We start from the raw sequence: 53,715 nt of genomic DNA on the forward strand, positions 1-53,715 counted from the left end.
TCCTCTGGACTGTTGTATATGTCTTTATTTTTAATATAAATGAATGTGTGTGTAGTGTGTGTATGTGTGTGTGTGCACATGCATGCCAAGCAGAAACAAAACTCACAATGTATCATATTCTAAGTTATGGTATTTCCCTCTAAATCAGAATTTAAGAAATTATGTCTGGAGGACTTCCCTAGTGGCACAGTGGTTAAGAATCCATCTGCCGAGAGAGATTAACCAAGATGGCGGAGTAGAAGGACGTGCTGTCACTCCCTCTTGCGAGAGCACCAGAATCACAACTTGCTGCTGGACAATCATTGACAGGAAGACCCTGGACTTCACCAAGGAGGATACCCCACGTCCAAGGACAGAGGAGAAGCCACAGTGAGACGGTAGGAGGGGCGCAATCAGAGTAAAATCAAACCCCATAACTGCTGGGTGGGTGACTCACAGACTGGCGAACACTTATACCACAGAAGTCCACCCACTGGAGTAAAGGTTCTGAGCCCCACGTCAGGCTTCCTAACCTGGGGGTCAGGCAACGGGAGGAGGAATTCCTAGAGAATCAGACTTTGAAGCCTAGTGGGAATTGGATTGCAGGACTTTGACGGGACTGGGGGAAACAGAGACCCCACTCTTGGAGGGCACACACAAAGTAATGTGTGCATCAGGACCCAGGGGAAGGAGCAGTGAGCCTGGGGGAGACTGAACCAGACCTACCTGCTGGTGTTGGGGGGTCTCCTGCAGAGGCGAGTGGTGGCTCTGTTTCACCGTGGGGATAAGGACACTAGCAGCAGAGGTTCTGGGAAGTTCTCCTTGGCGTGAGCCCTCCCAGAGTCTGCCATTAACCCCACCAAAGAGCACGGGTAGGCTCCAGTGTTGGGTTGCCTCAGGCAAAACAGCCAACAGGGAGGGAACCCAGCCCCACCCATCAACAGTCAAGTGGATTAAGGTTTTACTGAGCTCTGACCTGCCACAGCAACAGGGAGGGAACCCAGCCCCACCCATCAACAGTCAAGTGGATTAAGGTTTTACTGAGCTCTGACTGCCACAGCAACAGTCAGCTCTACCCACCACCAGAGCCTCCCATCAAGCCTCTTAGATAGCCTCAACCACCAGAGGGCAGACAACAGAAGCAAGAAAAACTATAATCCTGCAGCCTGTGGACCAAAAACCACAGTTACAGAAAGATAGAGAAGATGAAAAGGCAGAGGGCTACGTACCAGATGAAGGAACAAGAAAAAACCCCAGAAAAACAACTAAATGAAGTGGAGATAGGCAACCTTCCAGAAAAAGAATTCAGAATAATGATAGTGAAGATGATCCAGGACCTTGGAATAAGAATGGAGGCAAAGATTGAGAAGATGCAAGAAATGATTAACAAAGACCTAGAAGAATTAAAGAACAAACAAACAGAGATGACCAATACAATAACTGAAATGAAAACTACACTAGAAGGAATCAATAGCAGAATAACTGAGGCAGAAGAACGGATAAGTGACCTGGAAGACAGAATGATGGAATTCACTGCTGCGGAACAGACTAAAGAAAAAAGAATGAAAAGAAATGAAGACAGCCTAAGAGACCTCTGGGACAAAATTAAACGCAACAACATTCGCATTATAGGGGTCCCAGAAGGAGAAGAGAGAGAGAAAGGACCAGAGAAAATATTTGAAGAGATTATAGTCGAAAACTTCCCTAACATGGGAAAGGAAATAATTAATCAAGTCCAGGAAGCACAGAGAGTCCCATACAGGATAAACCCAAGGAGAAACACGCCGAGACACATAGTAATCAAAGTGGCAAAAATTAAAAACAAAGAAAAATTATTGAAAGCAGCAAGGGAAAAACGACAAATAACATACAAGGGAACTCCCATAAGGTTAACAGCTGATTTCTCAGCAGAAACTCTGCAAGCCAGAAGGGAGTGGCATGATATACTTAAAGTGATGAAAGGGAAGAACCTACAACCAAGATTACTCTACCCGGCAAGGATCTCATTTAGATTTGATGGAGAAATCAAAAGCTTTACAGACAAGCAAAAGCTAAGAGAATTCAGCACCACCAAACCAGCTCTACAACAAATGCTAAAGGAACTTCTCTAAGTGGGAAACACAAGAGAAGAAAAGGACCTACAAAAACAAACCCAAAACAATTAAGAAAATGGTCATAGGAACATACATATCGATAATTACCTTAAACGTGAATGGATTAAATGCCCCAACCAAAAGACATAGACTGGCTGAATGGATACAAAAACAAGACCCATATATATGCTGTCTACAAGAGAACCACTTTAGACCTCGGGACACATACAGACTGAAAGTGAGGGGATGGAAAAAGATATTCCATGCAAATGGAAATCAAAAGAAAGCTGGAGTAGCTATACTCATATCAGATAAAATAGACTTTAAATTAAAGAATGTTACAAGAGACAAGGAAGGACACTACATAATGATCCAGGGATCAATCCAAGAAGAAGATATAACAATTATAAATATATATGCACCCAACATAGGAGCACCTCAATACATAAGGCAACTGCTAACAGCTATAAAAGAGGAAATCGACAGTAACACAATAATAGTGGGGGACTTTAACACCTCACTTACACCAATGGACAGATCATCCAAAATGAAAATAAATAAGGAAACAGAAGCTTTAAATGACACAATAGACCAGATAGATTTAATTGATATATATTGGACATTCCATCCAAAAACAGCAGATTACACGTTCTTCTCAAGTGCGCACGGAACATTCTCCAAGATAGATCACATCTTGGGTCACAAATCAAGCCTCAGTAAATTTAAGAAAATTGAAATCATATCAAGCATCTTTTCTGACCACAACGCTATGAGATTAGAAATGAATTACAGGGAAAAAAACGTAAAAAGGACAAACACATGGAGGCTAAACAATACGTTACTAAATAACCAAGAGATCACTGAAGAAATCAAAGAGGAAATCAAAAAATACCTAGAGACAAATGACAATGAAAACACGACGACCCAAAACCTATGGGATGCAGCAAAAGCAGTTCTAAGAGGGAAGTTTATAGCTATACAAGCCTACCTAAAGAAACAAGAAAAAGCTCAAGTAAACAATCTAACCTTACACTTAAAGAAACTAGAGAAAGAAGAACAAACAAAACCCAAAGTTAGCAGAAGGAAAGAAATCATAAAGATCAGAGCAGAAATAAATGAAATAGAAACAAAGAAAACAATAGCAAAGATCAATAAAACTAAAAGTTGGTTCTTTGAGAAGATAAACAAAATTGATAAGCCATTAGCCAGACTCATCAAGAAAAAGAGGGAGAGGACTCAAATCAATAAAATCAGAAATGAAAAAGGAGAAGTTACAACAGACACTGCAGAAATACAAAGCATCCTAAGAGACTACTACAAGCAACTTTATGCCAATAAAATGGACAACCTGGAAGAAATGGACAAATTCTTAGAAAGGTATAACCTTCCAAGACTGAACCAGGAAGAAATAGAAAATATGAACAGACCAATCACAAGTAATGAAATTGAAACTGTGATTAAAAATCTTCCAACAAACAAAAGTCCAGGACCAGATGGCTTCCCAGGTGAATTCTATCAAACATTTAGAGAAGAGCTAACACCCATCCTTCTCAAACTCTTCCAAAAAATTGCAGAGGAAGGAACACTCCCAAACTCATTCTATGAGGCCACCATCACCCTGATACCAAAACCAGACAAAGACACTACAAAAAAAGAAAATTACAGACCAATATCACTGATGAATATAGATGCAAAAATCCTCAACAAAATACTAGCAAACAGAATCCAACAACACATTAAAAGGATCATACACCACGATCAAGTGGGATTTATCCCAGGGATGCAAGGATTCTTCAATATACGCAAATCAATCAATGTGATACACCATATTAACAAATTGAAGAATAAAAACCATATGATCATCTCAATAGATGCAGAAAAAGCTTTTGACAAAATTCAACACCCATTTCTGATAAAAATTCTCCAGAAAGGGGGCATAGAGGGAACCTACCTCAACATAATAAAGGCCATATATGACAAACCCACAGCAAACATCATTCTCAATGGTGAAAAACTGAAAGCATTTCCTCTAAGATCAGGAACGAGACAAGGATGTCCACTCTCACCACTATTATTCAACATAGTTTTGGAAGTCCTAGCCACGGCAATCAGAGAAGAAAAAGAAATAAAAGGAATACAAATTGGAAAAGAAGAAGTAAAACTGTCACTGTTTGCGGATGACATGATACTATACATAGAGAATCCTAAAACTGCCACCAGAAAACTGCTAGAGCTAATTAATGAATATGGTAAAGTTGCAGGATACAAAATTAATGCACAGAAATCTCTTGCATTCCTATACACTAATGATGAAAAATCTGAAAGAGAAATTATGGAAACACTCCCATTTACCATTGCAACAAAAAGAATAAAATACCTAGGAATAAACCTACCTAGGGAGACAAAAGACCTGTATGCAGAAAACTATAAGACACTGATGAAAGAAATTAAAGATGATACCAACAGATGGAGAGATATACCATGTTCTTGGATTGGAAGAATCAACATTGTGAAAATGAGTATACTACCCAAAGCAATCTACAGATTCAATGCAATCCCTATCAAATTACCAATGGCATTTTTTACGGAGCTAGAACAAATCATCTTAAAATTTGTATGGAGACACAAAAGACCCCGAATAGGCAAAGCAGTCTTGAGGCAAAAAAATGGAGCTGGAGGAATCAGACTCCCTGACTTCAGACTATACTACAAAGCTACAGTAATCAAGACAATATGGTACTGGCACAAAAACAGAAACATAGATCAATGGAACAAGATAGAAAGCCCAGACATTAACCCACGCACCTATGGTCAACTAATCTATGACAAAGGAGGCAAAGATATACAATGGAGAAAAGACAGTCTCTTCAATAAGTGGTGCTGGGAAAACTGGACAGCTACATGTAAAAGAATGAAATTAGAATACTCCCTAACACCATACACAAAAATAAACTCAAAATGGATTAGAGACCTAAATATAAGACTGGACACTATAAAACTCTTAGAGGAAAACATAGGAAGAACACTCTTTGACATAAATCACAGCAAGATCTTTTTTGATCCACCTCCTAGAGTAATGGAAATAAAAACAAAAATAAACAAGTGGGACCTAATGAAACTTCAAAGCTTTTGCACAGCAAAGGAAACCATAAACAAGACGAAAAGACAACCCTCAGAATGGGAGAAAATATTTGCAAATGAATCAACCGACAAAGGATTAATCTCCAAAATATATAAACAGCTCATTCAGCTCAATATCAAAGAAACAAACACCCCAATCCAAAAATGGGCAGAAGACCTAAATAGACATTTCTCCAAAGAAGACATACAGATGGCCACGAAGCACATGAAAAGATGCTCAACATCACTAATTATTAGAGAAATGCAAATCAAAACTACAATGAGGTACCACCTCACTCCTGTTAGAATGGACATCATCAGAAAATCTACAAACAACAAATGCTGGAGAGGGTGTGGTGAAAAGGGAACCCTCTTGCACTGTTGGTGGGAATGTAAATTGATACAGCCGCTATGGAGAACAATATGGAGGTTCCTTAAAAAACTAAAAATAGAATTACCATATGACCCAGCAATCCCACTACTGGGCATATACCCAGAGAAAACCGTGATTCAAAAAGACACATGCACCCGAATGTTCATTGCAGCACTATTTACAATAGCCAGGTCATGGAAGCAACCTAAATGCCCATCAACAGATGAATGGATAAAGAAGATGTGGTACATATATACAATGGAATATTACTCAGCCATAAAAAGGAACGAAATCGAGTCATTTGTTGAGACGTGGATGGATCTAGAGACTGTCATACAGAGTGAAGTAAGTCAGAAAGAGAAAAACAAATATCGTATATTAATGCATGTATGCGGAACCTAGAAAAATGGTACAGATGAGCCAGTTTGCAGGGCAGAAGTTGAGACACAGATGTAGAGAATGGACATATGGACACCAAGGGGGGAAAACTGCGGTGGGGTGGGGATGGTGGTGTGCTGAATTGGGCGATTGGGATTGACATGTATACACTGATGTGTATAAAACTGATGCCTAATAAGAACCTGCAGTATAAAAAAACAAACAAAACAACTAATACTAAACTTTCATTGGATTATTTGTATGGAAACATGTTAATATAAATGTTTCAGACATTACATGAAATTTCTAAAAATCTTATATTTGTATTTGTATGGAAATATGTATGGAAATATGTTAATATAAATGTTTCAGACATTACATGAAATTTCTAAAAATCATATTTGTATTTGTATGGAAATATGTATGGAAATATGTTAATATAAATGTTTCAGACATTACATGAAATTTCTAAAAATCTTATATGTTCTGGTATAATGTTATAAGTAATAATCCTAGTTATTACTTTAAAATGTATATCTCAGAAATAACTAATTTTCTTGTCAACTGCATTATTATGAACTGTCATCAAATCTTTAACCGTGGTCATTTTTAAGTCTTTTGTCATTTACAGACAGTTCTGGGTGTACTCTGATGATTTTGCAAATATGTTCCTATAAAAGGGCTTCATCTTCAAGAAATACATGGAAAAGACTCTGACAAGTACAGGTTTCTGGTAACGGACTGTACTGCTGAACTGAATGAATAAGCATTTTCAGAACTCTAATGAAAAACTGATGAACTCATAAAAGTGCTAACAAAAGATCAAGATGAAAAAAAAAATTAATTACATGGGACTGAGTGAACTGATGAGGATGAGTATAATTTTTGTGACTTTCTGTCTGAATTTAAAAAAAAAAAATTCCACAAGGACTCAGAGGCAAAGAATATACAAATCAATTTTCACTGCAAAGTAAAGGAGCTGTTACAGTGGAGGATTACTGGACTGAATGTCAATACTATGACATAGTATGAGTGTGTTTCATGTTTGGTAATTGCAATCATTGTTGCTTTTGTTGTGGTCATCCATGTACAATGCTTGGTGTCAGTCGATTTATCTCTTGTAAAAATAAAATACAGTGTGTGTGTGTGAAAAAAAAAAAAAAAAAACACCTCGATTTTGCAATTTTAAAATAATATTGTATAATTTTGCATAATATTATTGAAAACATGTAGTATTGTGTATGTGTAAAGATACATTTTAAAGAAAAAAAAAAAAAAAGAATCCATCTGCCAGTGCAGGGGACACAGGTTTGAATCCTGGTCTGGGAAGATCCCACAGGCCACGGAGCAACTAAGCCCGTGCGCCACAACTAGTGAGCCTGCGCTCTAGAGCCTGCGAGCCACAACTACTGAAGCCTGTGCCTAGAGCCCGTGCTCCACAACAAGAGAAGCTACTGCAATGAGAAGCCCGCACACCGCAACGAAGAGTAGCCCCAACTCGCCGCAACTGGAGAAAGCCTGTGAGCAGCAACGAAGACCCAACGCAGCCTAAATAAATAAATAAATAAATAAAACCTCATTTAAACAAACAAAAAAAAAAGAAATAAATTATGTCTCGTGATCATGAGGTGACTGACATGCTAAAAAATGAAGAGCCACATGCTGAGGACAGCAGGGTGGAGAGATAGAGTCTGGGTCCTGATGATATAATTGAACCACTGAACCAACCCTGAAACCAAATACCTCCAGATTTCATGTACTGTGAAATCACTGCTCTTATTATTTAAGCCACCATTACCAGGATATTCTTTCATAGGCAGCTAGGTATATGCTAACAGAAACTCTTTACATTCCTAGATAGCTCCAGAAATTAAATTGCATTATTACTTTTCAAGGAGGGACACAGGTACACAATTTTATACATTCTGAAGATTTCATCATAGAGAATTCAGAAAATGGCACAAGAAAATAAGTAAGAAAAAAAAAAGGAAGTGACAACCCAACTAAGTGACTCTGCAATGATTCATCTCAAATCTTCATTCCAACAACTTCTCATGGCCTCTCTGAGTGATTCCCCCACCTAAGTGATTACTGACTTCCCTCTCTTCCTTCAGCCTGATTCCTGATGTGTCACTGCCAGCTCAAATCCACTGGTAAAACATTAAGCTCTGCTCTTCTCCATACTTCTACTTCCTGGATCCCTTTCTTCTTATCAGCCTTGTAAAATACCTATACCTGATACAGTCAACCATTCAAGGTGACAATTTGTCCGTAACCTCACTGAGAAGGCCCCAGTGCAAATAAATGCTGCTGTGACTTACTCAAAGCCTAGATTAGCCACATCTTGGCATGATCTTGAGATTGAGCTGGTTTCTCCAAACTCTGCTAAGATTTCTACAACTACTTAGAGCCTGAAAAAATAATCAGCAGTGCTCAAACTGGGTGCTGTAAGTAGCTCACAGTTAAGGAAGCTGTGCTGAAGAGTTTGGTGGCCAGTGAGGCATAGTTGTGGCTTTATATCAGTGAGATCATAGGCAAGCCTAGTATTATTGGCTATAATGTTTCAGGACCAGTCTTTAACATCTGATTATATTTGGTTTATTATTTGAGTGTTCTTGGACCATGTGTGATCAGACTGGTATCTGAATAAAATAAGATAACATATGATAAAAAATACCTACACCGGGCTTCCCTGGTGGCGCAGTGGTTGAGAGTCTGCCTGCTAATGCAGGGGACACGGGTTCGAGCCCTGGTCTGGGAAGATCCCACGTGCCGCGGAGCAACTGGGCCCGTGAGCCACAATTACTGAGCCTGCGCGTCTGGAGCCTGTGCTCCACAAGAGAGGCCGCAGTAGTGAGAGGCCCGCGCCCCGCGATGAAGAGTGGCCCCCGCTTGCCGCAACTAGAGAAAGCCCTCGCACAGAAACGAAGACCCAACACAGCCATAAATAAATTTTAAAAAAAAACAAAAAACCTACACCTTTTTCATGCATGAAACCCCATTTATCTATTCTAATACCTCCTATGATATCCTAAGTTTCAAAACATTCATATTTAGCTTTTATAATAAGTCTAAAATTCACAGCAATACTTAAATTTATACATCTTTCCTAATAATTTCCAATGTTGCTTCTCAATTATCACCTTCAAATCTATAAACCCCTGAACTATTTATAACTCCCAACACTGAGAAACCACTTCCTCTTTTCTTTACACTCCTGCTGGATTCGCATTTTTCAATTTCCCCTTGCAAGGGCCTGCAGCTGTGTTTTTTGACACAGCTGTTAGATTTTGTCATAACTCCAATGACCTTTGCTCTCATTTTTATTTTACTCACATCATCATAACATTTCTGATAAATCCCTCTTTATAAACTTATGGCCTTTTGAACTTTTTAAACAATCTAATGGGTTTAAAAGGGGAAAGGTGGAGCAAGGGATAAATTAGGAGTTTGGGATTAACATATACACACTATATATAAAATAAATAACCAACAAGGACCTACTGTATAGCACAGGGAACTATAGTCAAAATTTTGTAATAACCTATAAGGGAAAAGAATCTGTAAAAGAATATTTTTATATATATAAATCACTTTGCTGCATACCTGAAATTAACACAACATTGTAAATCAACTTCAATTGTAAATATCTCAATAAAAAAAAAAACAACCTTTTTTTTAATCTAATGGGTTTAGCTTCTCTCCTTCATGGTAATTCCTAGTTCATCTTGAGTGTAAAGAAGATTCCTCTCTTGCCCTTGGCTCATCTTGGCATTCAGTTCCTCCATCGCAAAGCAGTCTTTGAACAAAGTACATCATATTCCTGACACATATGAGGGGAAAGGGAAAGTAGGGGTTTACTCCCATTGCTGTAATGTGGACAGGTGCCCAAGAAATACTTAATGCTGTTACCCCTTGGGAAAAATCACAATAAGACTGCTTCTGATCCCTAATCCACTCAATCTTTCATTTATTCATTCAACAAATATTCATTTATCAATGACTATTAGCTTAGCATCTCGATAAGTGTTATGGAGAGAGATGATGAGCAAAACAGGCGTGGTCTCATGAAGTTTATAATCCAAAGGAGAACCAATAATAAATAATCACACAAGCATAGAAATGATGATAAAGGTCATAAAGTCTATTAAGGAAATGTTCAAGAGGCTATGGGAGAGTTGAGAAGAGGGATTTAACTTAGATTGAGGATTTGGAGGAGGCTGGGCTAAAAAAGAGAGGGTGAAGGGATTGGCCAGGAAAAGAGTAGAAAGAAGAGGACAACAGTTAGGGGAAAATAGTTCATACAAAAGCCCTACGTCAGGAGAGAGCCTGTAGATTTGAATAACTAAAAGGATCCCACTGTGGCTGGAGAGTGATGAGAAAGGGAGAGAGTGGCATGGCCTGTGGCTGGACAGGTGGGTGGAAGGCTGATCACGCAGGACCTTGAAAGCCACATTCATGAGTTACAATTCAGCAGAAGAGTAACGGGATCTGATTTTCATTTTTAAACATTCACTCATTGCAGGGTGAGTTGAAGGGGGCAAGCATGGAAGCAGAGAAACAGGTAGAAGGCTATGGAGTAATACAGGCAAAATATGACATGGCAGCTTATCTTATGATGCTAATAGTGGAGTTGTCAAGAACTGGCCACTTTCAAGAAATATATATAAGATTAATTATTACTTATTAATTATCAAAATTAATAGGATTGGGGGGCCAAGAGGAGTGGAGAGTCAAGGATGACTCCAAAATTTCTAGAATAAATGAATAGATGGATAGAACTGTCATTTAGTAAGATGGGGAAGAACTGAGGAGAAAAATAATTGCAAGAGTAAGAACTAAGTGTTCAGTTTTTAATATGTTTATTTTGAGATATTGTGAGATATTAAGGACAACTGTGAGTAGCAGTTGGGTCTGGAATTCAGCAAGTAACCATGGACTGGAGATGTTAATTTTGGAGTCTTTGGAGTACCTGCAGTATTTATGGGTTTGGAAGAATATAAAATCCCCTTGGAAAGTATAGAATGAAAAAAATTTTTTACAATTGATCCCTGAAGGACTCCATCATTTAAGGTTGGGCCAAAGGAGATTAAAAACTGACTTCTAGAAATGTTGATTAAAAACCAGAAGGGTCTGTAGTAGTGGATTCTGTAAACTAAGTTTTTCAGATAATCAAGCATCTTTCCAGCATATCAGAGAATCAGAAATTGAGCCAGAAAAAAAAAAATCCTGCCATTACCCTCTATAATCATCAAAGAAGAAAATATGTTAGACTGCAAAAGTTTCTTTTTTCACTGTTAACATTTGTCTGCTTATTATTCCAGTCTTTTTCTGTGCACTTAAAGTTGATATGCATTTAAAAATAAACTTTATAAATATACACCATATTTAATTTTATATCATCCTTTTCCACAGCACTGTAACAGTTTCCTATGTTATTACATATTCATCAAAAACAAGGTTTATAAAAACTGCATTATAGTCTCTGATATAGATTTAACACAATTCATTTAACCACCATGCTCAACATAGATTATCGCACTTTTTTAAAAAGTATGAATGCACTTTTAAGACGTATGAATGATGACAAGTAGATAAATATTTGATAAATGTTTGACTGCAAATTTGATTATACCCTTAGGATAATTACTAAAAGGGGAATTACTGAGGCACAGGACTCAAGCATTTTCAAGGTTCTAGAAAGCATTTTTTTCTTAGGAAAAAACACTGACCACAGTTCTAGCAACACTGAATATTATCATTAAAACTTTAATTTTAATTACATTTTAATTAAATTTAAGATATAATAGAAATAATATCTCATTCTGCTGTGTTTTTTTTAATTAAAGTGTAGTTGATTTGCAATATTGTGTTGGTTTCAAGTATACAGCAAAGTGTTTCAGTTATGCATATATATATATTCTTTCTCAGATTCTTTTTCATTACAGGTTATTAAAAAGATATTGAATATAGTTCCATATGCTATACAATAAATCCTTGTTGTTTACCTATGTTATTTATAGTAGTGTGTATCTATTAATCCCATACTCCTAATTTATCCCTCCCCCCTACCTTTCCACTTCAGTAACCATAAGTTTGTTTTCTATGTCTCTGCAGCATTTTATTTTATTTTTTTAATTTAATTTTTTTATTGGAGTAGAATTGCTTTACAATGTTGTGTTAGTTTCTGCTGTACAATGAAGTGAATCAGCTATATGTATACCTATATCCTCTCTCTCTTGGACCTCCCTCCCACCCCCCACCCCCCACCCCCTGCCCCATCCCACCCATCTAGGTCGACACAGAGCACCGAGTCTGTTTTCCAACTGGAGATATACAAAAGGGATTCAAGCATCAACCAAGTGGATTGGTAACACCAATGAAGATGGCAGAATAGCGACCACAAGGGGCTTGTCCCTCCCTGGAAACATCAAATTATCTGGCAAAAACTGTGAGGATCAACCTAATTGGAACTCTGGAAGACAGACAAAGCTTTACAGCAACCAAGTAAACATTTAACCAGAAGAAGGCCACTAAAATATAGTCAGAGAACTCTGTGGCATTTTAACTTAGCTTTGCCCCGCCCTTCTCCCCACATGGTGGTCTTCAAGATGGCAGTTTGAGTTCCAAGTACGAGTACCTGGTACTGGAGGGAGTAGAGAAAACCTTGTTCCCAAGGAATCACGTTTGTTTTGACGTGTCTATGGGTTCCTTGAAGCACAACACAAGGACCTTGCCTTGTTTCACCTATCTTGGAATGCCCTCAGGGTGGAGGACATTCCTCGAAAATATTGACAGCCAAATGAACAAGCTGCTGCCACCTAGGACAAAAATCAACAGTTGAAGCAAACAGTAGACATGACAAAAGGAAGAAAAAGCTGGGGAGTGAGATTCTGGGGAATGAAGGCTTTGAAAAACTCCTGAGTATACCAGGGAATCTAGAAATCCATGCACATGCCCAGGACATCATGAATGCTCAGAAAAGATTTAGAAAAGACTGTAAGCTTTCACTTTTTTGCTGGGGGCAGGGGCTCATCGCAGCATGAGGGATCTTAGTTCCCCAACCAGGGATCAAACCCGTGCCCCCTACAGTGGAAGCACAGAGTCCTAACCACTGGACCGCCAGGGATTTCCCCACTTTTAGCTGATCTTTAGGCTCAGCGTAAATAGGAAGTGAAGGCTAATTCAGAGTTGTAAATGGCCTGGCTAAGCACTGATGATTGGCCCAACACAGAGCCAATCTGCAAAGACCTGGAGGCAATTTTCTTTTCATTTCTTTTCTTTTTTTCTTTTCTTTTTTCCTTGGTTCCAGTCATTTAAAGAAGTCACTATCAAACAACTAGCTGACTACTAAGTTAAAGAAATGGAGACTTCAGAGATCCAACAAAGAATACATTCTTTACAAAAATAGCTTAGAAAAGTCACTAAACAAACAACTACAACCCAGAGCAAGGACCAACAACAGATTCTAGAAAGAAGAGTGTTTGATTTTCAGCGTTTTCTGTTTAGAAAGAATCGTTTTCTTTCAACAAAGGGCGCAGGAACAACTGGACATCCACACGCAAAAGAATAAAATTGGACTCCTACCTCACCCCAAACACTAAAATTAACTCAAAATAGATCAAAGACCTAACTATAAGAGCAAAAATTATAAAACTTGGAAGAACATATATAAGCAAATCTTCACGACCTCAGTTTTGCTGTGGTTTCTTAAATATGATACCCAAAGTATAAGCAACAAAAGAAAAAATCGAAAAATTAGACTTCATCAAAATTAAAAACTTTTTTGCATCAAATGACACTATCAAGAGAGTGAGATGACAATCCACAAAATGGGAGAAAATGTTTTCAAATCATATATCTGATATGGATCTAGTATCTAGAATATGTAAAGAACACTTGTAACTCGACAACAAAAAGATAAACAACCCAATCAAAAACCAGGCAAGGGACTTGAATAGACATTTCTCCAAAGAAGAAACACAAATGGCCAAGTAGTACATGAAAAGATACTCAACATCTTTAGTCATTAGGGAAATGCAAATCAAAATCACAATGAGATACCACTTTACACCCACCAGGCTGACTAAAATTAAAAGGACAGGTAATAAAAAGTTCTGACAGGGGTGTGGAGAAATTAGAACCCTCATACATTGCTAGTGGAAATGTAAAATGGTGCAGCCATTGTAGAAGACAGTTCAGTGCTTCCTCAAAAGATAAACATAGAATTACCATATGACCCAGCAATTCTACTCCTAGGTATATATATATTTTAAAAAACAATAGACATTCAAAAAAATTGTACAAGGATGTTCATAGTATCTCTATTTAGAATAGCCAAAGGCAACCCAAATGTTCATCAACAGATGAATAGTTAAACCAAATGTGTTATAACCATACAATGGAACATTATTTGGCTACAAAAAGGAGTGAAGTACTGATACATGCTACAAGATGGATGAATCATTATGCTGAGTGAAAGAAGCTAGACAAAAGGCCACATATTGTATGATTCCATTTATATGAAATCTCCAAAATGGCAAATCCATAGAGACAGAAAGTAGATTATTGGTTGCCAGGGACTGGAGACAGGGGAGTAGGGAGTGACTATTTAATGGGTACAGGTTTTCTGTTTGAGATGATGAAAATTTTTTCTGGAACTAGATAGTGGTAATAGTTGCACAACATTGTGAATGTACTTATTGTCTCAATCATACACTTTAAAATTTTAAATAATAAATTTCATGTTATGTGCATTTTACCACAGTTTAGAAACAACAAAAATAAAACATCATCCAAGTGAACAAAAAGTGCTTCCAAGATAAATTTATATGCTTTAACTAATTGGCAAACATCATTTCCAGACTTACAACTTCTACTGATCCAATGATGACAGAAAGCAGAAAGAAATGAAACAAACAAAACATGATGCTTACTCACACAATGCTCAGTATGAAAAGAGAACGTCATCTTTACAACTGAGGTACTCTTACAGGCTGAATTGTGTCCCTGCAAATTCATATGTTTAAGCTCTCATCTCCAGTATCTCAGAATGTTACTGTATTTGGAGACAAGGCCTTTAAAGAGGTGATTATGTTAAAATGAGGCTGTTAGGGTGGGTCCTAATCCAATTTGACTGATAAAAAGAGGAAATTTGGACACACAAAGAGACAACAGAGATGAACAAGCACAGAGGAAAGGCCATATGAGGACACAGTGAGAAGGTGGCCATCTGCAAGCCAAGGAAAGAGGCCTCAGAAGAAACCAAACCTGACAACACCTTGATCTTGGACTTCAGCCTCCAGCGTGGTGAGAAAATAAATTTTTCTTATTTAAGTTACCCAGTCTGTAGTATTTGTCATGGCAGCCCTAGAAAACTAATACAGGTACACAGACCTGAAAGTGACTTACTACAGAATCCACACACAAGAAATTTAGAAAACTGTTTGGCAATCTGAATAGAAAGCAGGAAGACATAGACTAAGTGATAAGGAGTAAAAGATATGAGGAGAGAAAATAATGACATGAAAAGACCTGATAAAGAAGGAGAACAGGAAACTGAAAATACATTATCAGAATAAAATCTTCATTGCCAAATGATAAACAACAAGCCAACACTATAAGAAAGGGAATTAGTGGGCTTCCCTGGTGGCGCAGTGGTTGAGAGTCTGCCTGCCAATGCAGGCGACATGGGTTCAAGCCCTGGTCTGGGAAGATCCCACATGCTGCAGAGCGACTAGGCCCGTGAGCCACAACTACTGAGCCTGCGCATCTGGAGCCTGTGCTCCGCAACAAGAGAGGCCGCGACAGTGAGAGGCCCGCACACCGCGATGAAGAGTGGCCCCCGCTTGCTGCAACTAGAGAAAGCCCTCACAGAAATGAAGACCCAACACAGCCAAAAATAAATAAATAAATAAATTTAAAGAGAACATTATATATTAAAAAAAAAAAAAAAAAGAAAGGGAATTAGTGACATACTATGTAAATGTGAGAATTCTACCTGACTATAGAGGAAGAAGGCAAAGTACGAAAATGCTGTGGTGACCATTCTGTAATGCATAGAAATATTGAATCACTATGTTGTACACCTGGAACTAACATAGGGTTGTAGGTCCATTATACCTCAATATAAATAAATAAATAAATGACTAAATAAATAAATAAAATGAAATAGAGATTATAAATTATAGAAAATAGAGACAACATAAAAAGTGTAAGGCTTCTTGAGGAAGAAACAAAGCTAATAAAATGGAAGCAATAGTCATTGAAATAAATTAACTTCCAGCATTGAAAAACTTCTAAATATAAAAATCAAAGGTCAATAAGAACAGAACCGTATCTGGTTGGTTTCTGGCAAAATTTTTCAAATTACAAGGATAAAGAAAAAAGTCCCCAAAACTTCCAGACCAAAAAAAAAGGGGGGTTAACCTTTAAGGCTGTCATTGAGTGGGATCGCTTTCCATGATTGATAATCATTTAAAAAAATTATTGGTGCTGTTCAGTTGAAGACTTGATAGCAATGATTAAATAACTTTTCAACTCTTTGCAAATGTAGAACATTATCTTTCCCAGGGAATCACAAGTAATTTGCTTTTTTAATAGTCAAGCATAAGAACAAGTGAAGGTTTTAAATGCCAAGGAAATTGAGAAATATTTTGTATATTTTTAATTCCATATTAAATGACCTGACCTAAAATTTATATATTAAATTAGAAAAGAATAATAAATGACCCACTGGCAGATGTCATCAGTTATCAAGCCCTCTCAATGTCATGTTCCATCTTGGATCACAGATGACACTATAATAATCATGCATAAGAGTAACTATCTGCTATACAAGCTCGTATCAGTTAGCTTTTGCTGTATAACACACCACCTCAAAACTTAGTGGCTTAAAACAGCAACCATTGTATTTGCTGACAATTCTAGGGGTTAAGAATTGCGGTGGGCTCAGCTGGGGGTCTTGCTGAGGGTCATGCCCATGACTGCAGTCATCTGGCGACTGTCGGACTGATGGTCTGAGATGGCTTCACTCACGTTTGGTGGTTTGGTGCTGGCAGAGGGCTGTGTCACAGGACTCCAGCAACCCAGCCCAAACTTTGTATGATGGCAGCACTACAAGAGGGCAGGCTTGGACTTCCCTGGTGGCGCAGTGGTTGAGAGTCTGCCTGCCAATGCAGGGGACACGGGTTCGAGCCCTGGTCTGGGAGGATCCCACATGCCGCGGAGCAACTGGGCCCGTGAGCCACAACTACTGAGCCTGCGCGTCTGGAGCCTGTGCTCCGCAACAAGAGAGGCCGCGATAGTGAGAGGCCCGTGCACCGCGATGAAGAGTGGCCCCCGCTTGCCACAACTGGAGAAAGCCCTCGCACAGAAACGAAGACCCAACACAGCCGTAAATAAATAAAAAAATTTAAAAAATAAATTAATTTAAAAAAAAAAAGAAACACAAAAATTGGTCACTAAAACAAAAATTAAAAAAAAAAAAAAAAGAGGGCAGGCTCCAGTGTGCTCTTCTTTAAGCCTGTCCTTGCAACTCTTCTGCAGATGCCCCGTTGTCCAAAACAAGTCACGTGGCAAACTCAGAATCAATATGTGCAGGGACTACACACAAGGGCCTGGAAGGAAGGAGGCTATCCTCTACCGAAACAATCCATCACAAAATCAACCATATAAACGTGCTGAGATGGTACAAGTTTTAGGAATTTACTCTAAGCAAACAATCAGATATGAAAAAAAATTCATTTAAAGATGTCTTTCAAAGCATTATTCATGATAATGAAAAATTAGAAGCAATCTAAATGCCCAATTATAAAAGATTAGCCAAGTAAACCTATATGATGCAATACAACTATTTTTTTAAATTACTGACAAAAGAATATTTATTGATATCAGAAAGTATTCCAAATAAGTTTATGGTAAATTTTTAAGAAAGCAGCCTACAATACATGTAACACTGTTTTTGTAAAAAAAAAAAAAAAAAAAAAAAGTAAATAAATACCATATGGAGACATAGAAACAGATATCATAGAAAAAAAGACTAAGTGAATGTACTCTAAATTTTAATAGTGATTGAGAGTATAATGATATGGACTCTGAAATAAGACAGATCTGGGTCTGAGCAACTAGGTAAGTAAATCTGATCAATCATTTAATCTCTCTGAGTCTCCGTTTTCCTCAACTTTAAATTAGTTTGTAGTTTAACAACTGATAGGGTTGTTGTGAGGATTAAATATGATAATGCTTGTAGTGTAGTGCTTGGCCAACCAACGTTTGTTTGTATTACTGTGATTTGCTAAATACGAAATAATTTTTCTGGTTTTTTTTCCTCATTTTCCTCTGATGAGACTGAATTACTTTTACTTAATAACAAAACTAACTAAAAAGAATAGTAAAAATAGCTTTTCTTGGAATCATTGGGATTTTGTTTAAATGTTAAACAAGGCTTCATACAGATGGAAAGGAGCCAAAACCCAAGTTCTGCAGCCCCAGTTCAGCAAAGGAAAGGTTCCCCATTCAGAGAGGCCCTGGAGAAATCAGGTCCCCTGCAATGAGAAGCTGCCAGTCAGGACATGCTAGACATTCCTTATACATTCTAAACGTAAGGCACAAAGTTCAGGTGGGACATTTACTTAGCAAATGTTTGACATCGCATCGGAGGGCCACTGATAGCTGGGAAGTTAACTTTTATTAGGCAAGATCTACTTCACTATGGACCAGTTTTTGTGCCAACAGCCAACCAACTTCAACAGGGTGTTATAATGACAATATGTCCTTTATTTCTGGCAGGTTTCATTAACAACCTTGCCATTCCCAGTATGGGATGTTTGGAACTCAAACTAGTTTATCAGCAGTTTGCTTTCCAACTAATAATTCACATTTTAAAATAAGCAACCATCAAAATGCCAAGTTTACTTCTTTGTATTTGAGCAGGACAAGAACCCTATATTCAGAAAAGCAGAAAGGCTAACAACATTTCACAAATTTCAGTCAATATGATAGTGTCAATGAATCTTGCAAACTAAATTAATCCAGTGCATGTAGTTGATAAAGGTATTTATGTTTAAAAGCAACGATTGTTCCAGACACTGCAACTTTGTTGATGGCCAAGTTTGTGTTCCATATTATTTATATTTCCCATAACACCTTGCAAAGTATTTTGCACAAGAAATACATGGGCCAGGGCTTCCGTGGTGGCGCAGTGGTTAAGAATCCACCTGCCAATGCAGGGGACACGGGTTCAAGCCCTGGTCTGGGAAGATCCCATATGCCGCGGAGCAACAAAGCCCGTGAGCCACAACTACTGAGCCTGCACTCTAGAGCCCGTGCTCCACAACAAGCGAAGCCACCACAGTGAGAAGCCTGCGCACCACAACGAAGAGTAGCCCGCACTCTACAATTAGAGAAAGCCCACGCTCAGCAAAGAAGACCCAACACAGTCAATAAATAAATAAATAAATAAATAAAAATTTTTTAAAAATTAAAAACATAAAAAGAAATACATGGGCCAGATTGGTTTCCTTGACTAATATCCAAAACACGTGAATTGACATTGGGTGCTGTTGTCTTGCAAATACAAGCTCAACTCCATAACCATAGGGAAAGCATTTGATGCATTTTATAAAATAACAATGAGGCATCTTACTTTTTAGACATCATTATGGCAAAAGAACAGAGACAAATTGAAAGCATATTTAGAGTGTAAAAAACCTACAGCAAAACTATACCTTCCATTAGGTAAGCAGTCTGTTCTTAACAAGATATTCATCTCAGGCACAGGTTATGAGACTGGAAGCTAATCTAGTATGGCCCCCTCTTCTGCAATGATTTAATTCAGTTTTGAACTTTAATTCAGGAGAACACTGATAAAAGAGATATGTTAAATATCTCAAAGTCAGTCTTTCTTTTTAATTTATGTAATTTCTTTAAAAAATTGTATATAAATAACAAAGTGTGGTTATATCATATTTTAAACTTTTTATAATGGAATATTTCAAACATACATAAAAGTAGACAAATTAGTATCCTGAAGTCCCACATACACATCACCAGCCCAGCCACACCTTCATTTATTCTTCCCACTTCCATAGTATTTTGAAACAATTCCCAGACATCATATTATTTCATCCACTAATATTTCAGTAATTAACCTAAATGATAAGGTCTCCTTTACTGATAACTCTAATACCATCATAATATCTGAAAAATTAACAAAAATTACTTAATGTAATCAACTATCCCAGTTAATTTTAAATTCCAGTTGTCCCATAAAAATTGCCATAAATAGATTTATTGTTGTTTTAAAGTATGTTCCCTCAGGATCCAGATAAAGTCTGCATACTGCAATTGGTTATATCTTTTAAGTCTCCTTTAATTAGTAGATTCCCTCTCTATTATTTTGTGTGTGATTCATTTTTACTGAATAAATCAAGTTGTTTGTCCTTAAGATTCCCTCATTGGTTTATTGATTATATCCCCCCCAGGATATAGTTTGACTTGTTTCCCCTATTCTCTATATTTCCTATAAATTGGTACTTCGTTGTAAAGGCTCTATGAGAGTCAAGGGGTTTTTTGGTGGGGGGTGGTATTTGGTTTTTTGGGTGGTTGGGGATATGGCAGGACTTTTTCCTAGCTGGCATTGTGTTCGGTCATATCATTTTCAGTGCAGTCTTTTTTTTTTTTTTTTTTTTTTTTTTAATTTTTGGCTGCATTGGGTCTTTGTTGCTGCGTGCGGGCTTTCTCTAGTTGCGGCGAGCGTGCGGGCTTTCTCTAGTTGCGGCGAGCGGGGGCTACTCTTCGTTGCGGTGCACGGGCTTCTCGTTGCAGTGGTTTCTCTTGTTGCGGAATGCGGGCTGTAGGCATGCAGACTTCAGTAGTTGTGGCATGTGGGCTCAGTAGTTGTGGCTCGCGGGCTCTAGAGCGCAGGCTCAGTAGTTGTGGTGCATGGGCTTAGTTGCACAGTTGATCTTCCTGGACCAGGGCTCGAACCTGTGTTCCCTGCACTGGCAGGGATTCTTAACCACTTTGCCACCAGGGGAGTCCCCAGTGCAGTCTTTTAAAAATATCTTTTCCAGGAATTCCCTGGCGGTCAACTGGTTAATACTCTGTGCTTTTGAGGGCCTGGGTTCAATCCCTGGTCAGGGAACTCCCGCAAGCCGCACAGCACAGCCAAATATATATATATATACACACACATATATATACACACACATATATACACACACACACACACATATATATATACACATATATATGTATCCTTTCCTTTTTCTCTTGTTTCATCCTCTCTTTGTTTCACCTATGCCACCCATCTACAAGTGACCCATATTAACAACCCAGGGCATATCCCTCCATATTTTCTCCTTGTTCACTTAAATATCTTTACACACGTGCACATAGAGATTCCCTGTCTACTTTACAAAAGTGAGGTCATGGAAAGCCTTCCAAGCCAGGTGGTAGAGCTGTAATTTGTTCTATTTAATGGCTTCAAAATAATATTCCATGTACACATCTACCATGATTTACTCAGCCATCCCACTTTTGGTGGCAATCACTTTGCTCCTGGATCTTGTTGCCACCTCTTGTTCATATGTACATGTATACTGACTTTGTTTTTATAAAATGGATTCCCAGCAGTGGGATTGCTGGGTCAAAAAGTAATATGTATTTTTTATTTTAATAGATGTTTCCAGATAGCTTTCAAAAAAGGCTGTAGCGGTTCACATATCCACCAGCCAAGGATGAGATCACCCTTTCTCTGACAATATAAAACAGTCTCAAGGAGCAAAAAATAGTCACAGATGAGAGTCACATGTTGGGAGCCAGCAAGGGGCGGGGGTCATTCAAGGAGAGGAAAAAAAGCTCTATGGGCTTCCTTCATCAACAATTAATGAGCCAATGGTGAGTGATTCCTCAATAGGAAAGGCCCTACTTATTTATCCTTGCATCTCATGAGCCTAACACAGGCTGGCACAGAACAAACAGAGTTCAGAAGACCTTAAAACAGGGTCTGAAGACAGTTATCTCTAACTGCCAAATGTTGTTTTTAACTCCTCTCCATTTCCTGGATCCCAGTGAGTTATTTCCTACTGGATGGCACTTGTATATCATGCAATGGCACTTGTATATCATCAAGCATCTGCTCATAATTTCCTTTGATTGTTTATCATCTCAGTTAAGATTCTGGGAAAAGGAAGTTGTCTTGGAAAGAAAGAAACCAGTAAACTTAGCAAGAGGATTATTCTTAAGCCAGGGGATAAAAAAACGTTTAATGCTCTACGTGTGTTGGTCACACCAGAAGGAGTAACCACCTCCTTCCCTCTGCGAGAGTCACATTTTTCTTACTAAACCTCCACCCTTATTTCTCGCAAGTCTCCCTGTTGCTGAGAATCCCCAGTGTTTCTGATCTTTTCCCTCCATTCTCACCCATCTTCTCTTGCTCCGTGTGCCTTGACGGGACAATGTTCACCGATATAATACTCCTCACCCCACCTTTCAAACCAAGACCTCTTGTTTGAGTAAGTTAAAACGATGTGTGTTCTGCAAATAAGAAGAATCTTTCCTCAAATAATCTACCAAATGCTCCCATGACTCAGTCCCTTATTATTATACCTAAAGATCTTACAGTGTAGGGGAACAAAAGATTAGCCCAGCTTCATCTTACAGTTGGGACAGTCAGGAAATGCCAAATGAATAACAAAGCTCCTGGTTTTGACCAAGCCTAGCTATGCATTTATGAACAGCATTTGCAATGCAGCTCCTCGCATGTCAGAGGCATTGTTGGTGTAGTCAGGGGAACCTTTATAGTGGAAGTAAGAGAGCTGCCTGTTGACAAAGGAAGGAGGTAGAGATTACAACCTGTACTGTTTTTACTAGGAAGCCATAAATCCAATTCATGGTTATTCAGAGAAACGCGCTCCACTGAGAGCGACCTTGGAGAGAGGACTATATTATTATGCCAGGAAGGAGGAAGTCAACACGCAAACTCCATAAACAGTCTTTTCTCTCTGGCAACCCTTACAAGAGTGACACCAGCCATACTCCAGGAATTGGATCCCCTACAGCCTGCAGTGCTGGGGTACGTGCTTTTTTCCATTTGACTCCCATTTTAGGAATACCTGTGGCTTGGACCACCCCAGCAGAATGCCATGACGAGGAGCCTGATGTATGTCCTCTGAGACAGTGTTGGATCTGGATATTCTCCTTGTGTTTTGGTGTCTGGAAAAGAGTGGAGAAGGCATCCTTGGGCAGAAATCAGAGGGAAATATGGGGGACATACACACTTAGAAGAAAAAGGAGAGTCATATGTTTAGTGTTTTTTCTATGGCAGTATCTAGACTTACCCCTATATAATTACAGCCCAAGTATCAACATCGAAATTTATATTTGAATGAAATTCACAATACAATCTCTGTTTTAAAAGGGAACTAGGAAGAAAACGGAATGGCAATTTCATTCTGGATTTTTTACATCACCTTTGATGACCAGAAGTCTAATGTAGGGAGAGTTCTGAACAAAGAAACACTTTCATATGTTGCCTTATTAAGGAATGGGAATGAAAGAAAGTTTAGCACTTAAGAAGTGAATTTGAATGCAGATACGTTAACAGTCCAGATAAGGCGCTGCTGACAAATGATTTCATTAACTGAACACCTAGATGGGATCATTTGGCAAAGGAAGCAAGTGTTCCAACCCTGGTGTCAGGGCTACTGAAGCTGAACTCCTAAACTGGGTCCACTGGAATTGAGGGATCCAGACACATGGCAAGAATTCTGGTTCTCAACATGCAGATCAGTCAAAACATCTGATTTTTTAAAAAGTCTATTTGGGAAAATTTTAAAACGGCACCAAACACGATTGCTGAGTCAGCAAAACCTACTGATGTTACAGCCTTTTCTTGGCCCTTTTCCCATCTCTACCCCATGACCACCCAGGTGTCTGTGGCTCTCTCCACCTCTCAGTGACAGTAACTTGCTTGCAGGAAGGGTCAGACAGTAAACATTTATACCTGTCTTCATGAGGATGTAAGTCAATGTATTATCTCTCAAAGAAGATTTCTATTTAAGCCTTACTCTGACATGTGAAATGTCAAAGGGGAAAAACTATATGTGGACATTTTGGACACACTATATCTTTACCTGAGTAAATTTCAGTTTTGGTGTTTTGTTCTTTTGGAGAAGAAAAGATCCCTGTGTAATTTAAAGAGTGATGGCAGTTGTCTAGACTCTACCTAGACAGATATGTTCATTCGTCCACTCACCTCAGCTCAACCATAAGAAACTGCGTTTTTCAAAGAAGGGACACAGAAGCCTGGGAAATCTGAGACGTATAACAATAAATCAGTATATAAGGAGACTGAAACTAAACAATCAGTGGCGTTTGTACCAGCTTGAGTGCCTAGGGCGAAGGTGACAGGCTTGGGGAGGGGTGGGGCTGGTGTATATATTAGCACCTGCAGCCTCGGTACTTTCCGTTGCATCCCAGGATATGCCAGGTCAATTGTGATGACCCTAAAACAGACCAACTCTGGGCAGGGAGGGGGCGTCCTTTCCTCTTCCCAGTGGTCTCAGTTCTAGAGACCACTTCAATAATATCTCCTTGTCATACCTTAAAACACAAATTAAGACTTATAAATAAGCCCACCCTCTCGTTTCCTTAAAATGTTTTGATCGCCTTGCTCTCCAATGTATAACAACAACAAGAAAAAAAGTGGTAAAAACAAATAATCAGAGACTGATTTCCCCTACCTACACTCTTAAGAGGGAGGGAGTACTAAATCAGCAAAGGCGTGTTAACAGGGAGGAAAAAAATAACTAGAGATCATGAACAATAATCATAATTCCAAAATTAAATAATTAACACCATGCACTGGGCAATTTACAGAATGTCTCCATGTTAATTATTTCAGTACTCACAGTGAAAGTGGTGTTATTGATCATTTGTAAGTCCCTTCTAAAAGTAACTACCTTTCATTTACTAAAAATACTGCTGATTCCTTTGGAAACACATGACCCACAACTTCTTGGCTTCCTTCAACTGCAGAAGAGAGATTTAGTCATCACCCCAAGTCACAGTGAGGGTGACTCACAGAGCGAGGAGGGAACCTGAGGACTCCTCACACATTTAAGTACTTTGAGTCTGACAGGAGCCCAGGCACCTCCACCTTAAGAGGATCTTCAACGTCAGGGTGACACAACCCTTCTTTCCCCAGCACAGCGGGCAGATCGGGCAGATCACAAGCAGTCCACACCAGCTTCTGTGTCCCCGTTCATCTTAAACAAGGTAACCGATGATGGAGTTCTGTCATTTATTCCTTCATTTCTCATGTCAGTCTTCAAACTGTTTTGTCTTACAAAATGAATCAAGTTGTCTTTCATGCTGCAGTCAACGGTTGCTATAAAAAAAAAAAAAAAAAAAAGATATGTTAGGAGGCTGTAACGGGCACTGGGTCCATCTCACCACAGAAATGATCTCAGTGTCCCTCGAGACCTTGCCTTGAACTTCCCCAGGTTTCTCTTTGAATGTTCTTTAGCACCCTAGAGTTACAATTACATTTACATCTAGTTCATCTCTCTGCGCCTATTTGACACCATCTGTGAATCTTATAATTAATTGCAAACTGGAGTGGGAAGAGGCTCCAAAAAGAGTGGGAATCTTAGCTGAGTTTCTGATTGGAACAACAGATTTGCTACCAACTGCAGGTCAGGTCTGTTTGTCTACCTGCTTTACCAATATTTTCAGATGTCAATTTAGGCAAATATACACACACACGGTAGCTGAGTGAGAAAGATGTTGTCTAGTCCAGAAGGAAGCAGCGAAATTCCTCAACGCACATTTGATTCCTGGACACTGGGATGACAATAATAAACCTACTTCGTATATTTACTCTCCATTTTATGATTCAGGTTGGGATTTTACCTGAAACTCCCAACATACAATGAGAAAGGGAGAAAGTCAGTTTAGTGGCTTCAAGGACAGCCCTTGCTAAAGGCTTTATGATGCAAACGGTACTGTGGTGTGTGTGTGTCTCTCTCTCTCTCTCTCTCTCTCTCTCAGCGGGTTGACTTTTAGCAGCTGGGGAAAAAGTTTAAAGAAAACACACTTTTAAATTAAAATTCTATTCAGGGTTGTACAAATAGTTCTGAAATGTCCTGCTACACTATTAGCTCCAGGGTAAGGATTATGTTTTATTTAGCTTAGTAAGTGCTCTAAAAAAAATCCTTGGCTAGATACTGCATAAAATGCAAATTAAATGTTGTATCATCTTTGTTGTACTTTAGACATTCGAAAAGTATGCCCAATTTTTAGGACAAAGTTCAATATTTAAATGCAAGGAAAAATGATTATCTCATACATATCAAATGGAGAAAATGGGAATTGGTTTTAAAACCCTTATAAGGCATGTCACTTTCTCAAGGTACTGTCTTTAAAAACGCTGCTTCTGCTCAAAGATAACTGAGACTGAAAGAAATATACTGAAGATCTGAACACACTTTCTGCATCTCTACATAACATTCTCTCTGTATTCTAAGCTTTCCTTGAAGCTTTGTAACTAAGCTATAATAAAATACAATATACAATGTCTTCCAATTAGCAACTTTTATTCAGCAACATAAATAAGGTAACCATGGCTTTAACAACAATTCTTAACCTGCCAGTACTGTCAGGAAGCATACTGTCAGGCAAAATAATAAACCTAGGAGGGACTGGAAATATTAATTAATTTATTTATTTTTATGGATGTTTTTATCAATTATAATTTAAAAGTTTTGAGAGGAAGCAAAGGAAAGAGATACTTTTTTCCTTAGAACGAAAGAATGCAAAACATAAATTCATCAGGTCTTCCCTACAAAAGAGGGGCCTGGCACACCTCTGCCAGGAGACTGAATGAGTCTGCAAAGAGGCATAGCCCTCTTCATACCTCAATGTCCCACTCCACAGGGCACACTGGGCACTGTGGGCCGCCTCCCTCCTGCAGGAAGCAGGATTCAAGGGGTACATAACTGGTGGAGGAGCTTCTCCATCCCACTGAGCAAGGGAACTTACAAGGATGAATACCATCTCAACCATATTACCAGGGACATCATAATCATTATCATTTTAATCAGACCCTCAAAGGAGCGTTAGTTGCCTAATGTAAGGCTATTTCAGGTTAGGTCCCTCAGCTTCATTTTAAAAATTTTTTTAGATTTCTGGGTGCCCAACTTGAACATTTTTTTCACAGGAACATCATTCATTAGTCATATGAATTAGTTTGTGTCATTAGGCGCAAGTGTCATTTTTCTTAAAGAAAAGTGCCACAGAAATCTCAGAAAGGCCAGTTAGGTTAAATAGTGACAGAATTTCTTGATTCACTGAAAAGGTAAAAATAAAAAGGAATTTGGTGTCAGTTAACCAGGTTTACAATATTTAAACGTACAAAGGACATACACGTCCAGTCAGACTGCTGTCAACACTAAGAAAGCTTGTGCAAGAGAACCTCCGGAAGAAAATATTTTAGAAAACAATTGCTAAATGTTCTCGCTTTGATGTATTTTGATAAAAACTTAGTTGTTGATTCAACTCAGGCCATGATTGCAACAAATTGAAAAAAAATAAAGATTCTACAAATCCCTTAACAATCAGTGTGATTGACCAGTCTCAGTATTGCTTTCTAAAACAAAGTCTTTTGTGAAGTTCTGTGGAAATAAAACCAAGTTGTATGGAAAGAATTCTACATTTGTTATAAAAAGTATACCTTGCAATGACATTGAAACGTTAGGACATTATTTTCCGTTTTGTTTCTTTTAAATTTATTTATTTATTTATTTTAGCTGTGTTGGGTCTTCATTTCTGTGTGAGGGCTTTCTCTAGTTGTGGGGAGCGGGGGCCACTCTTCATTGCGGTGCACGGGCCGCTCACTATCGCGGCCTCTCTTGTTGCGGAGCACAGGCTCCAGACGTGCAGGCTCAGTAGTTGTGGCTCACGGGCCCAGTTGCTCCCCGGCATGTGGGATCTTCCCAGACCAGGGCTCGAACCCGTGTCCCCTGCATTGGCAGGCAGATTCTCAACCACTGCGCCACCAGGGAAGCCCCGTTTTGTTTCTTTTAAACTGTCGTTTATTTTTAAAGGGCAGAGGAAGATGACTAAGAGAAGTGAAATCAAAGGATCTTATTTTAGATATTTTACTAGGAAAAGAAACCCAGAAAGAGAAAATTAAAAGAAGCAGAAGTGGGCAAGGTCAGCAATCGAGTTGCAATATTTTCCTATAGCTGCAGCCAAGCAGTTACTCTTCAGCCCTTCACATGCAGATGAAAGAGAAAATTAGTTCTCCTTTCTTAGTTCCTTTTGAGGCTTTGTGGCATGGTGGAGAATTCTGATAATGTATTTTCATTTTTCCTGTTGACTGATAATGTGTTCATCTCTTTCTATTTCTACTTCTCTTTTTACACAGTTTAGGAATTGAGATCAAAATTTTAGATCTAGCCACTCTCTGGCAAATGACCTTATGTATGACATCTACCCTACTTAGCTCACAGAAGTATTTTGACAATTTTTTTTTTTTAAGATAGTAGTCATCTTTTCTTTCTTTCTTTCTTTCTTTCTTTCTTTCTTATTTATTTATTTTTGGCTGTGTTGGGTCTTCGTTTCTGTGCGAGGGCTTTCTCTAGTTGTGGCAAGTGGGGGCCACTCTTCATCGCGGTGCGCGGGCTTCTCACTATCGTGGCCTCTCTTGTTGCGGAGCACAGGCTCCAGACACGCAGGCTCAGTAGTTGTGGCTCACGGTCCCAGTTGCTCCACGGCATGTGGGATCTTCCCAGACCAGGGCTCGAACCCGTGTCCCCTGCATTGGCAGGCGGACTCTCAACCACTGCACCACCAGGGAAGCCCCTATTTTGACAATTTAATGAGATAAATTTTATTTGAACACTTTTCAAAAATGTTTAAAGTTATCTAAATTGGAAGTGTGACTGTAAGACGATCATAATGATGATGATGTTGATGATGCCCTGATGATTTAGAGGGCTCAACGACTAACCCAATTATCACTAGAACCCTGGTGTTCAAGTGGAAACTTCCTTCTCTCCCTCTCCTCCTTCTTTCCTTCTACATTTACTTGCTTCATACCAACTATCACACGACGCACAGGTGGTGTAGAGAAGTGTACACATAGCCCAGAGTTGCGTGGGAATCCAGGTAGCCGTGGAGCAGAGGATTAAAGCGTGGGTGCTGGGATTGAGTGGCCTGCATAGCAATCCCCAGAACAGCACAATTCTATCTTGAGCCAATTAACATGCATTTCTGAATTTGTTTCCTCATCTATAAAATACAGATAATTTTACTGTAAGGTTTGAATGAGAAAAATATTTCTAGATCCTAGCAGAGCACCTAAAATGTGGTAATACTCAATAAATCATAGAGTTATTATCATTTCTACCTGACTTGGTCAACTGGGAATCCCAAGGACCATGGCTTTCTGGGAGCATCCTCTGAATTCTGTAGTCAGCAGGCCACCCATCTGAAAGGTGCCCCAAAGGAGTCCCGAGAGGTCCAAACTCAAAAGGCTCAGCCAGAATTTAGGCCTCATAAAAGCTGTGAGTGCTCATTTGGTAATTTCTAAATTCACAAATTGTATCACACATAAACTTGGCTTCGTTCACTGCCTCCTATCCTCCTGATGACAAAAAGGCAATTATTTTTTTTAAAACATAGAAATTGATGCTTACAGCAGCAGGGTATGAATAATATTTATAAATAACAAAACTTTTCTGGTAAGACCATAAAATAATATGAACTCTTATCAATGTGGCATTACCGAGGAACCAACGACTGAGTTTCCAGAAAAGTAGTTCTGATGCTGTACAGTTCTGCGCCCCCAAGACAAGGCAGTGCTAGACCAGTGGTTCTCAAATGGGAGTGCTTTTATCCCCAGGGGCCATCTGGCAATGTCTGGAGACACTTTTGGTTGTCACAACTGGGGAGGGGGTCTACTGGCATCTAGACGATAGAGGCCAGGGGTGCTGCTAAACATCCTGTAATACACAGGACAAACCCACAACAAAGAATTATCTGACCCAAAATTGCAGAAGTACTGAGGTTGAGAACCCAACCCAAGATATGGGCAATGCATACAGCAGCCCCCTCACAAAGTGAAAGTGATTGATCCTGCCATACGACAAGGTTCTTCCTGTGTAGCACGCCTAGTCACTTTATTTCACCAAGTACTGTTCAAGGTAGAAGTTATTATCTCCATATTACAGATAGAAAAATGGAGGTGAAGATAATAAAAGTAATTTACCCAAAGGCCTTCTGATGGTAGAGGAACTGAGACTGAAACTTTACCGGCCTGATTCCGAGGCCTAGGCTCCTAAGCCCTGCTCTAATTGTCGTGTGTGTGTGTGTGTGTGTGTGTGTGTGTGTGTGTGTGACCTTGGTCCTTGCTTTTCCAAATTTTATCTTGGCTTAACAAAAATTTCCATGACCAGTTCAGAGGACTTATATTCAGAATTGCACCCATCCTTTTGCATTGCACTGAAGGGGCTGCAGATCTGCTTTCTCTTACTTGGTTCTTGTCCTTGACGAGTCAAGAGGCTCACAGCCCCTGGGTGCTAGAAGGACTATTGCAGACCTAGGTGCTTCTTGCCAAGGGATTTGTACCCCTACCAAGCAGTTTGTGTGAGATAAATTGGAAAACACAACAGATAAGCAAACAACCCAAGCAACTAAAGTCAGTGTCCTGAGTCACTGAATTTCTGTCACCAGAGAACTATGTGGAGGTGACCACACCTGGCAGACTAAGGTTGAAGCAGACCTATTAGTTGCTGTTACTCATTTACTTCTCGGTGGTCAATGAACCAATCTGCCATCAATCAGCTTCTGTGTACAGGTCATGTTCCCAACGACTCTGACCAACCCAGGCTGTTACTCAGAGGTGGCATCTTGGCTAAAATACTATTAGAGGACAAAGGTATGTTTTGGTTTGTGGCTGACTTGGTCCAATGACCTAGAGGAACGTGAACCTTAGGAACTGAAAAAGACCAGTATTTTTGGATGATAATCTTTGGGGAAAGGACAGGCTTTGCAAAACTCTAGGTCAAGGTTTGCTGTCCTCAGATTCGGGCTGCAGGCTGGGGACACCAGCATCTGAAACGACTCTCAGCGCAGAGGGGTAACTAGTGAGGACAACACATTTGAACGTGAGCCCATCCCTAACAACTAAACCTCCTCTCTGTTTGCTTGTTATCAAGGAAGAATTGGTTTGGCTAGGGAAGGAGGAGGTTGAGCGGCGGGTAGAGAAGATGAGGAGAGAAGAGGGAGTCTGACTGACTGCTTTGGTTTGAGTTTTTGTTTTTCTCCAGTGGTTATGAAGGTGAACTCGCCAAAGAGTAGAACGCAGAAAACTCAGTGTCCAAGGTCACTAGATTCTGAAGTCCTGGGTATGAAATAGTTCTTACCTATTCTGTGCATGGAACTCAAAGCCGTCGAACACTTTTCTCAGAAAAAAAAAAAAAAAGTTTTCTTTTCCTTTGCCAAATTTTTAACTTTTTTGTTTTGAATTAATTTCAAACTTATGGAAAAGTTGAAAGAATAGTACAACCCAGAATCCCCAGATATTGACATTGTACCACATTTACACTCTTATTCTCTCGTTAGAGAACATATGTGTTCTTAATATATTTGTTTATATACATATTCTTATTATTTCCTAAACTGAGAGTAAGTTGAAGACATGGTACTACTTAATCTTTAAATACTTCTGTGTGTATTTCCTAAAAAGCAGGACATTTTCTACATGATCATAGTAAATTATCAAAATTGAGAAATTGATATTCATGCAGTATTATTTATCAGATCTACAGAGCTTACTCAAATTTCACTTGTCAACCTAAAAACGTTCTTTTTGACAAAAGAAAAAAATGATTTTCTGGTGCAGGATCACAAGTTGCATGGGGTTGTCACTTCTATTTAGTCTCCATTAATCAGGAACAGTCTTCAGTCCTTCTTTTCCTTCATTCATGCCTTTGACATTTTTGAAGAGTACAGGCCATACATTGTGTAGAATTGAAAGATGTGCCTTATGCATAATTAGCTTTCAGTTATGCACAGAAGTGCTGCTGTGTCCTTCTCAGTGGCTAAACCAGGAGGGACATGATGTTGGTTTGTCCCATAACTAGTAGTTTTCATTTTTATCACTTGGTTAAAGTGGTATCTGTCAGATTTCTCCACTGTGAAATTACTATTGCTCTCTTTTTAATTAGTACAAATCTTATGCAGAGATTCTTTGAGATTCTATGGTTATTGTTTCTCGTCAGAATTTCACCCACTAGTGTAAAATTGCCTGGAACAATTGTCACTATGTCAGTTGCCAAATGATGATTTGCTAATTTCATCATTCCTTTTACACATATTAACTGGCATATTAATTCTCCTATAAAATGAGGCAGGTAATGTGCCCTCTCTAACCGAGAAGGCTGTTAAGAGGATCAAATGAGACCTACATGTAAAAGTGCAGTGCATAATGCTTCGTAAATGTAAGCCATTGTTTTACTGTTGCTCACCTTATGCCTGCCATCGGCCAAACACAACACAGAAAATTTCCACTCTCCGCTCTAGGGCATATTAAACCCCATGAGTATTTGCATTTTTCACATAATTCTCTTGGGAGTTCAGATTGCAGTAAAGGCTACAGAAGCCATTCAGGGAATATAGTCAACGTTTAGTTATTCGACAATTATTTATCAAGACCAGGACTTGAACAAAACACTATCCTAATTGAGTGTATAAACATGAAATTTCCTTAAAATGTCTAAATATGAAATTTTGCAAGAGTTGGTTACACCACCCCACCCCCCAAAATTATATATTTTTAATGTATTTATATATTTGAGAAAGGGAAATCCTGCTACATGGACATGATTTGCAACAAATGAATAACTCCTACAGAGGGAAGATTTGGAGAAACTATACCAAATTTTTACGCCACGATAGTCTAAAAACCTGACTGCTTTAGAAATAGTCACAGCTATATCACAAGAATCAACTAGTTTGCACAAACCTACCATTTACCTCTGACATGTTTATCAGTTAATAATTCTTTTACTCTTTTTTTCTTTCTTTAGCTATAGATCTTTTGGCAGGAAAAAAAGATGAAAGCAGAGCCCAAATTTTCCATGATAAGTGAAGATATATAACACTATTTTTTATCTGAAATAATCTGTTCCTTGTAAAGCAATAGAAATAAAATTGTGTGTATGTGTGCACATGAGTGTGTGTGTGTACCATTCTATCTGTATGTATGCTTGTATTCCTTATTAAGGAAAGAAATATTTGTATATATGTGCAGGAAATAAATGGCTTATCAACCCAATGACCTGTGTCAACTTTGCCATTACTTTTTCTACTACTTGGTTAGTTTTTGCATTACTTTAGAGGAGAGTTTTAGCACTTAAATGGCCATCTTCCCAAACAAATAAGTGTTATTGTATTTTTAACTATCTATTTATCCACTCAAATGCATTAAGATATCTTAAGTTCATCACTCCTGGGTTATAATGCCTTAATGGTTCTAATTTGAATTTTCTTTCTAATTTTGAACACTCAGGACGATATCTTCTTTTACTGTTCAAGAAAGAAGTGGCTCTGTCATACACAGGGGGAAAATGCTCTTTTGGGTGTTAGCCCTCCTGACCCTTTGTGGTTTTCTATGGAATTATAAAGGACAGCTAAAGATCACAGACATCACTGATAAGTACATTTTCATCACTGGGTGTGACACTGGCTTTGGAAACTTGGCAGCCAGAACTTTTGATAAAAAAGGATTTCGTGTAATTGCTGCCTGTCTGACCGAATCAGGATCAACAGCTTTAAAGGAAGAAACCTCAGAGAGGCTTCATACTGTGCTTCTGGATGTAACTGACCCAGAAAGTGTTAAGAGGACAGCCCAGTGGGTGAAAAACCAAGCGGGGAAGAAAGGTGAGTGATGTGGGGATGGAAAGAATGGAGGGAGTGTTGAGAAGTTACCAAAGCTAAATAAAATGTGTTCTGATTTTAAATAGTTTCTCCAAAAAAATGTTTCCTAAATACCAGCTGTGTACTGGAGAAGATTGGAGAAATTTTAGAATAACTCCTGAGTAGTTCTAAGTTGCAAGCTCTCTACGTGCATGAGAGACACAGCCCACGTTATCCTAAGTCCCAGTGGATGAATTTAGAACTGAGATGGAGGTATTGACTTTTCCTGGTCTTTTCCTGTGAAGTGCTACTCTAGCCCCCTGCACAGCAAAGAACTTGGGGCTAAAAGCTGCAGGAGATCATGGGGGCAATCTCCAAATTGTCATCTGGATTGGGACCCACTTCTCACTACAAAATGGTTCCAGAGCTCACACATTTTCACTGGGAAAGGAAGAAAATGGTCTGAGGATCTGAGCAAAGGTGCCTTAGATAGTCATGATAGAGTAGTGAGTCACTGGACCTCATTCTGCCTTAGATTCTGCAAAGATGGCAGCATTCTGAACTAGAATACTTTTATTGGCTTGGATCAAGTTTGAAATATTCTCATGAATGAAGATATCTGAGTCCACAAAGGAAAAAACAAATGTATGTGATTTTTCTCTATCACATCTTCATCATACAGTTGAGACTCTGCAACTTTCAAAAACAATGGTTTGATGAGCCTCCAGTTATTTTGTAATGCTTGAATTCCAAACACCTTTAACAATATTAAATGTTCCCCACCATAAAATAAGCCAAGTGAGTGACTGGATTTTCGCCAAAAATATCTGTGAAATAGATCAATGTTGTTCTTTGTCTATAAAGAACTGTTTATAAATATTCTCTGGCTTTGCCATCTAGCACGGTAGGAAAAATAGACCAATTTACTCACATCTGAGATTAAAAAGCTAGCACGGTAGGAAAAATAGACCAATTTACTCACATCTGAGATTAAAAAGCAAAAAGTCTCACTCAGACAGTATCAGTGTTTGACATTCTGAAGCAGAAACAGAAGAATTGTGAGATTGGCTTCCAGTCACAGAACTTCAGCCATTTCAGTTTAGCCTCCCACCCTCTGTGCTCTCACTTCCCAAGACTGCAAAGTATTTCAAAGCAGGAAGGAGTATGTCTAGAAGGAGGAAGTGGCACCATCAGGTAAAGCAAGGGCTGTATTTCCATCAAGGATGCCCATATGATGCCACCTTCTATCACACCTCCTTCCCTTCCTCTCTGTTCTAGGCCTCTGGGGTCTGATCAACAACGCTGGTGTTCTCGGCGTGCTGGCGCCCACCGACTGGCTGACAGTGGAAGACTACAGAGAACCTATTGAAGTGAACCTGTTTGGACTCATCAGTGTCACGTTAAACATGCTTCCCTTGGTCAAAAAAGCTCGAGGGAGGGTTATCAACGTCTCCAGCATTGGGGGTCGGATTGCATTCAGTGGAGGGGGCTATGCTCCATCCAAATATGCAATAGAAGCCTTCAATGACAGCTTAAGGTAAAGCAAAGTTGGGCATATTAGAAAATAATAGGTGCTAACATTCACTGAACATTTATTATGTACCAGACACTATATTTGGTGCTTTATGCTATTCCCAATTTATAGATGATACCACTGTAACTAAGAGAGATGAAGTGACTTGCCCAAGGTCACCCAGCTGTCAAGTGGTAGAATTGAGATTTGAACATAATTCTGCCAAAGTCTTTTTTCCTTTTTGCATTAGTGCATGACGTGGATAGTGGTGGCAAATTTATATTCAACAGATCAGCTTATTTAACGGGGAATCACAGAGAGAAGCTAAATCAGGTCTCTCTGTTGGTGTTACTGACAGCTGCAGACACAACAGTAGCATTTTATTTAAACCCTCAGTAGAAAATTATCTGGTAAATAATGACTCAGCTATGCAGCATTTTATTTCCTCTTGTTGCAAGTTCTGGACTCAAACCTCACACACTATATCTGAATGGATGGTAACCTCCCCACCCCCACCCCAAGGACAAGAAAGACAGCTTTCCTCTGATGCTTCCATTTCCAAACGAAACTCAGAGTAGGAGCTTGCTAATCAGAGGTGAAGATTCTGCTACCACCAGAAAGCATTGACCACATCTTTTTGCTGTGTGCTATCAGAGAATCCTAGAGCATAAAACCATAAGATGACCAATTTAACAAACAAAGTCCCCCAACTCAGTGTGCGCAGACATGAATTTCTTTGGGTTTATGATGTCTGAGGTTCACTGGGCTTCTTGAATCTCTAGGTTTATACCTTTTGACAGATTTGGGGAGTTTTCAGCCATTGTTTCTCCAAACTTTTTTTTCCCTACAATCCACTATTCCTCCTCCTAGGATTCTAACACAAATGTTAGACCTTCTGGTTTTGTCCCACAGATCCCTATGTTTCTGTTCACTTTTTCAATTATTTTTCTCTTTGCTGTTCAGATTAGGTAATTTCTAACGATCTGTCTTCAAATTCATTGCTTTTCCTTCATCTTCTCCATTTTACTAATGAGTCCAGCCAGTAAATATTTTATTTTGATTATTGTATTTTTCAAGGGTAAAATTTTCATTTGGTTCTTCTTTATCTTTTCTTTCTTTTCTGAAAGCTTTCTTTCTTTCTCTCTCTTTCTCTCTCTCTCCCTCCCTCCCTCTTCCTTTCTTCAGAAAGGAAGAGAAAGAAATAAAGAAAGAAAGAAAGAAAGAAAGAAAGAAAGAAAGAAAGAAAGAAAGAAGGAAGGGGAAGGAAGGAAGAGAGGAATGAAAGGAAGGAAGGAGGAAAGAAAGAAAGGAAGAAAGAGCGAGGGAGGGAGGAAGGATGGAAGGGAAGGAGGGAAAGAAGAAGAAAGAGGGAGGGAGGAAAGAAGGAAAGAAGGAAGGAAGAGGATTCCCCACTCTCTCTGAGCATTAGGATCCCCAACGCCAACTCCTCAAGCCAGAACAATGGGCTTCTCCTGGAGTTCTCTCTGTTTATGAATTGGGTCTCTCCTGGAATTCTTTCCTTCTACTTCTGAGTTTTGAGGTTGATTTGAGTCCAGACCAGGGATCTAGAGCAGCAGAAATATAGGAAACCCATGTTTGGTTCAGTGGTATTTCAAAATCTACTCTTCTTCCCTACTTTGCCTACTAACATTTGCTTTTCAGAGTTTTTAAATAGCTGCTCCATGCATTCTGTCCAGGTATTGTAGCTGCTTTCAATGGGAGAGACAGGAGTGTGTGTGCTTAATGCATCTTACCTGAAACCAGAACCTGTGACTGTCAGTTCAAAGCCTCCAAACTGCAAATGGTTATATCAGTTAAGGTTCTCACGGGAAATGGAGGCACATTAAAATCGGGTCAATGGAGGAGATTTACTGAAAGGACTGTTTGCAGACATGGGAGCCATGTAGGGAAATCTCAAAAGGTAGTGTAGTTTCTAGGAGTTAATGCCACCAGGGGTATATCTGTCCACAGGACTGAAGGGACAAGGAGACAGGGCTGTCTCCAGAACCTGGATACATAGAGGCTATCACCTTCAGGTGAGGGATGAAACCAACCAGTGTCCACACCGCAGGAGGAATAACTAGCTCACCCTCTTCTCATCGCTCCCTCTGATCTGCCACCAGTACTCCCAACTGACTGTACCCAACAGAAGGCAAAATCCCAGAATGTAGTGCAGGAAGAAGGGTGGAGGGGACTAGAGGAGGGTATCCAGCAGAGTGTGCCTTAGGGAAGAGAGAAGACAAATTAGATACAGCCTTTTCTTCGATTTATACATCTATTTATTCAACCAGCATGTGTTGAAAGCACATGTTAGAGTTTGTAATCTAAACCATGGATCTAGGCTTAGCTTACCAGTAAAAGGTCAGATTATTCCATGGAGACTAATAAAGACAGAGCAACTCCATTCTGCCATTTAATCTGGTTGCCTGGTTTGATTCTCCCAGGAAATAAACACAATAAATAGCATTAGAACAACACTTCTCAAACAGTAAATCGCCAGAGGATTTTGTCAAAATGCAGATTCTGATTCAGTGGGTCTCAGGTGGGTCCTGAGTTTCTGCACTTCTAAGAAGTACCCAAGTACTGCCCATGATTCAGGGATCACACTTTGATTAGCAAGGTCATGGGGAACCTCCATTAGTCTCTTTGGTTGCCCTTTAGTTCTGTGATTTCAGCAACAGTATCCTAATAAAATTTTAGTATACTTAGGGATTTACTCACTTTTAAAAAGAGATTTCAACTGATGGGCTTGTAGGATTACAATGCAACTATACCATGCTTGAAATTAACCAATAAGGGTGTTTATTTCTTTCTAAGGCTTGGAGCTGGTATTAGAGATGCTACTGTGTATTCAGGCCACACTCCAGTGGCAGCTACAGAATTTCTATATTATAAGAGGATTAGGAGCAGCAGTCCAATTGGAAGAAGGCTGGGGCTCTTTAAAGCTATATTTGCCCAGCAAGCATACTGGCTTCATACTGGTTTTACTTACCTGGTAAGCTTAGTTGTGGACTTAAAGTCATTTGTCCCTAGATTATATGTTATTTTCGTGAGCACGTGGAGAGACAAGGCTTCCCAAATACCCCCTTGGCACTGCTAAGTTCCAAAATCCAAAGGGGATCAGAAGATAGGTGAGAAAAATACAATTAAGTTGGAAAATAATCTTTTAAATTTTAATGCAAGCAATATACATTTCAAAATCTTTCAATGTCAAGCTAATTTGCATTTTTAGTAAAATATACTTCAAACTAGACAATAGGTATGTTTCTAGAAAGCAGAACCTAAGATAAACCACATTTTAAGTTCACTGGCAGAGTTCTTTGAAAAATGTTATGGTGAAGACTTCTGTAAAATGAATAACTACTTCCTTATATATTCCTGGTAGAAATAGAAATTAAATTTAGGGAACGATTATTCATAAACCGTTTGTAATTCTTTGGTTTGCTTTAAAGAAAGGGGCACCATATTCCCTTAAAACCATGTCTCCCAGTAAACCAGTAGACTATTGGTTTTCCAAGGTGACATGATGAAAGAGCTTGCCAAGCAGCACAGGGAGCAGGTTATTCAGGTCAGGGATTGTCATATTGTATCCCTCAGCACCCCTCATTTGTGCTGTAATCTCCTCACATTCCTGGAGGAGAGGTAAACTTGACCATCCAGGACAGCCATTAGTCGATTTCACCATCAGGTAGTTTGAGTACTGAGAAGAACCTTGTCCCTAACCCAAATGCTTGTCAACTTAATGAGACAATATCTTTTGGGGGAACACTGCACTGGGGGTGGGTCTACCCAGATCCCTTTCCTGTTCTGCCACTAAACCAGCCCTCACTTCACCACCCTGAACTTCAGTTTCCTCATCTGCAAACTGAGAGGGTAGAACAAGATGCTCTTTCCCATGCACCCCATTCCATGATTCCAGGAAAAGATTCATAAGCAAACATTCTCCAAGTAAGCCTGGATTAAACATCTTCTATGGGCTCTTTTCACAGGCGGGACATGAAAGCTTTTGATGTGCACGTCGCATGCATTGAACCAGGATTGTTCAAAACAGATTTGTCAGATCCAGTAAAGACCACCGAAAGAAGACTCACCATTTGGAAGCATCTGTCTCCAGACATCAAACAACAATACGGAGAAGGCTACATCGAAAAAAGTGAGTTTCTGGGTGGACCCAGGGTCCTCTGGTATTCATTGTCCTAGACAGCTTGAAGGAGACTCAAACATAATTGAAAAAATAAGTTTCTCATGGTAATACACCAATAGAGATCTCAAATATGGATCAGGGATCCTTATTAATTCCAGTGTCATCTCTTGCTCCTCCAAGTGTTTATAAACACTTACTGAGCATTTACTAAGTGCCAAGTTCTATACTAAGTGCCTTATAAATTATATCATTTATTCCTCAAAAGAACTATAGTAGTGAGCAGAGGCTTGGAAAGGGGAAATGTCCTACCCAAGTTTATACAACTCCCCCAGGCCGTGCCTGGACCGGAGCCCATGGTCCTCACCTCTACCCAAACCTCCTCTTTTTGGTAATCACCGACCACTCATTCAATATTGTTCAAGGATTTATGGAGGTTACAACATGTAAAGACTCAGACTTTGACCCTTAACTAGCTTACAATCTAGTTGACAACAAAATGTAAGCAGATGAGACTGAACGATGAGACTGTACAACATGCAAGAAACTTGATCCCTTACTTCTGAGACACAACCCAACAGCCCAGAAGGGGTGCTAGATAGTATGCTCTCTAATTGCCAAGAAATTCAGCACAGGATAAAAAGTACTGCTGGTTAAGAAGCCTTTATAGGAAAGGTCAGGTTTGAATAAGGCCTAAACAGGAAGAAATTATTTGGGTGGAAGTCTTCTGGAGAAGGAATGCATGGGAGATGGAGACGGAAGGAAAACTAACATAAGTCAGACTCAGTCAGGGATAGAGGAATAATCATAAAGATTAGATAACAATGACTAACACATAGTGAACATTTACTATGTACTTGTCACCATTCTAAGTGCTTTACACAAACTCTTTCATTCAAAATGCCCAAACAAACCCTCTGAATTTTATAGAAACAGAGGCACAGGGATGTAACTTGCCCAAAGTGGCACAGCTAGTAAGTGGAAGAGCTAGATCTAAACGCAGACAGCCTGACTTCGCCATCTATTCTCAGGCCGTGCACGGCAACAGGGACGAGGCATTGAGGAACTGCTGGAACTTCCTGTATCCGGGGCCCACCTCCACGTCAAACATCCTGGCCCTGTTAGTTTACTTGCTATTCCTCGAACACTTACTAAGCTCCTGCTTTGAGCCAAACAGGGCCCCACCTAATTTTGTGTCACTCTAACCCCAACTGTGATCTTACCTCTTCATCAGCAGGCTTGGTAAGACAGCCAACTGTGGCAAGGTTCAAGGCCAGGAGTTTTCAAGGCGGAGCCAAGAGCCCAGTCAGACCCACCTGGGGAGGTTTTTAGACTGACTGACTTCCCCAACCACCTCACTATACACACACACACACACACACACACACACACATGCACACACACACACACACACACAGATACATATAGGTCAACTAGAACATCTGGTTTGACAAGCCTCCCAGTGCTGATATGTCACTATGTGTAGGGTTACAACCACTGCCATTAAATGCTCTGTTTCTCACTCACGTACCGCCTCTGAAGGTTCTAAGTAAGTTCGGAAACAAAATCCCTCATTGAAAAGAGCTTTCCCTGTTTGATGTTGACGTTGATACTTTCTAAGTGCCTGTGAATATATCATCAACTTCCATCTCAAAATTATTTTTGACTTGGCCCCTGGGTCAGGTGTCTTTTCTCAGAATTCCCAAAGGCTTAGAGCCCTATTTTGTCCTGGGTGCTCATTAGAGTTTTCTGAGCCAGGACCTCAAGATCAGCCAAACTCATAGTTCCAAAGTAGACCACAAATTTAAGCTCACCTTGCTTCATTTCGCAAGGTGGAGTAGTAGGAGTTTAAAATTGACTAAGACTTACGAGCTAGCCTCAATTAGACTCTTTGAACAACTTTTGGCTACTGGCCCTGAAGTAGAAAGAAAGATTTAACACAATAGATTTTCCCTTGAGAAGACACAACTCAAGGTATATTTTAAGAGCTTAGGAGGAATGCTCCAAGCCATCACCACTCCCTTGATAAAATACCTGCCTCTTTAAAGGTATCTTAGCTTGGGACTTCCCTGGTGGTGCAGTGGTTAAGAATCTGCCTGCCAGTGCAGGGGACATGGGCTTGAGCCCTGGCCTGGGAAGATCCCACATGCTGCGGAGCAACTAGGCCTGTGAGCCACAACTACCGAGGCTGCGCTCTAGAGCTGCAAGCCACAACTACTGAGCCCGTGTGCCACAGCTACTGAGCCCGCATGCTGCAACTACTGAAGCTCACAACCCTAGAGCCCATGCTCCACAAAAAGAGAAGCCGCCGCAATGAGAGCACGTGCACCACAACAAAGAGTAGCCCCCGCTCGCCGCAAATAGAGAAAGCCCATGCACAGCAACGAAGACCCAATGCAGCCAAAAATAAATAAATAAATAAATTTATTTAAAAAAGAAAAAAAAAAGTACCTTAGCTCATTACACAAACACTTCATTTACCTGAGAACCAGGATACCTTTAGCTTCCTGAGTCAGGGCTTTGGGAGAGAATTCTCTCTTTATTCACTGACTTATAGAGGCACATGTTATATGAGTGTACACACACACAGGCACAAGCACATGTGCACACTCACATTTCCTATAAACTTAGTACTCCCTTAAAACAAATTCGGAATCAAACTACTAACTTCCTGGGTTCAGAAGCCTCAGAGACTTTCTGAAGTATCTTTCCTACATTGGTTTAAAGTAGCGCTTCTCAAAGTTTGGTCCGTGGACCAGCGCCATCAGCATCACCTGGAAACTTGATAGAAGTGCAAATTCTTGGGCTCCACTTCACACTCACTGAGTCAGAAACTAGAGGTGGGACCTGGTTTTTAACAAGCCCTCTAGGAGATTCTGCTGCTCACTCAAGTTTGAGAGCCAGCGGTCTAAAGAAATCACTGTTGCATCCTCTTCTGAGGAATAGATAGAAACCCATCACAAGGGGACCCAGTTATAATGGCAAATTCAAAATAAATTCCCTCACTGCATCCTCCCCTTTGCAACCTAGCCTCACACTCCCCTATTCCCCTTCTTCCAGAGAGCAAATGTGCTTTTGTCTCTTTTTACAGGTCTAGACAAACTGAAAGGCACTACATCCTTTGTGAACATGGACCTTTCCCTGGTGGTGGAATGCATGGACCACGCTCTCACAAGTCTCTTCCCTAAAACCCATTATGCTGCGGGAAAAGATGCCAAAACTTTCTGGATTCCTCTGTCTCACATGCCAGCAGTTTTGCAAGACTTTTTATTGTTGAAACAGAAAGTAGAGCTGGCTAATCCCAAGGCAGTGTGACTCAGCTGACCACAAATGCCTGCCCCAGGCTATGAGATTGGCTGATTCCAAGGACACATCTCCTTCTCCATCTCATTCTTTACCTAATCCAACCTGGACTCATTAAGATGATGCTTCTTTTGGTAAAAGAAGAGATCCCACCGTCACTGATGATGTCCCAGGGTCCCTTCTCAAATTTTATTTGAAAAGATGGGCAGGTATACACCTGCCCAACATTTAGGCTTTGCCTGCTTGGTACGATGTAAGGAAAATGGGAAGGCTTTCCCATCCAAAATGATCTCCACCCGTTGCCTGCCCCATGCTTCTGGTCCACAGCACTTAAAAGTAACTCCTGGGGCTTCCCTGGTGGCACAGTGGTTGAGAATCTGCCTGCCAATGCAGGGGACACGGGTTCGAGCCCTGGTCTGGGAAGATCCCACATGCCGTGGAGCAACTGGGCCCGTGAGCCACAATTACTGAGCCTGCGCGTCTGGAGCCTGTGCTCCACAACAAGAGAGGCCGCGATAGTGAGAGGCCCGCGCACCGAGATGAGGAGTGGCCCCCGCTTGTCGCAACTAGAGAAAGCCCTCGCACAGAAACGAAGACCCAACACAGCCCTAGATAAATAAATAAATAAATAAATAATTTTTTTAAAAAAGTAACTCTTGAATGTTAAATATTTGTCCCTTACCAAAACATTGAGAGATAAGTAGAATACTTTCATAAGTGGATTAGGTGTGTTATCTTGCTGAGAGTAAGATTAAGAATAAGGATTAGAACTCAGTTCTTTGAGCTTTGATGGGGGCAAGAAAAGGAAGGGTAATGAAGCATTATGGAACTGGTATAAGCTAAGGGGCAGCAGAAAAATACTAGGTAAGACTACAAGTAGGAGGGAAGGAAAAGGAGAAAAGGAATAGGAGGACTGAAAAAAAGAAACAAGTGTAAAAGTAGAGGTAGGGAGATTCCAACACAAGCCTGCCTATCCTAGAGGGAACTACAGAGGACGGACAGCTTCTTCAAGGCCACTGTGAACATTAATGCCCGAACAACTCTCTGTGGAAAGATGGTAACAACAGAGGAACCAGTCATTCCAAAAGAAGAAAAAATGTAGAGCATGTGTGTTTATTCTAGTTTATTGTAAATATAACAAGACATAGACTATCTGATACAATTACATCTGAGATGGTTGGAAATCCAATATTTGAGGGGTCTCTGAAGCCCCATGAAAATACAGAGCTAAATTCAAAGACTCTCTTTCACCTACAGTTACAGTGAGAGCAGGTCTGCTCCTGGCTCATACCATGGTTCTAAATTGAGTTGACTCTGGACCCACCCCCCATCCAAAACAAACAGTTACCTAAACGGATGCTTGCCCAAACCCCAGCGCCCAGCCCAGTATCACTCACAGAGGTTGGCTGAATATTTACACAAAAAGCCTGAACTGTCAAAATTTAACGTTTTTTGCAGATTAATGTAGGGTGAAACAGCGGGAGAAATTATCTAGTGTGCATATTTGTGTGTACACACACACACACACACTGAACTGACTGTGAAGAAACTATTTAATGTCTGCTGCTTGAAACCATGTCACTTAGAAGATATCAGTAATTCAATTCATTTACACTCATCTTTCAGGAAACATCTGCCTATGAGGTAGTTTCCTCCTTTCACATTTGCAACATACTGATGACTTTGAAAAATCAAATCTCCAATGGTGTCGGGTCCACCTGAACATATATTTCATTATTTTGAGAGAAGATACACTCATCCTTTTTGCATGATAATGAAGAAAATCACAGCAAGAATCAGATAGAAAAATTCTCCGGCAAAGTTATCTCAACTATCATCACTATCTACTTATGAACTCATCTCCATCTTGGTCCTAGCCCCAGAGACAGTCCACCTATAGATTCCTGATTTCTTCTGGTTGCCACTAACCACCTATGGGTTAAGTGACTGTCACCCGGCTTGTCCTTGGAGCTGAAGTTCATCCGCATTGTTTGCTGGGGCTCCTCCTTCTCCCCTTGAATTCCTAGATCTTGGCTTCATTTCATTGCTTTAAAAACATCTAGCCTGCTGCTCCCTGACCTTCTGGGCCTCCAGGGCTTTAGAATCTGCAGGAACCTCCTTTGCCGAACTTTCCACCCTGTCGCTGGGCTTACCTAATGGTGTTATTTCCTTTGTTTCACCTAGACCTGAGTTCTTTACTCCTTTCTCCAAGTAGCTGCAATGGGTAAATCCCTGTTTCACCCAACCAAAAAAAATGCTGTACTTAAATGAATGCGCTCAAATATGATATCAACTTAAAATGAAACCAAATATATTCATCCAAGCAACTTTTAAAGCTTTTTCAACTAAATGAGAAGGTGGGGGCATTTGGAGTATAAAGGCATAGTCTCAACAAAAGCACAAGACCTGGGAGGGAGGGAGGGACATGGGAAGGTCACGGCACCAGGAGTCTGAACTGTGGGTTCCTAGACATCTCTCCATCTCACCATCACTTCTCATATTCTCTGTGCTCTTGGGGAAATACATTTTTATCAGTAATATTTTGGTGGACATATGTGCTGGGCTTTCTGCTAAGCACTGGCCTACAGTCAGGAACAAAATGGATATGGTCCCTTCCTTCACAGAGCTTAAGGTAATCCAAAGGCTGAGGCTGCCACTCAGGATGCCTTAGGGGAGCTTCTCCAGGAATCTGTGGTCAAGATGAATTGAGATGTCATCTTCTGCCACATTGAGCTTGGGAGGTCCTTCCCCACTTAGTTTGGAGGGACCAGGAGAACTTCCCAGATGTTCCCTCTGGTCTGATCTAAAAATCCAGCTGTGTCCGATATAGCTCTATCTGAACAATATATTCAAATCTGGAGTTTCTATCTCCCTCGCCCCACCTACCCTTTCCCAGTCCAGCACCAACTACTGTCAATTTTATCGCCTGAGGAGACCTCAAGTCCATCTACTTCTCTTCATGTCCAGTGCAACCACCTGTTCAAGCTTCCATCACCTCTTATCTCAACTATAGCATATTTACCCTGTGTAGCTTCAATGAGTTCTCCTCACTGCAGTCAGATTGTTCAAAATTTAAATCTGATCATGCTGGTCTTCTCCCCACCTCCACTTTCCTAAACCCTTCAGTATGTTCCCATTGCACTTTGACTGGATTAAAATGCATAACATAAACCACATTGTCCTGGCATGCCTCATGAGCCTCATTTTAGGCTACTATTCTCATTTTGCCATCTCAGGGCCTTTGACCATGCTTCTCCCTAGAACGTTCCGATTTTACCTGCTTATCTAGTTTCCTCATCCTACGATCTCAGCCCCTTCCTCAGGGAAGTGTGTACAATTCTAAAATCTGACCACCACCTTTTCATCCCAACTAGGTTCCCATCTTATACATTCTCACAGCACCCTATAATTTGCTTCAGGGCACTTATCACAGTCTGTAATTATGTATTTGTGTGGCTGGTAAGTTAGTTAATATTGGTCTTCCCTATCAATTTTTTTTTCTTAACTTCTTATTGACATTGGCAAATTAAAACAGAATAAATTAACAAGTATTTTTTCAAAAAAATGTTTTGTACAAAAATACTGTCAAAATTTCCTACAAAGCTTTCAACACAGTAGTATCTTTTAATGTACTGAATATAACTATTAGCACAGTGTCAAAAACGTTGAAGACAGAAACAATAAAAATCTGTGAAATGTTTGCCACTGATGACATTCCACACGCTATTATTGTCTGTACATACAGGGGAGGCGGACAGCCACCTTGAGAGTGAACAGTATGACTCTCCTATCAAATTTAAGTTCCATGAAATCAGGAACCATGATGCTTTGCTTATCTTTGTATTCCCTTGCCTAGCACATTACTGGCACATAGACCGGTGTTCAATAAATATTTGTGGAATAAATTCAGAAATCAGCCTGTATTAGCCGTTCTGACTAAGGTGCAGTCTATCACTTAAGATCAAGTTTGCCAGCCCCATTACTTGTGCTATCAATGTGTCAGTTCAGCAAAATCCTGTAACTTCCTTAAGCCTTTGAGTACTTCCACAAGGGCTCCCTACCTCCGGTTCTGCTATCAGCATTCCCTCAGAGATTAGCCAGTGTTGCCATAGTGATTTCCCGTGACCTGTTGATCCAAAGACACTGTGAAGGAGCCTGAGTCTATGCTGAGACTTCCTGGGTCCAGTGGTCACAGAAAAAGAGAACATTAGACATCATTTTGTCCAGGAAATTCCCTGGCAGTCCAGGGGTTAGGACTGAGTGTTTTCACTGCAGAGGGCCCGGGTTCAATCCCTGGTCAGGGAACTAAGATCCTGCAAGCCGGGTGATGTGGCAAAAAAAAAAAAAAAAAAAAAAAAATCATTTTGTCCATTTCTCTGCCTGTAGGCAGGACATATCCATGCCATCCAGGCTGAAGAGAATCTCTTCTATTTAAAATCTCTCCAGAAACTCCATAACTTCTGTGGGAAACCCAGCCCAGCATTTAATGAGGAAAACTTCCAGGAGCTTCTAAGAAAAGTGATCAATTTTGGCTCTTCTCCACCCTATTAATCCAAATAATTCTCAAGAACACAAGAGATAACAATACCATCGGTGTGGAGGAAAGAGCTAAACATTCGTAAAATGAAAAGCTTTTTAATATTTACAAATTATTTGTGACAACTTAACCTTTGCCACAGTTTATAGGGATAATACTGGCCAACAGTTTCATGAATGTTTGCACGTTGAAAAGTAAGACAATTCTGTTGATACTCAATTCAGATATTCTTCCTCAACTCTGTGATTCATTTTTTTAAAACAAAATATGAGTAATATCCATTCTTCTATATGAGGCATTAAAATAGCCAGGGCTCTAATGCAGATTCTGGTTTAGCAAAGTTTCCAAGCTCTTTGTTCACACCGTACCTGCCTAGGAAAAAACCAGATCACAGCTCTTGCCTAATTCATTCCTGGAAATAAATAACACTCCAGCCTGAAACAGGTCATGCAAAGCAACATAGCATTCTGTCACATTCTACACCAGCAACTGCCCTCAGTTCCTTTTGAGAAACTGGAGATGGAAAGCATTCTGTGATAGACACATAGCATAAGCCCTGACCAAAACCATGCGGTCCCAGGCCTAGGTAAAATATTTACTCTCAGCCCTCTGGGTCTGTTTTTTCCTCCTAGATATGGCAACTAGAACTTGAGCATGATGCCATCCAATTAATGATGGTACCTTTGTTATGGATCAAGTAATCCAAGCAACCTGGCTTCTCACAGGTATAATAAGAAAAATATAGTAATGGTTATTCAACACTCAGTACATGTCAGGTTCTTAATGCATTTGTACATTGCATGAATGATTTTACCTAACCCTAATCATATCTTAGATATGGGGTTTTTTTGCTTTTTGTTTGTCTTTAATGTGGTAGGAACACAACATGAAATCCACCGATTTCTTCCCGATTCTGTAAGTTAAGTGTGATAAGAAGGGATTGGATCTAGAACAGAGCACTCAGAATAATGAAAGGGAAAAGAATCAAGACCTGTGAGAAAAAAACAGCCACACAAAATATCCTTTGGTCGCCGTTTTCTCAGCACCCACTCCGTGGCGAGTCCCACCCAAGGTTCTGTGACTACAGAGGAAGGGAGTCCAAGATGCAGGACGGAAAAAAAAAAAAAAAAGATGCAGGACGGACCTGGCAAAGCCTTCAGCTACTAGAAGAGTGTTCGAATGGAGAGAGGCGGGGTTGCAAGGCCCTTCAGATCTCTGTTCAAAGAAAAGTGAACAGAGGCCCTGAAAGCAACATTATCTGTCAGAGTCACAACAGAACGGGGCTCAGATAAGAAATGGGCCACTTCTCCTGTGAGAAAGATAAGAGACCTCAAAGAGTGACTCAGTAGAAATCTAAGAGCTCCAACATCATCACCCCTGAAGAGCTGCAGAAATAAGATAACGAAGATGATGTGATGATGATGGTACCAAATATTGAGTAGCTACTATATGCACAGCAAGCGCTGTGTTAATTGTTTTATATGCACAGTTACCTCACTTATTCCTCACACAACAGCCCTGCGAGGTGGTTACAAAGAAGATGAAAGCTCAGATAGGATACTCAACTTACACAGCACCTAGAGCTGGTGGGTAGCGGTGAGGACCGTCAGCTTCTACGTTGGACAGCCTCTTAGAGGTAGCCCCCTGCAACAGATGCTGCTAAGGGCCCTTCTTGCTCAGTGAGCATATATTTTTAGAACATCCAAGCCACAGCACTGAGAAGTTATATCTCTTACCAGTGAAATCGATTTACTTGGTCTTCCATACAGAGTTTGGAACTGTGAAAATGATATCAAAAATAACCACCACATTCATCTTGGTGTAAGAATGGGCTTTCAAACAAAAATCTTCCATGGCATTTGGGTCTGGTATTGATTGCTTTTGCACTATCAGAAACTTGCCGAAATCATTGCTTTTCTCCTGGGTGACATAGCAGCATTTCCCTTGTACTTTTCTAGCACAGTGTAATGACATGCAGTGGAAACCACAGGAAACTCTGTGGTTGGGTTTTGAACTTGAGCCATCATGCTCAATCCCAAAAGTCCGACAAGGGTACTGTGGAATGAAAACAAAGCGGGGGGTGTGACATAATTGGGAGGTCCTGTCCTTATTTAGGGGACAAGAGAAGCATCATTTAGGGGACTTGACTTAAGGGTCTTGGCTATAAATGTCTCCATCTAAACCCAAACCAAGAGCAAACCAGGGGGACCCCACTTGGGACACCCCTCAACTCCCAGAAGCCATGTGCTGGAGAGAGGGTACTTGAGGGGATGCTTGCATGTGTAAGTGCTGGTGTATTTCCTAGTTGGCATTGTACTTGGCTCCAAGTTAGGTGACAAGCATTTCCTGAACACATTCTGATTTCAGAGCCAAGTTGAGAGCTGCAGAATGTCCTGTTGCAGGATTGCATAAGATCTCCCTCTGCATCTAATCCCTAGATGGTTAAAATAGCAACTGCGCTTCCATTTAAGCAGGAAGTGAAGTAAGACCACCTGTACTTCTGTAAATTGCCAAGGAAGCTTCCAAAAGGTACAAGATGAACCCAAAATCAGTTAAAGCAGAAAGAAAGTGAATGAATAATAGTAGATATACCATTTATGGAACAATTTTTATGTGAATGTGGGCTATAATGCATGATCAGGTATAATCTTCTCAACAACATTGTGGTAGGCGCTATTATGATGCCTCATTTTACAGATGAGAAAACTAGAGATTTGGAAGAGGTCGAGTGTCATGCCCAGGGACACACACACACACACACACACACACACGCACACACCTCTGACTGGCCTGGAAGTCAATCCTGGTTCACCAGACACTTGTGCATGTCCCCATCTCTGCTGCCCCTTCCCCAACACATGGCAAGTTTTCAAAATGACCTATTCATGTGTTCTAATTTAGTCCCCTTTCTTTTAAGTAGTTAAGGCTATAGTCAGAGAAATTACTCTGTAAAGAGTCCCAATTTACCTCGCCTACCTAAACTAAAAATAATCCCTCTTTCCTCCCTCCATAGTGAAAATGGAAGGCAGAAGAGTATTTTCTGGTTAAATCCAAACTCTTCTGTGATAGAAAAGCTGCCCCAAATGAATTAAAGACAGGAGAAAAATTAGAAGCGAAAAAGATTTGGGATCTGTTATGAAGATATTCTGATACTACATTGGAGTGGGTCACTAGGAAAATCTATTCACGACTTCTAGTGAAGCCAGAGGCACTATATCAGCAAGCCGAGAGTTTTGCTGCCTGGAGGTACTATGCCAGAGCCTCCAGGGCGGCTATAGTGGATTCCCTCATTGGCTGGCAGGCCAGACAAACTTGAAGGCTCAGCTGTGTCTCATAATTGTCAAAGTGCAATGGCCACATCTCAGGTGGAAATGGTTGCCTGAGCTATTTCAGGGTCAAGTTTGAAGGAGACTGACTTCAAAAAATCAATTAAAGCAGCCAAAAACAAATTAAAAACCCACACACCTTTATAATATTTTTACAAAGAAATAGTATATGCATGAAGCCAGCCCACATAGCTGTGTGTCAAGTGAATTGGACCCAGGAAACTGTTTCAAATCTGGAATGAGGGACAGGCATGGGGAAAGGGGACTGGGGTTTACTGAGAGGCAGCAGGAGTTTCATAAGTGTTGTCTCCGAAATACACTTATTCCTGCCACCGTTTTGAAGGCGGCTCCATCCAAAGGATTAAGTGCTTAGTCCAAGAAGTTAGGAGTTGAGCTCCAGTCTCCTTAATTCCCAACGTTAAGCTCTTTCCACTGCATGGACCTGGTCCCCTCATGGTGATACTGGGTAATGATGGGCAGTCAGCTCTTTCTCCAAATGGTGTGGGTGCAGGAACTGCAGCTTCCAGGGGACTGGACAAGCCACTTCCTGACACCAGCCCCCTCCCTACCTCTATTCCTACCCCCAACACCTCTGGCCCCAGGAAACAAGTGGAGACAAATTGAGATTCCCCTCCTAAGTCCCCGCACCTGTGCTCCATTTTTGTTGGGATCAAAGCATGCAAGGCCAATACTGCCACTTGGACACTAGGGGGCACCTGATGCTCATAAAATCCCTGGGATTCCCCGGAAGGACCCTGCAGTTGCTGTTTGATCTCATTGGGAAGGAACATAATCGTTCCTTCTACCCCTAAGAAATATCACTTCTAACGGATTAAAATCTACCGTTTCAAGATGAACTCGTTTCTTTCTTTAATAGTTTTTCCTACTGGAGAAGTCTTCCTTTTAGACCATCTAAATCTGACATGCTGTAGTTTTAGTTCTATGAAAACACAGTAAAAAGCAAGTTCCCTCTCGGATGGAAAACCATAATCCTCCCAGCCCTGCTATTGCTAGCTTCTAGGATAACCCAGAACAATGCAGAACACAATCAATAATTAATATAATAATTTTTTTTAAAACAGGGGACCAAAAATACTACAAGGCATAAAAGAAAAATAACCGCCATCTCCAAAGTCCTGCCCATCTCCTGAGGCCACAGCTCACTGTGCTTACATGTCTTCGCGGAGGAAGTGGTGCTGGACGGGTGAAGTCAGCCCCTTGGAGAAGCTGTCTTTCGTTTCACCCGGGGAAGCCCAGAGAACAGCAGAAAGAAGGGGAGGGGCAGGGTGTTCTCAGTTTCTGAAGCCCCATGAAGAGGCCCCAGGTGCCCCCGACATGCTGAGGCCTTTCGAAGCTGGGCTCTTGGCAACAGCCTTTGAAACAACTGAGTGCTGGCAACACAGGTTTGACATGAATATGCAAATCAGAATATTCAAGTCTCCCATTTCATGCTTTTGGATCCTTTTAAAAATCCAGTCACTAACTGTGACTAACAAAAAAGAAAGGAGAAAGAAAAAGTAGTCTGACCTTTGCTTGTTTTCTCCTACTGACCTCCTTGTGCTGGAGCCAAAGCACTTTTCAGACCAGAGAGAAAGATGGCTGGGGTCTTGACCACTAAGTGCCAAAGACATTTCGCCTCTCCTTCTCACAAGAGCTTGGGAATGGATAAACGGGCACTATGCAGTTCTGTCAATCAACTTCAGTTCTCTATTTTCGTTACTACTAACATGGTTACGAAGCTAAAGTTTGCTACAAAGGCCCCATCAACATATTCGGGGAAATCTTAATGAGTAACGTCTGTAAACTTGCCAGGCTGCTAATTGTGTGTATCATTTCCTTACAATCCCTCCATCTTGTCACTCTGGTCCCAATAATCACTTTGGCTCCCATACTTCTTCCTTTGTTTGCCTGCTCCCCGGAGGAGGGCCTGGAGGAAGGCACTTCAGAGGCAGGCACATCTCTATAGCAAGATGTGACAACGAGTTTGGGGAATTTGCCGGGTAAGCATAATTATAAAAAAGAATTTTCATCATTATCCACTGCTTTTCGGAGACACAAACGTGATGGTAAGGCTCTCAGCAGGCGCTGACTGATTAACCCAGTGGCAAGTCCACCCTGCCCGTGGGGAAAGGGACACATTTAAATAAAGCCCGAATCAGCTGTCATACCAAACCAATATAAACAGCTGAATGGTAAAGAAACAAACAACGAAAAAAAATTTTTATTTCCTAGGAGATGAATTACACCCATGTTCAAAATTCCTGGCACTCTTTGAAAGGAATCAGAGTTTGCAGATGTTTCTTTGCCTTGGTGTCCTTGGGGAGCAGGGGAATTCAAGATTTTGCTGCAGGAGATGTAGGGTGGAGACCAGGCAAAGACTATGTTTTATGTGCTAGTGCAGAACGGGGAAGAGGTGGCCTTAGTGTCGCATGGAACGTGACTGCTGCACTAACGTGGATGAAAATAAAGCGTCCAGGACCCACCTCTGCAGGCTGGTAGACGATTACCTCCATCCCACACCCGACACCCACGCTCCCCACAATGTTCTCCAGCTCCTATAGCCCCTAAGGCTCCTGCTGCTTTTGATAATAACCCTTGCCTTTTGTATGAAACACACTTATGCACCTGTTGCTCCTGTGGCCACCACCCCTACACGGAACCTTCTCTGAGCTGTCAACGCCTTTTAACGTTTCTTGGATTTTATCTCCTTATTGAGATGGGGGCAGGTATTAGGAGTCACTTTTTTGAAGAAGGGAAAAAGTGAGGTTCAGGAACTACAAATCACCTTCCAGAGGCACAGAGCATTCGAGCAGCCCTGGAGCGTCAAGATCACCTGCCAGTCCAGCGGCCGTGGGTATCCTCTAATTGAGCAGATGCGCCCCTGTGTTTACTACCCTTGGCCTTTGTCCTTTCACCTCCCCCGGCAGATCAACTGAATCCCCTCGGAGCCCTAGAGCCTCCAATGGGCAGTGGGCACCAAACGGCTCCTTTCTGGCAACTCCTCTTGATGGGGTGACACCCAGGG

The 53,715-nt window shown here is 40.3% G+C and overlaps 1 protein-coding gene and 1 pseudogene across 2 annotated transcripts; both read left to right on the plus strand.

Moving 5' to 3' along the window:
* The first annotated feature begins 8,207 nt into the window (after window positions 1-8,207).
* LOC132368778 (ATP synthase subunit g, mitochondrial-like) lies at window positions 8,208-8,530 on the plus strand (annotated as a pseudogene).
* Window positions 8,531-22,963: 14,433 nt separating this feature from the next.
* Window positions 22,964-43,453, plus strand: DHRS9 (dehydrogenase/reductase 9). 2 transcript variants are annotated; one of them, XM_059927233.1, is made up of 5 exons: window positions 22,964-23,020; window positions 33,524-33,894; window positions 35,149-35,407; window positions 39,373-39,536; window positions 42,616-43,453. In XM_059927233.1, the coding sequence occupies exons 2-5, from the start codon at window positions 33,582-33,584 to the stop codon at window positions 42,837-42,839; spliced, it is 960 nt and encodes a 319-aa protein (XP_059783216.1). In that variant the 5' UTR covers window positions 22,964-23,020; window positions 33,524-33,581; the 3' UTR covers window positions 42,840-43,453. The 2 variants fall into 2 exon arrangements, with proteins under 2 accessions (XP_059783216.1, XP_059783215.1); XM_059927232.1 differs by lacking the exon at window positions 22,964-23,020 and adding an exon at window positions 31,000-31,118.
* Window positions 43,454-53,715: the final 10,262 nt, after the last annotated feature.

Source organism: Balaenoptera ricei, chromosome 7 (genome assembly GCF_028023285.1).
Source record: "Balaenoptera ricei isolate mBalRic1 chromosome 7, mBalRic1.hap2, whole genome shotgun sequence".
In the NCBI taxonomy this organism is placed as follows: domain Eukaryota; kingdom Metazoa; phylum Chordata; class Mammalia; order Artiodactyla; family Balaenopteridae; genus Balaenoptera; species Balaenoptera ricei.

Coding starts and splice junctions, on each gene's coding strand:
- DHRS9 (XM_059927233.1), top strand. CDS start 33,582: ATGCTCTTTTGGGTGTTAGCCCTCCTGACCCTTTGTGGTTTTCTATGG. Junction 35,408..39,372: donor GCCTTCAATGACAGCTTAAG/GTAAAGCAAAGT, acceptor CTCTTTTCACAG/GCGGGACATGAAAGCTTTTG. Junction 39,537..42,615: donor AGAAGGCTACATCGAAAAAA/GTGAGTTTCTGG, acceptor CTCTTTTTACAG/GTCTAGACAAACTGAAAGGC.